A 72,089-nucleotide genomic window follows, 5' to 3' on the forward strand; every position below is an offset into this window, starting at 1 on the left:
TTAATTATTTATCTTTCTTTAGAGGCAAAGTTTATAAATGCTCATATACTTCGAAACAAAGCAAATGTATTATAGTGAAATATGAAATAGTATCCAAAAATCAGAAATTTCCCCCTTTCCAACATAACAGGATTGAATTTGTGTGATTTGAAAGGTAATTCTTATCTTATGTAAGCATGTACTTTCTATATACTTATTGTTCGTAGCGAAGCTACTCTATAATTTGCAATGTCCGTCTGTCTTAGTTTGGGGGAAACGTGATTTTCTCGTCTCCTATAAAAGATAAAAGGCTGAAACTTTTTGACAACATTCCCATTATTAAGGAGCACATTTAACTATAAAACATCAACGGCGGTCGGACCGCTTTTTAGCAGGTTTTAGGCTATTTTTGTATTTTTCACATTTTTTACCATATCTTTGGTGTTTATGGTCCAATTTCCAAAATTTTTTCAGTATTAGATATCAAAATAAAATTTCCTGTCATTGCAAGAAACAATTTTGACGGTCAGACTGCTTTAAGCATGTTTTAGGCTATTTTTGTATTTTTACATTTTAATCCATACATTTGGTGTTTATGATCCGATTTCCAAAATTTTTTCAGTTATAAATATCAAAATTAAATTTCCTGTCTTTTCAAGAAAACATCAATGGCGGTCCAACTGCCTTTTTGGAGGTTTTTGGCTATTTTTCACACTTTTTATCTTATCTTTGGTGTTTATGGTCCGATTTCAAATTTTTTTTGTTAAAAATATCAAAAAAAATTTTCACTCTGTTTTGAGCATTAAGTATGAAATTTACTTTGAACGTCAGTCTGTTAGTCTTAGTACTGATATATAAGTATTAAATAATTGAAAACAAATGTTGAAAAGGTTTCGTGATTTTTTCCAAAATATACATGTTTTAACAACTAATCTTTAAATTCTTATACATCATTTTTGTGCTTCGCTACTTATGGATGTTGTCATCCTTGTTTATATTATATTCAGGGATCTAAAGGAATGAGAAAAGTATGTTATATTTATATACAAAGTACTTCCCCAATAATCTTTAACAATATTATCTCTTCTTTATATTAGGATTATTGGTTGAAAAGTGTCGACACTACTGGTTTGGTAACAACCAATCCAGACATACGGACGGACGGACATGCATCTGCTTACTCCAACTTTGCTTACAAAACTTAAGAACCGTGTATGTTTGTTAAAGCTTTTGTTATTTAGCATTGCTTTTTATTAAAAGCGAAGCTTTTCTATAATTAGGGTCAGTCCGTCCGTACGTCCGTCACGGATAGCTTTTTTCGTTAATTTAGACATGTTAGAATTGTCCTATCGATTTCAAATTTTGCATGGTGATTCCTTTAGTAGTTAGGTACGAATTAGAAAGCGTAGCAACTCTATAATCATTACCAAAATGTCCGTACATTCATTTTAAACATGTTGATTTTTTTATTTTTTTAAATAGCTTTTTTCGTTAATTTAGGCATGTTAGAATTGTCCTATCGATTTCAAATTTTGCATGGTGATTCCTGTAATAGTTAGGTACGAGTTAAAAAGCGTAGCAACTCTATAATCATTACCAGAATGCCCGTACGTCCATTTTAAACATGTTGATTTTTTTACATTTTTAACAACAAATTTGTATGTGACCTAATTATCCGATTGGTCTGATTTTTGGTATACTGATTCCTGGGAAAACAAAGTACAATATTTTAAGCGAAGCAACTCTTTAATCAAGTCCTAAATATGTAAGTATGTCCATAATTATTATCCTGTATCAAGCAGTTTATCAACAAATTTACTTACAATTTTGCTTTGACTCTTATACATTCGCATTCTGATTATCCAGTTCTGACATTATACAAGTGTTAATGTCCGTTTGTCCTACCGTTTCAGAGCTTCGCTTTTATGGATTTTGTCATCCTTGTTAAAACATGTTTGACATCCATAAAGCTAAAGCTCTAAAAGCAAATGGTAAATCAAAAAACATATCAAAGCTTAATAAGCAGGATCTTAATTAAAAGTGTATATGAACTGTTGCAAAGTTGCATAAATACAGGATTATGTTAAAGGACTTACTTTAATTTCTAGAACTTAGATTTGCTTTAAACAAGATGTTATGCCTTGTTATCTAAAAATCAGATTGAAAGGGTAATGTAATTAAACAAACAAAATTGTCAAAAATAAAAAAATCAACATATTTTATTTTGACGTACAAACTTCCTGTTCATTGAGTTGCTACGCTTCTTAAATAATACCTTATTGTTACAGGAATCACCACCTACAGTTTGAAATTGATAGGACAATTCTAAATCAATGTAATGTATAAACAGACGGACGCACAGACCCTTATCATAAACAAACTTTGCCTTTAAAAAGATTATTGAAAGTACATCACCAGGCCGGGGTTTGACTAATTAATTATTGCATCGTATTTTAAACAACTTTCATCGTAAAGTAAAATAAACAAGGATGACAACATCTATAAAAGCGAAGCTCTGAAACGGTAGGACAAAGGGACATTAACACTTGTAAAATGTCAGAACTGAATAATCAGAATGCGAATGTATAAGAGTCAAAGCAAAATTGTAAGTAAATTTGTTGAAAAACTGCTTTATACAGGATAATGATTATGGACATACTTACATTTTTAGGACTTGATTATAGAGTTGCTTCGCTTATAATATTGTACTTTGTTGTCCCAGGAATCAGTATACCAAAATCAGACCAATCGGATAATTAGGTCACATACAAATTTGTTGTTAAAAATGTAAAAAAAATCAACATGTTTAAAATGGACGTACGGACATTCTGGTAATGATTATAGAGTTGCTATGCTTTCTAACTCGTACCTAACTATTACAGGAATCACCATGAAAAATTTGAAATCGGTAGGACAATTCTAACATGCCTAAATTAACGAAAAAAGCTATTTAAAAAAGTAAAAAATCAACATGTTTAAAATTGACGTAAGGACATTTTGGTAATGATTATAGAGTTGCTACGCTTTCTAAATCGTACCTAACTACTAACGGAATCACCATGCAAAATTTGAAATCGATAGGACAATTCTGACATGTCTAAATTAACGAAAATAGCTATCCGTGACGGACGGACGGACCGACCCTAATTATAGAAAAGCTTCGCTTTTAAAAATGTAGAAATAAAAACATAACTGGAAGGTATTAATTTTATGATTTCATTTTAATATTCATGAAAAAATGTCTGTAATTTGATGCTAAACATGATTCAGTATAGCCGATAATTTGGTGTACATCCTTAATGATGAATCACAAAATTACCCTATTGTATATTAAGATTAGTGGTTGAAACGTTTGAACACTCTACTTAGTGAATCAACCAATCAAAAGTCAATAAAGTCCCCAAAGTTGTTTAGCCAAAGAATAAGAAAAGTTATTATAAAACTTTAGGGACTATTGTAATAAACAGCCCATTGTCTTATCTCTCTGCTGAGAACTGGTACTAATCCAGCGGTTAATCGGTTTCGAAGCCATACTGGAAAATGGATTGTAGAGTTTTAAAAGAAAACCTTTCTATAATCAGGTTCGCTCTGTCCATCTGTACGTCAGTACTGGTTAGTTTTTTTCGTTAATTTAGACATGTTAGAATTGTCCTATCAATTTTAAACAAACTACATTATAACAAGTAAGTACGATTTAGAAAGTGTAGCAACTCTATAATTGTTACAAGATCTTAATCATATTTGGAATACTGATTCCTATTACAACATGGGCCAATGTTTTAAGCAAAGCATCTCTTTAATGAAGTCCCATAAATTTATGTCCTTATACAGTATCATGGCCGATATATTCTATTAATAATACACAAATTTTCGACTTCTGTAGATTACAATTAGTTGTTTAAAAGTTTGGACACTCATCTTAATAAACCAACCAATCAAAATTTAATAAAAGTTCCCCATGTTGTTAAGCCAACGAATAAGAAAACTTTGGGGTATGGTGACATAAACAGCCTGATCTCGCCTCCCTTCCTGGATATTTATATTGTCCTTTTCTTATCTGTCCCATTTTATTATAGGAATTTAGTTCATAACATTTTTCATTCATTGTTCCATCCCTGTTATCATATACCCAGGGAGGAAGGTAACATTGGACTGTAAATTACGATTATAAAAAATTGGATAGTTGGTTTCGAATCAATTCAATAAGTATTTTTAATCCAAAACAAGGGTAATTTTATTTATCATCATTGCCTAATCCCTGAATTATGTCTTACCTCGTATTCTCCTTCAATTTTTAAGTGATCATCTAGAGAATCTAAAACATCATCCGCTTGTAATGAGATGCGATACTCTTAAGTTAAGTAACAGAAAACCAATGGGGGGGGGGGGGTTGCAATTTTTGTCTGAGAAGACCCAACAGTGCATCGTAATAAGTTTTGCCTTTTTATGGGTCACGGTATTCCCCCTACTCTAACTATTTATGTCGCGCACTTGACATATCATCAGTAGGAACCACTTTTAACATCTTAAGTGATAACACGATGTCAGGTCGAGATTCAAACCTATCACCTCCCAGACAATGAGCGGATGCGCTACGTGTTGAGCCATGATTGCGAGTTTCCCTGAATTGTACACAATATTTAATAACTATATTATCTTATTTGTTGGCCCAGAAGCTTTCGGTACTTACATTGAAGTTTTATTATCGCAGGAACCTAAAGGGATATGACAATGGCCGTTTAATTAATTTACATCCCAAATGATGGTAAACAAAATTAATAGATTACAATTAGAAAAAAAAACGTTTAGAAACTATAGTTTATAAACAAACCAATCAAAATTTAATTTAAGTGCTAAAAGTTGTTTTCCCAAAAAATAAGAGAATTATTTTTATAAACTTTGTGGACTTGTTTCACAAGGAGCCCAATGTACCACCCCTCCCTAAAAACGCTCGCTCATAGATCAGTTTTTTGATCGTCAATTGTCTTATTCCTTACGATTCTTGTTAAAAACGAAAATTAAGTTTGAATTAAATAAGAAAAAAATCATCCATTAAAGCAATGCTTTAAAATAAAAATATTGGAGCTTTCACTTGAAGTACATTGTTGAGCACTGAAACCTTGAATTTTGGTAAGGTTGGGTTAGGTAGTATAAGAAGCAGGGAGGGGGGGGGGTGGCATTTTACTTAAATGTTTTATTTATATGATGCATATCTTTGAGCCGACTCTTATGTATCCTGAAAAATATGCATTATTATGTAGACAATGTCCTAGTTAAAACGAAATTTCTAGTATGGCTTTGAAACCGATTAATATCCACTGGATTGGAACCAGTTCTTAGCCATACTGAAAAATTATGTATTTGATCGTATTACAGACAGTTTTCCACGTAAATTAAAATAAAAATCATAAACCTAAAACAAATTTTCCTGGCCTGGGCCACGCGGGGTTAAGAAAACGGGTTTTAATCTTACAATTTTTCATTTTGATATCCATTAGAAATTAGATTGGGTTAGTTTTTTTATTGTATCGTATTAAAGACCGCTTTCTGTGGATATTAATATAAAAAATATGAGAATAGAAACAAAACTGGTATTAATTAATTATGGTTGAGAAACGGTTCTAATCCAGCGGATTTTAATCGGTTTCCCTACTGGAATATTAATTTATAGCGTTGCATTATTGTCAGCTTTCCGCGGATATCATAATGAAAAATAATAAGATTAAAGCTGGTTCAAATTTTATGATTTTTTAAATTTTCGTGGAAAATGGTCTGTAATATGATTCTATCCTTATTTTTCAGTATAGTTGAGAACCGGTTCTAATCCAGCGGATTTTAGTCCGTTTTGAAGCCATACTGGAATAGTTATTTCTCGCATCGTATTATAAACGGCTTTCCGCGGATATAGAATGTACAATTATAAGATTAAAACTAGTTTTTTTAGCCCCGAGGTGCCGAAGGCACGGGCTAAAACACTGGTTTTAATCTTATAATTGTACATTCTATATTCGTAGAAAGCTGGATATAATACGATGCTAGACATAGTTTTTTCGTATGGATGAGAACCGGTTCCTATCCACCGGATTCGAATAAATACGAGAATAATTATTTCTCGTATCGTATTATAAACGGCTTTCCGCGGATATAGAATGTACAATTATAAGATTAAAACTAGTTTTTTTTAGCCCCGTGGTGCCGAAGGCACCGGCTAAAAAAACTGGTTTTAATCTTATGATTGTACATTCCTATATTCGTAGAAAACTGGATATAATACGATGCTAGACATAGTTTTTTCGTATTAATGAAAACCGGTTCCTATCCACCGGATTCGAATGAATACGAGAAAATCAATTATACATTACAAAAGCAAAGCTTCTCTATACTTCGTGTCGGTACGTCCGTTCGTACCCTCATATCGATTAAAAAGTTTGCCTTATAACGAGGTAGCAGAATTTTCGTACATCTATATTGAATTTTAAACCTTTTTGACAAAAAAAATATTTATCTTATTAATTTTATTATAGAATACTAATATTTATTAAAACGAGGTACAATGTTATAAGCATCTTTATGAATATGTCCTAACAATGTAAGATGTCCTGGAGCAGTATCATGCTTATTCAGTTATGCCACTCTTATACAATTGTTAATGTTCATTTCAGAGCTTCGATTTTATGGATGTTGACATCCTTGTTTCTCTGATATTTATCAGGGATCTAAATGGATAAGACAATTGCCGATAAAGGGGGGGGGGGCGAAAGTGACACTTTTTGAAACCAAAACTAGAGGTCAACAAAGGAACTCAACTAAAAAAAGAGTTACAGGTCTGAGATTTTGCATGGCAGTTGCTTTATAGGGGTACAATATGGAACTGTGAAGAAACGGCGGCGCAACCGCCGAAAACCGCCGTTTCCCGCTGAAATTTTTTTTGCCTTTTCTCGGCGGTTTTCGGCAGTTGCGCCGCCGTTTCTTTACAGTTCCATATTGTACCCCTATAAAGCAACTGCCATGCAAAATGTCAGACCTGTATTTTTTTTTTTAGTTGAGTTCCTTTGACTTTTAGTTTTGGTTTCAAAAAGTGTCACTTTCGCCCCCCCCCCCTTTAAATACATCCACATTGATGGTAAACATAATTACCCATTCTGTAGATTACAATTAGGGTTGGAAACGTTTGAACACTAAAGATAATGATGATAGATTATTGAATTTTGATTAGTTAAGTTTTCAAACTTGTTTGTAAAAAGGGAATTTTCATCAAAATATCGTCCATTGTCTTAGTCTTTAAGATTCCTAGTTAAAACGAAAATTTAGTTTAAAGTAAAAACAAGAAATATAAATCCATAACTACAATGCTCTAAAACAAAATATTGGCGCTTTCACTCGAAGTACCTTGATGAGCACTGAAACCTTCAATTTTGGGTCAGGTTAGGATAGGTTGTATAAGGAGAAGGGGGGTGGCATTTTTCTTGAAACGTTTTTAATTTGAGGCACAACTTTGAGCAAATAAAATGAAGTTTTCAACGCATTATTCTAAAAATATATTTTTACCCTTACAATTATACATTTTAAAATCCACGGAAAGCTGTTTAGTGTATATAATATGATGCTATAAATAACTATTTTAGTGTGGCTACGAATCTAAGTTTTCCCTCTTGATTTGATAGGTTTTGAGTCAAAATGAAAAAAAAATATTATATTGTAGAAAAACAGAAATTTACTTGCGCGATAACTGTTTACAATATGCACAATTACAATTATAAAACGGGACCACTTTGGTAGATTAAAATAATTGGTGTAAAAGTTTGAACACTGCCTTTTTGTAGACACACCATACCCAGGGATGTAGGGATCATTGAGCAGTAAATTACATTTTTACCCAAGGGGGGAGGGTACATTGGACTATATTTTCAAAGGTACCCAAAGTTTTATTACCATCCTCGCCTATATTTAGCATAAAAACTTTGAGTACTTTTATTTAATTTTGATTGGTTGGTTCCAGACAAGTATTGCCCAATCAATGATTTTAATCTACAATAGGGGTTATTTTATTTTCAGTATGGCTTTGAAACCTATTTATATCCGCAGGTTTAGAACCGGTTCAAAGCCATACTAGACAATTTTATATGAATATTAAAATGAAAAAAACATAACATCAATACCAGATTTGTAAGCCAAGGACTTCGGCCCCTCAGGGTTAACAAAACCGTAATTAATCTTTTAAATTTACTATCCGCGGAATGCTGTCTATAATACGATGCAATAAATAACTATTATCATCATTGGGGATGTATTTCAATTAAACATTCATTGTCTTATCCCAATTAAAATTGTAACTTTCACTCAGGATACCTTGTTGAGCACTAAATCCTAAAACCTTTGAAATTTAAAGGACAACTCTAACATGCCTAAATTAACGAAAAGGTATTGACAGACATACAGACGTAAACAGATGGACAGACAGACGGAGAGACAGATAGACAAATGGGCAGATCGACGGAAAGACAGACAGACAAACTGACGGACAGACAGACGGACATATACTTTAAAGAATATTTTGAGCGTTAATTAAAATTATGCATTAAATTATATTAAAATTGGCACGTCAGAATTTTTCTATCAATTTCAAAATTTGTATGGTGATTCTTGTGGTAGATAGGTAGACTTCAGAAATCGTAGGAACTCTATAATTGTTACCTGAATGTCCGTACGTCCATTGTAAACAGCTAATTTTTGTGTTATATAATTTTTTGATTGATCTGATTTTTGAAATACTGATTCCTAGGACAACAAAGTATAATTTTGTAAGCGTAGCATCTATAAAAATGTAAGTATGTCCTTAAACATTATTCTGTATCTAAGCAGTTTTTCAACAAATTTACTCAAAATTTGGTTTCATCTTTTAAACATTTATATTCTGATAATTTAGTTCTGACACTCTAAAAGTGTTAATGTTCATTTATCACACCTTTTCAGAGCTTCGCTTTTATGGATGTTGTCATCCTTGTTTACCTACTTTGACCCCACCCTTTTAAATTTTTTTTATGAGCAAATCATTTTGTTATTTAAATTTCCTTGTTTTAAATTAGTAAATGGCTTAATGATTGGCTTTATTTCTTAAAACGTTTTTAAGATGCATTTGTTTGAGCAAACAAGGAGGGAGGTTTGTGACATTAATAGTTTGAGTATGGGGAATGTCTTGGTTTAAAACAGGTGTGTTACCTTTGGTGTTACCTTACTTAATACCCTTGGGCGATTGAGCGCGTTACATTGCAATTTAGACACAGAGTAGGTTCAAGGTGGGATGGAGAGGACTTTTACCCAAAGCGTCACCGAGCCCCTAGAGGTAATACTGGTATAAGGACAAGAATGTTCATAAGAAGAACAGCATTATTTTACTATACTGAATTTAACATGGACAAGTATAAATATAAGTAGAGCAGCAATATTATACAATAGTGATGTTTAAGTAATGTTGAAGTATATTCATAAATAGCGCGGCAAAATTATATTATGCTGTCCCTAGTAATCTCTCCTCGTGGAGTAAGCATGAAAAAAAGTAAATTGCTTACTTAATTGTGCCATTTTTGTGGTAAATTGCTGATTTTAACAAGTGCATTTATATCCACAAGTTTGTCAGCAACATTATGATAATCTAAATTTAACCCTTACTGATCGGGCCCCAATTCCCACCTTAATAGATGGGGGGGGGGGGGTTCATATTGACCCCCCCCCTCTATCTCGGCCCCTGTTACAGTTAGGGACATAAAATTTTTTTCTGGTGGTTTATGTGTATTTTTAGAGAAAATTACTTTTTCTAGTCATAGCGGTCAGACCGCTCCTTAGCTGCTTATTAGCGGCCAGCTGCTAAATATTAAAACAGCTGTAGAGCGGCCAATTTTGCAGCTAGGATGACCCAATTTTAGGATGAACTTTTAATTTTTCATAACAAAAAAAATACTTTTTTTGATCATCGCCGAAAAATGGCAAATAACGGAAACCGCCATCTTCGGCGGTTACGGCGGTAAAACGGCGGTTGGCGACGTCAATTAATGTTTTTATCTGTTTATAGTTGCTCAAGGATTTACCAAAAAAATTTATAGGTCTCTAGCTGTAATATAAGCCACGATATTCATGATATATGTCTGTAGTAAAAGCCAGACAAAAATAGTCATAAAGTCAGTCAGGGAGCGGTGAAACGGTCATAACACCACTTTTCTCAGAAGGTCATTGATATCTAAGTATTCACCAAAAAAATTTTAGGTTTTCCTTATACACAAAAGTCATAATGTAGAAATTAAGATTTATTTAAAATTTTTTCTAAATTTGGTGCCACCTAACCGACTTTGACCGGACGCCACGACCGACACAGACCAGATATCCTTATAAGATCAACTCTTACCAACGTATAATTACAAAACTTAAATAGTCATGAAGTCACAACTCTCTATCTTACCTACAAAAAAAATTACATTGAAATAACTAGAGGGGGGTCAATATGACTCCCCCCCCCCCAATCTGTAAGGGTTGACAAGGACATTAGTAACGCAACATTATTCCTTCTAATGTTAACAAGGACAGTTATATACATATGTAAAACAACAACATTATACTATACTAATTTGAAACAAGGATAAGTATATCCATAAGTAGGGCAGCAACATTAAACTATTTAACAAAGTATCCTCATTCCTCTCCCCCTCTGTTTTTAAAAAACTTTCTGAATATAATTGGTTCTTACACAAATAATTTTTTTTGTTATTACTCCCTTATCATTTCTATGGCATTGGGGTACCCAAGAATATAGGTACCCTAAAATTTTTCTGTGTGTGTGTTTTTGTTATGCAGCAAATGCTACAATAATATTTATAATTCAGTACCAAATTTTTTAATCTTTTTTATTCCCAAAACTTTTAACCTTGGAACTAAAATTTGTGGGTATAAATAATCCCAATAATAGAAAAATGCTTTTAACTTTAAAAACTTAATTTTTTCATCACAATGTGTATAATAAAGGATGAATTCTGACATTTATTTGGCCCCCTTTTCGACATATCTCTTTAGATCTCTGGTAAATTATGCTTTTGAAAATCAAAACTCATTTTGATGAAATTTTATTTTGTTGATATCTTTTTTGTTAATAAATTTAGGATCATGAAAATATCATTAAACTTACAAGACTCAAAAAAATGCTTTCAACTTAAAACTTATTTTAACTTTTAACTTAAAACTTATGTAAGTTACTTTTTCAAAATTTAGGCTCTTTCTAAAATTTTTTCTTGTGTGGAAATGTTAAGAGATCAAGAACATATGCTACTTTTTTTGATAAACTAAGTAATATGGTCTGTAAACCCTAAAAAAATACTTTTTGTGTGTCATTCTGTATTACATAGAAGCTCCACAATGATGTCTTAGTTCCTAAATGCCAAATTTCATTGGGGGTGTGGGTTATCATACCTGTACATACCTCCCCCCTTAGACATCAGTGCACTTCATTGCTTGTTTTTATATATAATAGCTTTAAATTTTTTTTTGAATAAAAGTCTAATCCCAAATGACAAATACTATATTAGATATTTTACTATTATTAATTTATTCTAAATGTTAATAATAATTCATGAATATTTATTGTAAATATTAAAGAAACATATGTTAGAAAGAGTAGTTTTGTGTATTTCATATCAATACTAAATATATTTTATTTCTAGTAATTTTTTCTCAGGAGTTTACTTCATTGGAGAACAGAGTTGATAAATCAATCAAAATATCATTAGAGTACATTAGAATCACTTCAAAGGCAGATTGTCTCAGTCTGTGGTTAGAGTGGTTTTACTGGAACTTTATAACACAACTTTAAATCAGAAACAGAAGATTGATTTATGCAGAAAACTAGTAAATTTGATTTAAACATCTAATTTGTATAAATTTAAAACAAACTTTCATCAGTCCTTTTTTAAACATGAAAAGAATATAAAATTTTTGAATGTATTGTAATACTGTATAATATCATGTAGTTTAATATAATTTGACTTATAAAGTTTTTTTTTTACATTAATTATAGGTTCAATTTTGCCAATTTTCATCATGAAAGTAGGAAATAAATCACAAAAAATGGCTTGTTTAAGTAAGGATTTTGTAGCAAAAATGGAAGATTTAAGTAAGGAATTAATCTCAAAAATGGCTTGTTTAAGTAAGAATTTTGTAACAAAAATGGAATATATAAGTGGGAGATTAATTTCAAAAATGGCTTGTTTGAGTAAGAATTTTGTAGCCAAAATGGAAGATATAAGTAGGAATTTAATCACAAAAATAGCTTGTTTAAGTAAGGATTTTGTAACAAAAATGGAAGATATAAGTAGGAAGTTAATCACAAAAATGGCTTATTTAAGTAAGGGTTTTGCAACAAAAATGGATGATTAAAGTAAGTAATCAACCCCAAAAATGGCTTAATTAAGTAAGGATTTTGCAACAAAAATGGATGATTTAAGTAAGTACTCAACCCCAAAAATGGCTTATTTAAGTAAGGATTTTGTAGCAAAAATGGATGATTTAAGTAAGTAATCAACCCCAAAAATGGCTTATTTAAGTAAGGGTTTTGCAACAAAAATGGATGATTAAAGTAAGCAATCAACCCCAAAAATGGCTTAATTAAGTAAGGATTTTGCAACAAAAATGGATGATTTAAGTAAGTACTCAACCCCAAAAATGGCTTATTTAAGTAAGGATTTTGTAGCAAAAATGGATGATTTAAGTAAGCAATCAACCTTAAAAATGGCTTATTTAAGTAAGGATTTTGCAACAAAAATGGATGATTTAAGTAAGTAATCAACCCCAAAAATGGCTTATTTAAGTAAGGGTTTTGCAACAAAAATGGATGATTTAAGTAAGCAATCAACCCCAAAAATGGCTTAATTAAGTAAGGATTTTGCAACAAAAATGGATGATTTAAGTAAGTACTCAACCCCAAAAATGGCTTATTTAAGTAAGGATTTTGTAGCAAAAATGGAGGATTTAAGTAGGACATTAATCACAAAAATGGCTTGTTTAAGTAAGGATTTTGCAACAAAAATGGATGATTTAAGTAAGTAATCAACCCCAAAAATGGCTTAATTAAGTAAGGATTTTGCAACAAAAATGGATGATTTAAGTAAGTACTCAACCCCAAAAATGGCTTATTTAAGTAAGGATTTTGTAGCAAAATTGGATGATTTAAGTAAGCAATCAACCCCAATAATGGCTTAATTAAGTAAGGATTTTGCAACAAAAATGGATGATTTAAGTAAGTACTCAACCCCAAAAATGGCTTATTTAAGTAAGGATTTTGTAGCAAAATTGGATGATTTAAGTAAGCAATCAACCCCAATAATGGCTTAATTAAGTAAGGATTTTGCAACAAAAATGGATGATTTAAGTAAGTACTCAACCCCAAAAATGGCTTATTTAAGTAAGGATTTTGTAGCAAAAATGGATGATTTAAGTAAGCGATCAACCCCAAAAATGGCTTATTTAAGTAAGGATTTTGCAACAAAAATGGATGATTTAAGTAAGTAATCAACCCCAAAAATGGCTTATTTAAGTAAGGGTTTTGCAGCAAAAATGGAGGATTTAAGTAAGCAATCAACCCCAAAAATAGCTTGTTTAAGTAAGGATTTTGTAGCAAAAATGGAAGATATAAGTAGGACATTAATCACAAAAATGGCTTGTTTAAGTAAGGATTTTGTAGCAAAAATGGAAGATATAAGTAAGCAATCAACTACAAATATAGCCTAAATGGCTGAGAAGGGATTAAATTTTGAGGAAAAATAATCCGGATTAAAATCTTAATCTGTAAGACATTTACCTCAAAAGCGTCCGATTTGGCTGATTCTTATAAGCCACTCTTATTTTTGGGGTTTTTTAGGGGTTTATAGGGCAATAATAGTTCTTCAAGTAAGCAATTAACCTACGAAAATGGCTCGTTAGTCCGACATGTCCGATTTAAGTAAGCCACCTTTGTTGTAAAGTGCGGACTTTCCCGATGTGAGCACGTCCTACTTAAATCTGACAAAAATGCTTATATAAGCACAAAAAAAGGTAAATTGCTGAGACAGAGATTACTAGGGTACATTTGCTTTTGAACTTAATTATAGCCAATGTGAGCATTTAAAAAAGGTGTATCATTTCTTATAGCGTATCGATGCTACTCTATGGCTAAACTATGACTATTCCATAGGTCTTCCACTGACCTTAATTATAGCCAAAATGAGCATTTACAAATGTGTATCTTTCCGTAGGTTTGTTTGTTTGACGTCTGTCTAATCAAATCACTTACTAAATTGATTATTATAATTTTAACGTATTTTATTACAATTGGTAACTAAAGGAATTAATTTATTTTTATTCAAGAAAAATGTCATACAGAGGGATTTATTGACAATTAATGCTAATAACGTCCAACATTATCGTCCAGGTTGTTAGCTAAATGTTACTGCGCTACTTATTGATAAAATTGTTCTTGTAAATGTATGATTGCTTGCTTATTATTGCTATACTTTTACTTATTAGTATTATTGATCTGATTTTAAGTATAGCTTTCAAAGAATATTTTAGTAACTTGTTTCAGAGGGTGCAACTACTCCCCCACCCTCTTATTTCTTACTTTTGAGGTGAAAAAAGATGTTTATATCTCCTCAGATGCCCTATCCTTACTGGGTAAAAACGCTATTTTTTCTTCTTAAAAAGTTAATTTGTTATCCATACGATTGGAGAGAAAACGACGAAAAACTAATGTTAAAAGTAGTGGTGTGAAAGGGTTTTGCCAGGTGGGAGAGTTTATTAAGTGGGTATGAAAAAGAGAAATATAAACCTTCCAAATATGAATTTCGGGGTGGGTGTGTATTAGGGTTGGGCCGGATATCCGGCCGGATACCGGATATTGAAACTATCCGGCCGGATATCCGGCTCTATAATTTTTTATACTTTACACCAAAAATCTCTGCTTTTTAAAATCTTTTAAAAAGCTAGAAGAACTTTTTTTCTGAATAAGTTTAACTTTATGTAAATTTATATAAGATTTCTGAAAAAAAAATTTTTTTACTACTTTAATATCTGGTAATTTGGCCGGTGATCCGGCCGGATATCCGGTAATTTGGCCGGATAACCGTATATTTGCCGGATATCTGGCGTTGGCCGGATATCCGGCCGGTTACCGGATATCCGGCATTTGAAATCAGCCGGATATCCGGTATCCGGCCAAAAAAGTATCCGGCCCAACCCTAGTGTGTATATATTTGTGTATATCATTATTGGAAGGGTACATAAATTTATCGGCCATTGTCTTGTCCCTCTAGATTCCTGCAGACCTAATCAGTCATGTTTACAAGATTTTTACCAATAAGCATGCACGCTACGCCCATTATTAAATAAGGGCGTGTCGTCAGATACTGAGATTCTACAAATATTTTTTAAAAAGTTTTATACACAATTTAATAATCTACATTGGAAGTTGTTTTGCTGCTTTACTCTGTCACTTAAGATCTCGAAACAGTTTGACTTTTAGATGGAAGGTTTTATAATATTTCCTTATTTAAATTTTCACTCCCTCAAAAATAACTTTTAGTGAAAAATTTGAGTTCTTTTGCCTTTTTTCCTAGAGGAAGGAGGGTCCCTTCTAAAAAAGTAGCATAAAACCTGCTGGGGCAAAACTAAGCTTTTATGAAAAATCAAGTAACAAAAGGGGGTTTGAGACGTTTAAAGAAATCGGCCTTTTCTTAGGGTAAAATTGATGTATTGAGCTAAAGATAGATCATAGCTTAATTATCAAGTAAAAACATATAATTAAGTCCTAAATCTAACCCCCTGAATCTTTATCTTAAGGGTGTAACAATTGTAGTTGGGGTAGTGAATTGATTTTTAGTATAGTTGAGCGTATACGAAAGTAAAGACCATCCTTAACTTATCTTTATATCCAGTATTTCATCTTTAGTAGGAGTACTCAATTGTTTTTAGTTATTCTAGGCGTCAGTTGTGTCATTATCTTTGTGAGGGTAAGACGCGTGACCGCTAAGCTAGCCCATATGTTAGTTCGGCTTTAAGGTCAATTACCCATTTAGCCGGCTTATTTGCCTATGTTATATAGCATTAAGCATGTAAAATTTCACCTAATATACAAAAGTGTGAATTGAACTATCTTATCATCAATAATAACAACAAAAATTCGTTTTTTTATGTAGTTTGCTTTTCATAAAATTTGAATATAAAATATTTCCCGGGTTAACAACATATCTAGTGATGGAGGCTAATCCATTAGGCAACATGAGTGAAAACACAGATTCCACAATGGATAACAAATATAAATTCTTTAAGTATGGGGCAATTATTTGTGATAAAGGAGGTGAAAAGTGCATATTAAAGAATGATATGCAAAATTGCCTAAGTGAAATAAATGAAATTAAAATACAAATTGAGGAGCTAAATAAGAGTAGCCATGCTGATGTAGAGCAAGTGAAAGCTAAATGCTCTAGGCTTAATGAAAAGTTTATGGCTCTTCTAAATAGGCTAGATTTTACTTCTGGCAGCGAGGAGGAACCTATCCACAAGTACAGCCACAACAAAACGCCAGAGCTTATTGATCTCTTTAGTACATTACACATTATTGACGCACAAAGGCTTGTGCCAATTAATACTAAATCATGGAGCACACCATATTCACACTATACAAGTCTGGCCACGATCATAGGTGGTACTGACATACCAGGGTGTGATTATATAACAGAGATTATACAGCTTCCACCTGTAGAGGAGAATGGCAAGTTGAGATATCCTGTAAATGTTATGTACATATCACCTCTAAAGAGACAGATTGCAGTCAAGAAGATTCAACAACACTGCCACAGGAATAAAATATCGCTTCCAATTCAGTACAGTTTGTTCAGATACCCAACTCTTAAACACAATGTTCACATTCTGTCCACAATTCTCAGGGATTTACAAGATAAGGGTAAAATTGAATTTTACCACATCAATGATTTTATGGCCACCAATTACGCGGATTTTTTGGCTCCTATGTTCATTGTAAAGATACCTGGAACCGAAGGTCTAACGGAGTACAAAGAATGCCCTACCAATTCATTGTACCATTCTGGGCTATACATACCAGAGCAGGACAAAGATATGACTTCAGATGAATATTTGTTTTTTAAACAAACTATTCAGGAATTTGTTTATGAAAGGCTTCCAAAAGATGAACAGGAGATAGACAAGACAGGCACAGACAACAACTGGACTGAGGTGACATATAAAAGAAGTAAACAGATAGAAGTTACAGCAAATGAAAAGGTGCAGTGCAAGGATTTAGATGTTATCAGAAAGGACAGCAAGATTTACAGACCAATGAACCAACCCAAACAACATATCATTAACAAGTATAAACAAAAGAAGAGTAAATCTTATAAAACTGCGTTGTTGGGAGGTAAAGGGAAGGAGGTTAAAAATGGCGGGGGTAAGGGGACACAGGAGGGGGGATCAGGGGGTAGGGGGCTACAGGGGAGAGGCGAAGGGGTCAGAGTAATGCATAACGGAGTCAACGGAGGGGGAGGTGTTAGCAGTAGAGACGGTGGCAAGGGAGAATGGATAGGGGCGCGGGGAGAAGGTGGCAGGAGAAAAGGGAAGGCAAAGGTGTTTAATTACACATCTTTAGGTCAGCCCTATATTCATGAAAACAAGGATGATAATATGCATAGAACACCAAAATCAAGATATTCAACTAAACCACAACACAATGACAGGTTTAGAAATAAACCAAAAACAAACCTAAGGCAGAATTTAGTTAACCAGCAAGCCTGTAGCCCACCAGTCTGCCACCCGCCAACCAGCAGACCGCCACTCCGCAGCCCGCCAGCACGCAATCCGCCATTCCGCAGCCCGCCAGCACGCAATCCGCCACTCCGCAGCCCGCCAGCCCGCATTCCACCACCAACACATCACTATGGAAGCTATCAGGAAAATCCTAACAGCATGGACTTTTTATTACAAATAGCACATGCATTCATCAATCACAACACAAACTAGTTATTAATCAATTTTGTCAACTGTTTTAAAAAACAATTTCCTTATTCTAGTGAAAAAGTTATATGATATTAAGCAGTTTTAATAATATTTTTTTAAATGTAAAGCAAGATATATGTACACAATTTTAGAGAAGCTATGCTCATATGTCTGTAAATAAGTAAAATATAAGTTGGGGGGGGGGGGCAAGGGTGAGAATTAGTTTAGATTTATACAGATAAGAATATATGTACATAATTTTAGAGAAGCTATGCTCATATGTCTGCAAATAAGTAAAATATAAGTTGGGGGGGGGGGGGGGGACAAGAGTGATAAATATGCTTAATGTTAATATTTCATTGTCTTTTAGGCCGGCTAGATGAACCTTTAGAATACAATTACACAACTTAGGGAGGTGGTTTCAACCCTTTTTTTATACTAAGTAAGAAACCGAAGGGCTTATTCATTTAGGCTTATGCTAAAAGTCAAGTCAAATTGATTTTTAGAATTTTTCTAGTTCTTTATTTTAATTAAATTATCATTTTTTTTATTGTTTTATAATTCGTAATTCGCATGTCTAATAAAAATATTCCTTTAAATATTAAATTTACCAATATTCGTGGGCTTGGATTTTTTTCAAAAGGAAAATTAAACTTATCTAAGGTTCCTTTTAAGATTAAAGAATTAACGTGTTCAGCTAATTATGTTCCTAGCATTTTTGTTTGTCTTGAAACAAAATTAAAAAGCTCTCATCGTGAAATAAAACTTCCCAAGGGATGTGTATACGGGGGAGAAACAAGCGGAAATGAACCAAAAGCGGGTATTTTTGTGTACCATGACAATGTATTTAAAATTTTGGAGACAAGGACAATAATTTCCACGCATTGCATGTATTTGAAATACAAAATTGGAGACAGTATATTTCATTTAATTCCTACATATTTACCATCTTGTTCAACTTTAGAGCTAAAAGATATGTTAAATAGAATTGCTACATTTATAAAAGATCATAATCTGACAGCATTCACCTTTTTTGGGGATTTTAATATTGATTTTAACAACCCTGGACATTTTTACAGGGCTAAGCTTTTGCATGATTTCTTAGTTAGACACAATATGATTAATTTAGCCAATAAACTTTCTGTCAATCCAATCTTTACCTGGCGCGGTTCAGGGCAAAGATTTAACTCTAAAAGCAATATTGACTATTTCTTTTGTAATTTTGACTACTTTAATCATATAGAATTTAGATTTAATAGTTTTTCTGATCATAAAACTGTCACAGTTGCCAAAAAAAGTAAATTTAAATACAAAAATCCAACATGGAAACCGTTTTTGTTTAAAGATAAAAATTTTCTAGATATTATGAAAACAGAAACAGAATGGTTTCTAAAAAAGAACTCAGATGACAAAAATATAAATTTGGCAAATGTTTCAGTGGATGATTTATCCTTTCTAAACGCAAAAAATCAATATACAGGAACCATGTTCAACCTTATTCAACATTTAAAGCAAAAACACGATGTATTTTACTCAAAATTGAGACACAAAGAGTTTCAGAAAACAAAAGATTTTGATTCACAAATCAATACGTTATATAATAAGATTGAAACTTATCCTGATAAAGATTCTTTGCAAAGCATTCAGGACATTATTCAGACGCAGCAAGAATATTTTAAGAATTTGGTTAGTTCAAGGGCAGAAATATATTATATGAGATATCTTCTGCTAGATGGTAAACCAAATTATCTTACATATCAAAATATGAAACCAAAGAAAAAGAACAGTTACAATTTACTAATAGACAATGAAATGACTGATTGTCCTGAAAAAATTGTAAATAAACTAGGCAAAATTCATGCTGCATCTGTCTGTCCTGATGATATTCCTAAAGCTGATTTAAGCGGACTTTTAGAAACTTTTAATTTAAAGCTGGATGATATTTTTCCTAAAATACAAAATGCTATTTCTCCATATAGTAGTACAAAGGAGTTTCTAAAAGTCATAAAATCTCTTAAAGATCGTAGTAGCCCTGGACCAACATCACAGCCAAAAAGTTTATTTATGTTTCTTTTTCAAAATGTCCCTAAGTTTGCAACTAATGCATTTAATCAAATGTATGACATGGATTTAGATAATTCAGATTTCTCATTTATTAAGATCAAAAATGTTTGTTTTCTTCCAAAAAAAGATTTAGATTCATCAAATCCGGATAATTTAAGGCCAATTTATTTATCTGAAAACAGCCAAAAAATTTTGGACAAAGCATTAAACAATAAAATTGCTCCTTTCATGAGTAAAATTGTACATTCTGATCAATTTGGCTTTATTAAGAAACGGCACATGGCTACTGCTACAATATCTATCACTGCTATAATGAACTATATAAAGTCTAAAGAAATAGATTCCCAATTAGTTTTCTTTGATTTAAAAAAAGCATATGATCAAACGTTATACGAAGTATCTGATAAGATACTAAACCACATTTTTTCACCACAATTTGCCAAAGTTTGGGCATCTATTTCTAATGGAGGCAAATTTAGGGTGGTTGTAAATAATCATATATCAAAACAATATGAAATTAAGTTGGGATTTCCACAGGGTGCCCCTAGTAGTGCAAATAAATTTGTTATTTATAATCACTTATTTTATTCTTGCTTAAACAGTAAGTTAATGTCACACTTAATGTTAAAGATCAAAAAACACAATTTGCCAGCCATATTTTTTGCCGATGACGGCTTTAAAGCTTTAACTCTAAAAACTGAAAAAGATGTGACTTCTTTATCTGATTTACTAAAAAAACTAAAGTCATCAGTAAATATAGAAATTAACTTCAAAAAAACAAAAATTTTAACATATGGCAACTGTCCAGTAAATTTAAGTTCTTTGGGAACACCCTGTAATATTGTTAAACATTTAGGAGTTTACTTGTCTTTTGATTTTGCAACTTCTCTAAATTTAACATATAAAGAATTATTGAATAAACTTAATAATCGTTCTAAAAATATGCATTTTAACCATGGAACAAATATTTTTAAGAGAAGAAATCTGTGCCTTTCATTCATGAATTCCTGTGCTTTGCACATATATAGAATTTACTCACCAAATAATGTGATATGCAAAAAAATATGGAAAAGTACTTCTAAATTTCTTTGGTCAAATGGATCAAGTCACAGATACAAAGTAGCTAAAAAGAGAATTGAATCAGAGTTTCACGATGGCGGTTTAAATATGCTTTTACCAGAACAGCAAAGTTTTTCTATTTGGATAACAAGCTTTTTTAATATCCTCAAACATGCCAACGAATACCCTAATTCAAATTTAGCTATAATTCTAAAACAAAAGCATGTACCTATTTCTTCTATTCTTAAGAACTTTGGCTCTAATATGTTGAAAAAATACAGTAATAAATTTATGTCTTTATACCCACCTCAGGGGAAAACAATGTTTAAAAAATCTAAAATTTTTCTAGAAGAGTTAGAAAAAAATCCAAAGACATTTTTGCAATCGCCCATTACTTCATCCTATTGGTCTAAAGACATTAAATTTAGCAGTAGAGAAAGTATAATCCTTGATAGATGTAATTTAAAGACTATTGCTTCTATATTAAAAAGTATAACAATTCAGCAAAAATATCTTTATATCCCTGTTATTAAAGAAAATTTGATAGAAAATTTAGACAATCACCAGGAAATTTATGCAAAACTAAAAGAGGTGGTTATAAACATTTCAAATGAGTTTGAGTTTAGTTCCTTACAATGTTTATCTTTGCATAAGAATAAAAATGCAGAAAAAACTCTTTTTTATCTTACATATGAGACACCATCAATTTTTTCGCTATTTTTCAAACAAATGCATAAGAAAAAAATTGCTAGTATTCATCCTTCAATAGAAACTAGAAAGGTAGATAAAAAATGGTTCCCAGATATTGAAAGTTTTCAAAATAGTTTTAAGATTGTTCTTGATCTACCTATAACTTTATATTATAAAGGATTCCTTTTTGAACAATACATACGCACACTGGTAAGTTGTACAAAATTATTCAAATGGAATCTAATAGATAGTGATATTTGTACTAAATGTTATGTAAAAAATGATTCAGATCATGCAATTTTTTTCTGCAAATTTCCGAAATACTTCGCCCATTGTCTTGCTATTTTTCTAGATGAAATTTATTTCCAAGGTTTCCCTGAGTTCATTTTCCTTAAAGAAAATTTCTTTCTTTTTAACATCTATTATGAATGCTTTAAAGGTGACGATTTTGCTCAAATTTCGATGCTCATTTTAGCAGCTAAAGACAGGGCGCTAAAAATTAGTAAAGAACCTTGTCTATCAAGATGGAATGAAAACAATTATTTTTCTCAAACATTGCTTTTAGCTCAATTCTGTTCAAAATTATTGGATAAAGGTGGTATATCAACATATCTCATTGAAAAATTTATTAATTTTGTTTTGAAATATAAAGACAACACAAAATATTTTAGTATTTGATTTTTAAACTGTCTCCAAATATAACTAGATAATTTTTTACAATATATTATAATATCGCTTGTTATTATCAATTTATGTGCTATTTTATAAACTGTATATATTAATAATCCAAGACTATGTGATTTAATTATGTATAGTTTGTTCTTAAAGGAATAAATTATTAAATAAGAAAAGGAAGTTATTCTAGGCGTCTTTGAGAATTATTATCAATTTATTAATTTTAATCAAGCCTTAAATTACATGTTAAATAGCTGTATGTCCTCATTCCAGAGACCTTGTATTATTTCTCAATTGGGTCTTTGAAAATCAACCAATTGTGTCTGGAATATTAACACAGCCAAGTAACAGAAAACAAATTGCTAGCAGACGAAAAAGGTCCTTGGAAAGGGGGGGGGGTAGGTAGTTATCTGTATATACATTTATGTTATAGATCTGTTTTTTTGTCATGATTCCTGCGGCTTTTTAACTTGTAATTCTATCTATTTCAAGTGCCTAACTCTAAGGGGGGTTGACTAAATAATTAATTATATAGTATACATATTCGCTTTAGTGTACTACTTACCATTTCAAGTGCCTTACTCTAAGGGGATGTAACTAAGAAATTAATAATGTGCTCATTTGTGATATAGTAAACTTATTCGCTTTAGTGAACTCCTAGCGTCTTAAAGTGCCTCAATCTAAAGGGGTTGTAACTGAGAGATTAATAAAGTACTAATTAGTGATATAGTATACTTGTTCACTTTAGTTTACCCATAGCTATTTCAAGTGTCTCACTTTAAGGGGATGTAACTAAGAAATTAATAATGTGCTAATTAGGGATATAATACACTATAAGGGTGTTATATTATAAGCAATTATTAACCCATTTAAAAATCATTAAAAAAGATGTAAATTGAATCTAAGTACATGTAAAAGTCAGAAAAATTTAATTTATGTGTACTTTTTTTTTAGTAGCGAAGCTACTCTAAATCTTAGTATGTTTCTTAGTTTATGAATTGGGGAAGCTACTTTGGGGTGTAAATAAAACTGGTACCCAAAGTTTTATAAACACTATATTTCATTTGTTAGCTTAAAAGCTTTGGGGAATTAATTGGGTAAAACCCAGCAGTGTCCAAATTTTATTACCAATCATCTTTATTCACAAAAAAATGGGTAATTTTGTTTATCATGATTGGGGGTTTACAGAAATTTATCGTATTTTCAGCTTCTCTAAAATGGACAAAATCGATCTTATTTATACTTTCATATACTAAGCATCGTATAAATTAAAATTTTACTTCATCTAAGATAAATTTAAGTAAGATTAATAGCTGTTACCGATAATCAATTTTTAGTGTTAGATTTCATTAGATTTTAGCAAAGCTAATCTAGAAGTTTAAGTTTGTGTTTGTGTGTGTACTGTGTATGTTACTCAAAAATACACATAAAAACGACGAATACGCCGAAATACAAAGAATTAAAAGATACCAACATACTGAGACGTAAAGAAAGGGGAGATCCAACCCCCTGGAAAAATTAAGGGGGTATGCCAACGCCCCTAAACCACTCGAATTGCATGGTTCTACACACCCGTCTACATCCCCTTGACACAACCATGTGGGGTGTTAAGTGAAAAAAGTCAAACCACTTAAAAATAAAGAGGGGGAAAGTGAAAAAACCTAGGCACGCCTCTGTCAACATTCACATTGTTTGTTTTAAAAACTTCGCTATTATTGAACGTAATGATCCTTGTTTTACCCTTATTAAGATAAAATATGACTCATTTAAGAAAGTAGAAGACAAGTCTTTTGAAAATTTAATATTAAAACAGAACTATGAGAAGCTACACTGTAAAGGAGAACCATATCGGTTAAGCAGCGAGATCCTGCGGTACACACAGGCTGACAAACAGACTCACAAACATTCCGCCACTATAAGGATTAAATTAAATTTAATGAAGCTTTATGTAGTGCCTATGAAAAATGACGTCATACTGGCTTGTCATAAGTAATTTAGTCTGTAAAGTTGCCTATCATTGGCCATATGTATTGTATGGCGTTATTTTTTATAGGCACTGTAAACAGCTTCAGTTTTAAATTATTTAGAACTTTTTTTCTAAATGATTGTCCGTGCCTTGTTAAAAGCTTAAAACAAATATCAATAAATTGTTTTTAATGTTTAAATTTACTGTTTAATTAGTATAATAAATATTTTTTTTGGTTTACTTAATGTTTTAAATAAATGTTTTTATATAACTTTTCATAATCAGAGATAAAGGGAAAGGGTATTGGAAGATTTTTATATCAACACAAGACTCTTAAAATACTGCATTATTAGAATATCGTTACAAGGGAGATCAAGGTTTCTCATAGTAATGCCTAATATTCAGCAAGGAAGGGGTCATTGCATGATATAAAGGTCCCAGAAGTTTTAAAAAACTTGGGTACTTTTCTTTAATCTTGATTGGTTGGTTCAAAATATCAGTGTCAAAATGTTGTAACTAATAATTTCAATCTAAAGAGAGGGTACTTTTGTTTTATCATCATTGGGGATGTCCAAATATCTATCGTCCACAGTGGCGTGCGAACCGAAGGGGGCATTTGGGGCAATCGCCCCCCCCTAGCGACCAAATCGCCCCCCCCTGCCCCCCCCTAAATGTTGAAAAATGCCCCATTTTGCCCCCCCCTGGTCAACAAAAATGCCCCTTTTTGCCCCCTACCCTACAAAAAGCAAAACTATCCCAGTTTCCAAAAAATACTCCAAAAAAATTTTTGGCGCTTCGCGCCAAACAGACAGTTACTATTCATTTAACCTTACCAAAGTTTTTAATTAGTGTAGAAATTAGGTTATAATCTTTTTTCACTGAACATAACAGACCAGGTAATAGGAAGTATTTTATTTTGTATAATATAAACTTTTTACCAAAGAAATTTTGTACATCCCCAAAGATATATACAAAAAACATGTTTTTTTATGGCAATTTTCATTAAAAATCCTTAAAACTAACTACACTCTATATTCCTAACTTGATAAAATACGCCACTCTTGTTGTCTTTAATTGATTTTAGTTCAAAGGGGGAGTAAATATTTTTATGTGCACTTCACGCACCGCCCTTACAAATCCTTGGAAACACCACTTAATGAAAAATTAACAGAGTTTTAAAGTGCTATTTAAAGAGGGTAGGATATGTTGATATAACTTTTTAGCTTCTCTATAATTCACTATGGCTGTCAGTACGTAATGCTAAGGGGGAAATGTGATTTTTTCAACTGCAATTAAAGATAGAAGGCTAAAACTTAATGTTAACATTCCCATCATTATGGAGTATAATTAACTATTAAAAATTCATGGATGTAGGACTGCTTTTCAGGAAGTTTTTGGCTTTTTTTGTATCTTTTAAATTTCGGGTATAGTCCCTTTTGTGACATTGCCTCTTAAGGTGCATTTCGTCGTATTTTCACAGTAGCTTTTTCCCTATTTATAGCTCCTGCGGGGCCAATTGCCTAACCCTGCGGGGAAATCACCTGACCTTACTTAACCTAGAATAACCTATTAAAAGCTACTATGAAAATATGACGAAATGCCCCTTAAAAGGCATTGCCACAAAAGAGACTATACCCCAAAGTTTTCCATATTTCTAAGAGATTTTTATATCTGTAGATGAAAGGACAAGTAATTTTTTATATTTTTTACATAGTTCTTTATATCTTTGGTTTTTATGGTATGATAAATTTTTTTGTGTATTATAATATTAAAAAAATAAAAATTTTCGCTGTTTTGAGCATCAAGTATGTAATTTACTTTGACTGTCATCACACAACATACAGGAAAAAGGATTTGTGACTTTTTCTACCTAAAATATATACATATTTATTTCAACAAATGCTCTTTAAATCTACTTGTCTGTATTCTTATTAATGATTTTTTGTGCTTTGCTACTTAAAGATGTCGTCATCCTTGTTGTTATACAATAAAGAAATATTTAAAATCAGTTTTACATATTAGGTTAATTTTTGGTAAATTATTTCCAAAATGAGTGTTTTTATCTCCCCCCCCCCTCCCAAATTTTTTTATTCATCCTTCCTGCTGAGATTTTATAACATCTCCTTCCACCCATAAAAAATGTTTTGTGGTGGGGGGGGGGGGGGAAAGGTTAAATTATCTTCTGTACTTTTTTTTCGAAGATGCTTTCTAGCTCCCTTCCCTTCAGTCATTGCAGGGTGGGGAGAAGGGATGGGGGGGGGGAAGAGATGGGGGATATAAATGGGAAATAGGGATGGGGGAAGGGATGGGGAAGAAGGGATAAGGACTAGAAGACCCATAATCAAATAATCCCACCCCTTAAAACGCCCTTATTTAAAATTAGTATATATAATCAAAATGCCCCCCCCTAAAACAAAGTGCCCCCCCGGGGCACTTTGATTTAGGGGGGGGGGCAAAATTTTACAAAATCTTTAAAATGTCCCCCCCTAGACAAAGTGCTTCGCACGCCACTGATCGTCCATTGTCTTATCCCTTCTCGAGTTGAATAAATATATATTTCATCTCTAATTCACACAATATTTATAAAAATCAGAACCCAAAGTTTTATATAAATGTTTCGTTGGCTTAACAACTTTGGGGACTTTTTTGAATTTAAAATGGATGTTTTATTAAATTGAGAGCCCAAACGTTACAACCAATGATCCTAATCTAAGAAGGGTATTTTCATTGTCCATTGTCTTATCCCTTTAGATCCCTGATAATAAATACATAATGGTAAAATCCATCAAAAATATGAAAGGTCTTAAGAAAGAAAACCTTTTTTATATCAAAGATTAATAGGTTGCTCTCAGGGCCGGAGAGAGAGGACAATAGTAGATAGATTGTTTTATTTTACATCCTTATCTTCCCCCAATTAACGTTTCTAATTGTCAGTAAATTTTAAAAAGCTTTTTGTCTGTCCATTAATATCTCGCTGACAAGTGAACTAATTTTATTTTTACCAAATCTATTTCTTACTAGCTGCAAAGACCCTAGAGGCCTCTCAAAGAACTTTGAAATGGTGGAGAGAAAGGGTATAGTCCTATTTCTTGTTTTAATGTTTGTCCAAAGGCTAGAGACGCAGTCGATATTATACTTTAATAAGTCAGGTTTTTTGAGCAGATTTTGGGGGCAATTCCTTTCAAAAATCTTGATAAAATTTGGACACATTTTTATTTACTTTGCTTGCATGATAATTATCAAATATACTTGAGCAAGACGAAACATGTTTATACAATAAAGAAAATAATACATATTAGCTATTGTTGCATAATTTTATGTCCCTAATCAATAAAAGAATTAATTAATTTCATTAATAAGAAAAAGGCTCAAAATTTTTAAAAATTTACCTATTTTTTGACTTTTATTTTGGGGTTACTCTTCAAGATACATAGCTAATACAAAGACCATCAAAAAGGGGGAGAAAGCTTTTTTACTTCTAAATAATCTTTTTCTAGCGTAGTAGCAACAATATAAGTAGAAAACGTGTGGATGGTCGTCCTGTATCGAATACAGTATCTACGCAGTCTACAGTGTCTATATATTCAAAAGAAAAATACCAGCAATATCATTTAAACATTATATTTACTAAACATGTCATAAATGTTTTATATTGCTGTTTTAATGTTAAGGAAGGGAGGGCAGTTTATTACAAAAGTCCCCAAAGTTTTATACAAACGTTTATTATTCGTTAGCCTATTCGTTTTTGATACTTTGATCGATTTTTAGTTGGTTCATTAAGTAGATTGTCCAAACGTTTCAACCACAAATTCTTATCTACAGAAGTTGTAATTTTGTGTATCACCATTAGGTACGTATGTTCATCAATTTTTCGGCAATTGTCTTATCACTTTTGATCCCTGGTTTTAATTTAAAATATTGTTAGCTTGGTGTAGCTTCGCTTATTTTGAACATACTTATACTTGTTTTGTTATCTTTAATTACAATCAAACCCATTAAGTAATTAAAATATTACACTTTATGGCAGATTTTGCAACCAAAGACTTTCGTGAGCTAGTAAAAAGATGCAGGATTAAAGGGATAGGTTAATAGAAAAAAAAATGAAAAAAATAAGTCCTATTATATAAAGTAGTATTTTTTTTTGTCTGAATCTAAATATCTTGGAAACTGCCCTTTATATGTAGAATCAAATTATAAAAGATTGAGCATTTTACCTTACTTTATTCCTGAAAAATATTTTTCATCGTTTTACCCGTCGCTTTTTTCCTGACACGCAAAAGGTTTAGCTTTTTAGAAGGGAGGGAAAAGTCTATGAAATATAAATCAATCTTTATTCTCCCACTAATATCAAGTAACTAAGGGAGGTAAGCATATTTTATAGTCCATTGATCTAACCCTATATCCATAGCGTTTTACAAAGCGTTAAAAGTTAGTTAAACCATTTTTAGATTATGCCAGGAAAAGGACAATAAATAATATTTTTTTTCCCTATAAATTCTGTCATTGGTAAATTATAATCATTGGGGAAGAAAGGGATTGTAGATTGGATTTAAATGGCATTATTTCCCCTCGCCCTGTTTTATAAATACAAAGAAACTTTTCGTCGAAATCCTGCTTTAAGAGCTAATATCTACGTTGACATATGTTAAAAGAAACCAATATACAATTTTTAACTCAATTTTAATGATGATATTTAAACCTTTTTTATTTTAAAGAACAGTCGACCCCATTCTTCCAACGTTTTGCGTGTCTAAAAAAGTCATGGGTGTTCTCTTTTTTTGTGGATTGAATTATTTTTAATGCTGATTTTTCATTAATTAAAGCATGAACTTTTCATCATAAAAAGAGTATCTTAAATGTCAAAATATTATGAAAAAATGAACAGTTATATATATATAAGTAGCGCAGCAATAACAAACGATGCAGTCACTATGTTCCAGCGAGTGACAAAAAATCGTTTTTTACATTTTGGAAAATACACTTTTTAACAATTGTTTAGTAATATACACAAGTTTTTGGAAATAAAGCCGAAAGAATTAGCTGCTTACTATAAAAAATAAGAATTTTATGTGTAATTATACCAGAGGTATGGAATTAAGTTCCTTTTCATCATTGTAAACAACTATTTTTAAGGTCAACTAAACTACATTTCAAATCAGTGTGGACCCTTTATTTTTAAAGCTATTTTTAAGTATTATATATTTTTGGAATCAGTATGTAATAATTTATACGTTTAGCCTTTAAAATAAGTCAAATCTCCATTTTTGTTGTAATTGTAGATGGTTTTCTTAGCATACCCGATTTCTGTAAAATAGACAATTTTCTTCTAATGAAAATTTTACGTTTGGTTCCAGAACTCTTAAGCGCAAAAGAGCGCAAGCAAATCCTCTTACATGGTGATATTAGATGTATGTATAATATCAGAGAACTTTACCCTGTGTATGCGAAGCTATGCGAAGTTTGTTTTTTTAAGCCCTTAAGGTACTGGGTCTGTCAAAAAATAACACTTTTTTAAAGATATAAAAGTAGTATATATTTCTTATTATTTAAAACACCTATTTAATTAAACTTAAAGTAAAGAAAAGTTTTAAAATCAAATAAAAAATTATCCATTGATGTCTAAGCTCTTTTCAGAACTATCATACCTTTTTATTGGGGGAGGGGGGGGGGGTGCTCGATTTATATCAAACTTGGATCCCATTAAAGCTAGAAGTCTAAAAATTTGTATGTGTTTTCATTGATCAACAAAAAATATTCTGATTTTATATGTTTAACATTATCTACCCCCTTTACCCTTTTATTGAGCAACCTTTCACAAAAGGTTCTTTCATACTTATTAAAAAAGAAGAGTAGAATTTATATTGATTAAGATAGAAACTGTTTCCTTTAAAGTTAAATGAAAATAAAAATTAAAGTCTTACATATCTATGATCTAAAGGGATAGGACAATGGCCGGTAATGTACATCCCCAATGCTAATACACAAAATTGCCCTTTCTATAAATTACAATTAGTTGTTGAATCTAAAGGGATAAGACAATTGACGGCAAATTAATGTACACCCCCAATGCTAATACACAAAATTGCCCCTTCTATAAATTACAATTAGTTGTTGAAATGTTTGGACACTTAACTACTAAACCAACCAATCAAAGTCAATAAAAGTCCCAAAAGTTGTTATGCCTACAAATAAGAAAACACTTTTATAAAAACTTTGTGGATTAGTATAATAAACAGCCCATTCTTCCCTTTTTCCCTGCTTAAATATAAATATTAAAATGAGTAAGAAATTGGCTCATCTCTGTAAGTAATTTTTGTATTAGAAATCTCAAAATATAAATTTTAGTGGCGGCGGATGGCGGTTAAACGGCGGCAGATTTTCATGGAATTTTAGTCGTGTATTGTTGTTAGAATAGCTTTTGTTTAAAATTTGAAGTCTCTAAGTCAAAAATTAAGGTAAAAGGAGCTAATTAAAGATTTCTGGAGACCTGCAGGATCAGGACCTCCAGGATCATACCTGGAACCGGAAGTTGACTTGATCACCTATATTTCGTATTGGGATGTAGTAATATAGGATATTTTAGTATTTTGGTAAGATGAAATGCTAAGTTTAAGTCATAAATAAATATTTTTGCCATTTACCTGTATGATCCTGCCAGGTATCCTGGCATCCTGAAGATATTCAACTTTCAGTTATGTGTCATACCCATTTTAAACAAGTCACTCAGTTATAGCTCTCTATCTTTCACACACAGAAAATGAGATCGAAAATACCAGAAGGGGGAGGGTCGCCCCCCCCCCCCCCGAGACTGTTAAGGGTTAACAAACATTGTTAATTGGTTTGTACAATATCTTTTGATATAATTCCCGTCAATGTAGCTCAAAAACAAAGGAAGTAAAGCTTCTGGAATGTGCTTATTAGACTATCTTTACACCCCCCCTTGACGCCCCTTGTGTAAAACCCCAATTATAAATATTTTTCACCATTATTTTAAAAGATATATGTATACTTATTGCTATTTAAATAAAATTTCATCAAAATTTTTAAATATACACTCTCTATGATTTTTTGTCATTTTTCGGGATTTCTGGAATACAGTGGCAGTGTTAAATAATTTAAACTTCAAAAACTTTTTAATACAGAGTGAAGGCATATGCAGACATTGATAAACAATATTGCCCCTTTTGTAGATTAGAATTATAAGTTTAAAAAATTCAACACAAATTAGTTAAAACAATCCAATCAAGGATTAATAAGAATTACCAACGTTTCCTAGCCAACGAATGGAATAAAATAAATTAAAACTTTGTGTACCAGTGTAATTTTAAGTCCAATATCCCCTCGCTCCTTATTTTTTGCATTTGTCGAAAAATAAGCGTTAGCATCAAATGTATTGCTGACCAACATACGGATAGACAGTTAAGACGCCATGCTACAAAAAAACATAATCGCCATTAATAAAAATTACCTTATACCAAACTATTATAAAATTTCTATCTATCTATTTATTTTCTTATCGTTTTAATAGATAATCCATAACGTTATTAACTCAAAAGCTTCTTTCACCTTAAAAAAAACTTTAGAAAACGTTAGATCCAGAGTACTCAAGTAACATAAAGTATGTATGTATGATAAGAAAAAAAGCGACTTAATTTTTCTTCAATTTAAATATCCCTTCTTTAAATTAACTAATAATGTCTATGTAGCCGCTACTTTATAGCTTTTAGGTCTATAATTATAACTTACCATCCAGGAATAGAGGGATGGGACAATGAATATTAATATAATAATGTCTATGTAGCCGCTACTTTATAGCTTTTAGGTCTATAATTATAACTTACCATACAGGAATAGAGAGATGAGACAATGGAATATTAATATAATAATATCTGTGTAGCCGCTACTTTATAGCTTTTAGGTCTATAATTATAACTTACCATCCAGGAATATAGGCATAGAACAATTTAATATTAATATAATAATGTCCATACAGGAATAAAGGGGTAGGACAATGGAATATTAGTATAAAAATATCTATGTAGCCGCTACTTTATAGCTTTTAGGTCTATAATTATAACTTAGCATACAGGAATAGAGGGATGGGACAATGGAATATTAGTATAAAAATATCTATGTAGCCGCTACTTTATAGCTTTTAGGTCTATAATTATAACTTAGCATACAGGAATAGAGGGATGGGACAATGGAATATTAGTATAAAAATATCTATGTAGCCGCTACTTTATAGCTTTTAGGTCTATAATTATAACTTACCATCCAGGAATGGAGGCATGAGACAATGGAATATTAAAATAATAATGTCTATGTAGCCGCTACTTTATAGCTTTTAGGTCTATAATTATAACTTACCATACAGACATATAGGTATGGAAAGATGTGTAATTTTCTAGGCTTTTATTGAAGATAGAAAGCTGATTTTTTATAATTAACCATCTACCTTACAAACTACTCTGCCCTTCGGTCTATAACGCAATGAAGATGTATTGGTTTCTGAGGAAAATGGGATTTTCTTGGCTTTTAGAAAAGATACAAGGCTGACATTTCTATCGACCCATAAGCAAGTTACTTTGTCCTTCCATCAATTGATTTTATAATAATTTTTACCTCGCTACTTTAAGATGATGTCCTCATTATTAAAAAATATTTACAACTTTTTATCTTCTATTTTCTTGTCCCTATATGCCGCCATGCTATCATAATATTACAAAGTACTCAGACTTAAATATTTTACTTACAGGTTAGAAAATTTAGGATTTAGGAACAAAAACTGTTAAAAAGAAGACCAAATCTTACTAAATTTCTTCGGTTAATCTGGGAGTTATTGTTTCTCAAGTCTTTCATATTCATCTAAATCTATGTAAGGTTATGTAAAACCTAAATCTTGGGCTAACCTAAGAAATTTTATAGGACTTAGTCCATTATGTCAATTTGATACCGGCAAATCAATGTTATGTCAATCGTTGTTATTTATAGTCGACATATGTTATGAAATATGTCAGCAATTGCCATATTTATGTAATGCCATCTAGTCGACACAGTATTAAATAAATTTAACATGAAATGAATGATCGAAATCGATCAAAATTGCAAAAATCTTTTCTTATTTATTTTCCAATTTTTAAGAAAGGCAACCTTGGTACATCGGCGCTAGTAGTGGGATGAACCTAATATACAATTAAACCAATAAAGGCTAAAAAGCCCTTTAAATACAGATATCGGCCCCTTTTCTTGGAACTTTTACATCATTTATTATCGGAAGCAAAGCGTTTGTACGTTAAGGGTGTATTTGTTAGCAGGGAAAGATGGGACATTTTGCTGTTTATTACACTAGTCCCCAGTGTTTCATAAAAACGTTTTATTATTCGTTGGCTTAACAACTTTGGGGACTTTAGTGATTTTGAGTGGTTGATTCATTAAGTTGAGCGTTACCCGTTTTAACCAATAATTTTAATCTACAGATGGGGTAATTTTGTGTATGATAAGTGGGGATGTAAATCAATTTATCAGCTATTTTCTTATCCCTTTAAATCCCTGATAGCGATAGCAGGTTAGAATGTTGTTACTGATTTCAAACTTTATTAAGATTTATAGTATAGTTACGACTCAATGTTTTTTTTGTATAAGTTGTTAAGCTTCATTTTTTGTGGATGTATCATCCTTGTTTTTTATATAGATTTTAAAATGATACCGTATTTTTCGTTCTCATGGAGTTCACGTAGAAAATTCTAGGGACTATAGGTGATAAGTTGATATACATCTCCATATATATACAAAGTAGAACGATGTTGTTTGAACTTTTGAAGCTTAAAATTTCGCTAAATCTATTTTAATTGGTGTGTTTCTCCGCAATCAAACCAACTGGTCCTGCGGTGGTTGTTTTAGTTTAAGGCAATCATTTTAGGAGATTTTTTTTACATCTTTCGTAAACAAAAGAAATCAACGAAAGTGAAATGGATTTTGTAAGGGTTATCATCCCCTCTTGGGGCGATAACACCGATGGATTGACAATATAATTATATTCCTACTTAAAGAGCTGCTTCGCTTCCAAATATTTGACATGAGAAAACGGAAAAGAGTTATAGAATTGAATAAAAGCCAGTACAGTAATTTTTAAAAGACAGGATGGTGATAATTATATTGAAAAAATAAATAATATATAAAAGATTTATTAAAAGAAGAAATTTCGGGTATAGTCCCTTTCTTAACATCACTCCTTATGGGGCGATTCTTCGTATTTTTCACAGTAGCTTTTCTCCTATTTCTAGCCCCTGCGGGGGGGCTCTAACACTGCGGGTCCATTCACCATACCCTATGGGGCAATCACCTAACCTAAAAAAACCTATAAAAAGCCATTTTAAAAATCCGACGAATCGCCCCTTATGGGGCGATGTTACGAGAGGGACTATTCCCGAAATTTCTGCGAAAGGCAGTAAGAGAGGGAATTGACAATGGCAGATTAATCTCAATTGACCTTTCCCCGAAGGGTTATGACATTTTGTAAATTACATTGATACCCAATGTTTTATAAATAAATTATCTCATTCATTGGCCTAAAAACTTTGGGTACTTTGATTGGTACTTTGGGTACTTCAATTTTGATTGGTTGGTACAAACCAACAATGTTCAAACTTTTAGAAGACATGTCGCAGTTCCCGAGATCATAAGTTTGTGGGAAATAAGAGTTGGATAATTGGAGGAAATGATCAAAACAATTGTATTCCCTCCTCTTAATTTAGGGGGGGGGGGATTAGGACACTCCTAAGTAAGACCCTTAATTTAAGAGGGTTAGGGGTATGGTTTTATGTTGGATAGATATATGGTGTAATTAGGGGTTAGGAAGTGGGAGGGTTGTGAATTTGTTTAAAGGGTGAGAGGGGGGGGGGGGCTCAAATGTCACCAATTTCCGTGATGTGGAAAAAGTTGTGGGGGGTGTTCATTCAAATTTCAACTATCCCGAGATAAAAAAAAAGTAGCGAAGTTACTCATCAATTCATTCTTTCGTTTTTCACCAGTCAACAATAATTTATATTAAAACAAACATATTTATACAGTTGATTCTGCTCTGATTGCTATTAATGAAGAAGATAAGAATTGATATGAAAGAAACTATTTTTAAATGAACTAACATTGGAGTAAAACACTAGAGAGGGAAAGGGTTAAATAAAGGTTTGTACCCATCCCAAGGACCTTGTGTAGACTCTCAATGGGGTCTTTGAAAATCTCACAGCCAAGTAGAAGAAAAAAATTTACAAGCAGACAAAAAGGTCCTTTGAAAAGGGGGTAGGTTGTTATTTGTATATAATTATACATCTATACTACAGGGTCATTCAAGAGAAATGATTTTTTTAAAAACTTAATTATGCATAGAAAATAAAACAATTATGTAAAATGCTTTTTATATTTGGAAAACCTATTATGAGACATTTATGTTACAAATATTTAAAAATTTTTATTTCAACAAATTATGCCCAAAAAACCGGTTTTTCCAAAGACCTTTTTTTCGAAGATTTATGGATTTAAAGGGTGTGCAAAAAATACACTCATTTTTAAATTTCAAATTGCGTGACTTATGTTAATAGTAGAAAAATGTTGCGCATACCGTTGGAATTGTCATAAGCTCTAGTTTTTGAAAATATAAGACCTGTTTTTGTGCTATTTGTAGTTTAGGAGCTACATTGAAAAATGTGAGAAAAAGGTTGTAAAGTTTTAAGTAATTGGAACATTTTACCTCGTAGCTCTTATACTATACGTAGCACAGGAATGGTTTTTATATATTAAAAAACTAGAGATTATGACGATTCTAACGATATGCATAACATTTTTCTACTATTAATACAAGCTGCGCAATTAAAATTTCAAAAAGGTGCGCATTTTTTTACAACTCTAAAATCAATAAATCTTCGAAAAAAGGCCTTTGGAAAAACCGGTTTTTAGGGCATAATTTGTTGAAATAATCATTTTCAAATATTTGAAACATAAATGTCTCATAATAGGTTTTCCAAATATCTAAAGGATTTTACATTATTGTTTTATTTTCTATGCATAATTAAGTTTTTAAAAAAATCATTTCTCTTGAATGACCCTGTATAAATCTGTTTTTCAATCTAACAAAAACTAATGTTGCTATTCTACAATATATAAAATCGTCAGTATTGTTGAAACAGACGTATAGCTATGAGACATTTAGCAGAGACACACAGGATGTTGTAATTAGGCAGGTAATCTTCACCCGCAGGGGTTTTATACACAGAGGTTAGGTAATTAGGCAAGTAATCTTCACCCGCAGGGGTTTTATACACAAGGGTTAGGTAATTAGGCAGGTAATCTTCACCCGCAGGGGTTTTATACACAGAGGTTAGGTAATTAGGCAAGTAATCTTCACCCGCAGGGGTTTTATACACAGGGGTTAGGTAATTAGGCAGGTAATCTTCACCCGCAGGGGTTAGGTGATTAGGCAGGTAATCTTCACCTGCAGGGGTTTTATACACAGAGGTTAGGTAATTAGGCAAGTAATCTTCACCCGCAGGGGTTTAAAAGAATGGTTGAAAAATAAGCTATTACTTACAATAACTTACAGTAGATATTATGGCTCCAAAAATTTACAAGAACACTTTCTTTCTTTTTTGCTATCTTTGGAAAAAAAACTTTGGATACTTCATAATATATGGATTAGTCTGTACAGTGTACAAACTAGCAGAGTTCATACTTTTCAACTAATTATTTTAATCTAAAAAGGGATAATTTTGTTTGTCATCATTGGAGATGTACAACAAATTATCGTCCCTTAAGATCCATCCAAATAACACTTTTCTAATAAGAATGTAATAGTTATTTCTCGCATCGTATTATTAACAGCTTTCCGCGTATATAGAATGTACAATTATAAGATTAAAACCAGTTTTTTTAGCCCCGAGGTGCCGAAGGCCGTAGAAAGCTGGATATAATACGATGCTAGACATAGTTTTTTCGTTTGGATGAGAACCGGTTCCTATCCACTGGATTCAAATGAATACGAGAAAACTATATTCCTATATTGATTAAATAACATCTAAACGATTTTATAATTTACCCCATATCATAATTAAGAATTTTCTCACATAAAAACTACTTATTTTCTAACTTCTAGGTTAAAAATCTTTGATTTTTTGTGTTTTGAAAGCTCGAATAGCTACCCTGTAATCTTCGGTAATATGGTTTAACTCATATTAGTATATGGTTAATTTTTAGTAGCGAAGCTTTTATATAATTTGGGTCGGTTCCTACGTCCGTACGTCTGTCCGTCTGTAGCAGATAGCTCTCATCGTTAATTTAGGCATGTCAGAATTGTTTTATCAATTTCAAACTTTGCATGATGATACCTAAAACAGTTAGGTATGATTTAGGAAGCGTAGCAACTCTATAATTGTTACCAAAAAGTCCGTACGCCTATTTAAAACATGTTCATTCTTCACTTCTTTTAGTAGCAAAGCTACTCTAAATTGATTGCATGCTTGTCTGGATGTCGATTCAATACTGTCTAGGTGTTCAAAATATCCAATCTCTTAAAATAATTTTCTTTAAACTTTTTGTTTTCATACCAAAAGTGGTCGTAGCTAACATATTAGATAAATCGACTTACATCGAAATATTTAAAACTAAGATTGGGCTTGAGTGCTCTAAAAGAGAGTTTTTCAAAAAAAAATTGTATTCTTCAATATGGGATAATATCATCCTTGTTTATTTAATTTTATATAAGGGTTATTAAAACTAATTTTAATTGGCTTTTGGTATTTCTTTTCCAAAATTGTCAACGGTTAAAAAAATTTCCATTTAAAATGCTTTTATGATTTTACATTTTTTTTATTTTGTAGAATTAGAGTGAGAGATCTAAAGACAAGACAATGGCCGATAAATTGATGTACATTCCTAATGATAATTCACGAATTTACCCCTTCTATAAATTATAATTAGGGATTGAAACGTTTAGGCACTGAAATAATCAAAATTTAATAAAACTACCCAAAGTTGTTAGGTTAATTAACAAGAAAACGCTACTATAAACTTTGGGGACTAGTGTAATAAATAGCTCATTGTTCCCTCTCTCAAAAAACATCCATCCTACAATAAAAGCACGTTTTTTATTCTTTTCGTCGCGATCTCGCTAACGACTGAATATATAGAATTATATAATACGGGATGCTTTATATATGCTGGGGAGGGTTTTATGCTATTTTTTCTAACGACTTAGAATGCATCTAACGGCTAAATCAAAGAAAAGTAAACTATATAATAGCTCCATCCACAAGAAAGGTCTAAAGTAAATTGTATGATAAAATTGGAGTAAAATTTTAAAAGGTCTATAAAAAGAGTCCAATATAAAATAGCAGCTGGTTTCAAAATTGTACAAAATTTAGTAATTTTAATGTTTAAATTCAAGATTTTTTGAAGTTTAAAGCACAAGTATTCTGAGAAAAAAAGTATGAGAAAATTAAAAGAATTAATTTTAAATGAGAGTATGTTAAGAAATATAATTTTGATTTTAATGATTTTTAAAATGATTTTGTCTTTGTTTGAACATTTAATATGCAGTGGTTGGTAATAAGTTATGCCTGTTTATAGGCAAAGGCATTCCTCTGTACTCTTATCTCTTACATTATTTAACGTTAGCCTGTTTTTCCTTTACATTAGTCAATATTTAGCTAGATAATTATGACATAAAAGCAACAAGAACAATTATGTTCATAAGAAGCCCAGCAATAACAAACTTACAACATTTTGAACCGTTTAAAATATACATGTTTGATAAGTATAAGTATGTGTTCCATAATTATCAAAAGTATCTCGGACAGTCGGACACACCCTTATTGTAGAGTTGATGTGCTATTAAGATTGAAAATAGTTATATAAAATAGAATTTATTAACTAATGCAATACATTTTAATTATTAAATATACATATTAAATCATTTTTTAAAAAATTGCATAGCAAGGAGTAAATAGGCCTTAGAGTAGGCCGTAAATTTACCCCTTTCATTGATTTCATTTATTATTTTATTTATAGCGAGAATTACAAAAATTAAATATGCAACTATTGGAAGAAAAAATAATTAAAACCATCTCTCAATCTTAACTATCTACCTATACACGTAATGTACACAATCAAAGTACATATTCCGGATAGACATACAGACATGCCTTAGTAATAGAGTAGCTGCGTTATCAAAACTTAAAATGGTTATATGTGACTAATGGGAGGAAAAATAATTAAGACCTTTCTATCTTTGCTATCTACCTAAATATTCGACGTCCACACAAAATCTTAGATTAAAACTCAAAATGGCAGTTTCCATTTTAAAATTTTTCATGATAATTATGTCAGGGGTCTATAGAGATAAGACAATGGCCGATAAATTGATATACATCCCCATTGATGATACACAAAGTTACCACCTCTGTAGATATCAATTAGTGGTTAAAATGTTGGACACTCAACTTTATGAACCAACCAATAAAAATTCGATGAAAGTCCACAAAGTTGTTAAGTCAGCCAATAAAAAAACACGTTATTATAAAACTTTGGGGACTAGTATAATAAACAAAACAGCCCATTGTCCCCACTCTCTGTGTAAATATGTATAATTGTTTTGTATCACTGAAAACGTATATGAAATATGCTAAATTGGAATGAAGTCCAAGTTTGTATAAACGCCAGATATTCAGCAAAAGAGAGATAGAGGGTTAAGATAATAGGACTATTAAGAATATTACTATCAGGAGAGGGAGAAAGATACAGAATAACTAAGTTAAGTTGAAATACTAGGGATCATGTTACTTGTCGATGCAGCGCTTATCACATGTTACTTGTAGATGCAGCAAACTCATACATGTTACTTGTAGATGCAGCAATATCCCTATAGAGATACTAATATAATTATAAATAGAAACAATTAAGATTAATTCGTTAGCTAAACATTTATTAGTAGTGGTTTTGAATATATGCAAAAATATTATTAAATAATTACACATGATAATGAAATTGCCCTGAGTTATGTTTTCCAGAGGGTGGAGATTTTTTAAATCAAAGGTTTAATTTGAAATTGGTGGAAATTTCTCAGGAGAAAAAGAGTGGAAGGAGTTTTCCTTGTATAATTTGGTTCAAGATGAATGAAGTTGTTTGGGGTTTTGAAGTTCTTTAGAAATGACTAAAAAGCTTATTTAATAAAAAATATAACTAGCATTGTCTGCCTATCTCCTTTTTTATCTTCCTTTAACATGTTACTTGTAAGTGCAGCAAAGTTAAACATGTTACTTGTAAGTGCAGCGCTGCATCGACAAGTAACATGATCCAATACTAGAATATAATGATTTAAAAGTAACAAGATTTCTATGTATCTTTGTGTTTGTAACAAAAGATTTTGCTAACCGATATGGTTCTCATTTACAGTACATGGTACATGATAAATTTATAAGTATTTTGGGAGAGGGAACCTTAATTCTCCCATGAGAAATAAATAGTTACCCTCCCCCCATAAGCTAATGTATTATTTTAAACTATTAACCTAAAGTTAAGAACTCAGCAGCTTCAGCGAGATCTAAATAGAGAAAAAAATGATTTATATACATAATAGCATAATATTTAACCATGTTAAACACAATACATGCATAGGACACTGAATGATAATTAAGCCTTCCTCCCAAATCTTTAATGTAAAATTTTGAAACTCTTAATAATACTAGAATCAATGCTAAATGCTACAAAATACAATTATTAAGTCGAAAATATGTGAGTTTAAACACTATTATCATATTTCTTTAAATGTCATGTTTTACTGATTAAACTTCATAGTACACAGCTGTGTTTCAAAGTCTTGCAATCACAGGGTGGACGCTATATTATATTCAGGGAGGGTGGGGACATTGGACTGTAAATTATACTAGTACCCAAAGTTTTAAAATATGCTTTCTTATTCGTTAGCTTTGCAAATTTTGATACTGTCATTAAATCTTGATTGGTCAGTTCAAACTAGCAGTGCCTAAACTTATCACCCAATAAATTTAATCTGCTATTTGATAATAGTCAATGAGTCATTGCTAAAATAGATCTATAGTATTGATTTATATACAGATAACTATATGCCCCCTTTTCCAAGGACCTTTTTCGTCTAATAGCATATTATTTTCTGCTTCTAGCTGTGTTTATATTCCCGGCACTATTGGTTGATTTTCAAAGACCCAAATAAGAGTCAGCACGAGGTCAATGAGATGGGGACGTACAGTTATTTAACCCCTTCCCCCTCTAGTGTTTTACTCTAATATTGCGAATGTACAAAAATTGATTGTCCATTGTCTTATCCCTTAATATCCCTGATTCTATGGAAAGGGTTAAGGAAATGGGAATGGGAAAAGGAAAGATTTTGGTTTATATCTCTTTGCTGAAAGGAGGGGGTGTTTACACTTTTGAACAATAATTTTGTGTGTACAGATTTGTGGGTAAGAAAGAACGACACTGCCTCAAAATGTTTCTTGAGTAAATATAGTATACAAAATAGCCCAAAACCTACAGAGAACTAACATAAAATTTCCACAAAAATTTCATATCTGTTCTTAAGGTCTTAAGGAACGATAGTATTTGACCATCTCCCCTCCGAAATAGTTTAAAACCTGTACACAAAACATTTTTAAATAAACACAAAATGAACAACTTTTGGATTTAGAATTAAAAGCAATGATATTTAAGTTTTTAAAAACATTGATAAATTATCAATTTTGTATGGATAACTATAAAGATAAGAAATGGTGATACCTTTATATCAGTTGGGCAATAAAACAAAGTTCATTTTCTGAAAAACTGAATAATATACATTTTTCTATTTCTAGTTGAATCTATATAATCTGCTGACCTATATATAAGATTTACTGTATACTGTCTGTCGCGACTAAATGATATCTAACAAATGTTTTCAAAGCTGGAATTTTTTCGACCATGTATTTTAAAGCTAATTCACCTACTATTTACATCGGCTTCATGTCTAAAATCAACCCTTACTACTAATCAACTACTAACATTTATTGACCCATGTAACGTAAATATAATAATAAATCCTATAATATAAAGTAATAAGGTTTTTTATCTGTAGCTTAAGATTTCGACAACTGCTGAACCGATTGGGTTCTCCAATTCAAGGAGCTACACATAGATCTTGGGATTGTTTTAGGATATTTAATTTATTTGGATTAAGTCGGGGGATGGTCTTATTCTATTTTTATCCCTTTATTCTATCCTTTCAAATTCAAAGACCCTTTATGCTAGGGGCGCATTCGCTAGTTATAACATAAATTGATAAAATGATAGCATTAATAGTGAAAATTTGCTTATTAAGTAAAGAACTGATGTCTATCTGCCCACCCCCAATATATTGGTTGCATGGGAATAACAGATAACAGTCACACAAAATAAATTCATGAGGCGGGTGTTGCCTCAATAACCCCCCCCCCCCCACCTTGATTGCATTTAAATTAGTAGTAAAGAAAGGGGCTAGAGGGGGGGGGGGTAATAAGTAACCTGTCCTTATGCCCTAGGTAACAAGGACAATGAAGTTCTTAGTAGTGCAGCAATAATATAATAGAAAATGGTACATTGTTCAGCAATTAATAACTTATGGGATAGGATTTCTCTATTATGCAGGTATTGTTAATAAATCACAGAATATGGTATATTCGCAGAGAGGTATAGGACATAGAGCTGTAAAAAGTAATAGTATCCAAAGTTTTATACTCTTTATTTTGTTGGCCTAAAAACTTTATTGAACTTTCCTAGTTGGTTGGTAAAAGCTAGCAGTGTTTAAACTTTTCAACCCATAATTGTAATCTACAGACGGTGTAATTTTAACATCTTTTGAGATATACATAAATTTATCGTCCATTGCCCTATTTCCCTATTGTTTAAAGTAGTAAGGTTTTTTGTCTGAAGCTTAAGATTTCTATGGAACTTGCTTGTAATAAAGCGAGAGAAAAAAAATATGAAGAAGGATGGTATAGTCAAAAAAATACATAATGACGTGAGGACTTTAGTAATACAGAAGCTACGCTTCCAAAAGGGGGGAGGGCAACCTTCCAATTTATGGTTTAACCCCCTCCATTTTATTTCCCTAAATTTGCCCCAGGGTTTAGAAGAGTTATGGGGGGGGGAGGGGAATTGGTTAAAATAAAAACCTGTAATAATGTCTTATATTCCCACTGGACGATATAGTAGGACTAGGGATAGTTTAACTAAAGAAAAGTTGTGGATTACTTTTTTAGTTATTGCCTTTAAGATGTCCAATTGTTATGGAATCTTGATATTGGTCCTGAACAGGTTTTAGGATGTTTCACAAAAGATAGAATTTTCCAGCAATTTCTATCTTATATTCTTTGTATTTAGCTGTTGCGAAAACTCATTTAACACGAAAGGCAGAAAACAATCCATTTTGTCTTGGAGATGATCATATTGAGGCTAAATGAACAAGGAAAAATTAGGTGAAATCAAGGGTTGGAAATTCAATTTTGTTTTCAGACAACATATCTCTGGCATTGGCCACTCCTGTAATGATAGAGTAGGGTCCTTTGCAATTGTCTTTGTAGCTAATTCAGGGAGGGAGGGGACATTGGACTGTAAATCATGATGGTAACCAGATCAAGCACTGTCATCATTAATAGGCTTAAAAACTCTGGGTACTTTTATGAAAGCTGTTTTAAAAATTTTATTCTAGAATAGGGGTAATATTAGATCCCTGATATAACCCTTTCTCCCCCCTCCACCTTTACTTCCATAAAACCATTTCCCCTTCCTTCTTTTTAACCGACGACAACAACGACACAATATGAATATAGCACCTGAAGATTGGGGATTGAGGGGGTCAGTTGGCGATTATTACACTAGTCTCCAAAGTTTTATAAAAATATTTTCTTATTCGTTGGCTCAACAACTTTGGGGACTAATTTGAATTTTGATTGGTTGGTTCATTAAGTTAAGTGTCCAATCTAGAGAAGGGGTAATTTTGTGTATCATCATTGGGGATGTACATCAATTTGTCTGCTATTTTCTTATCCCTGACTTGAAGATAACGATTTACCTCCTACTTTTATGCCGGTCAAAAATAGTGTTTAAGAGGCAAAATATTATTATTCTGCTGAATAGAATGCATTTATTGTGATCAACAAAATCACACATTATTGATCAATCAGAAAATAAAATTTTTATTGGTCGACCTGTTGGAGTGTTTCTTATTTTTCAGTTAGAATATTTATTATCTTAACCGTAACTTTTCTTTTGTTTTGTATTTATAAAAACAAAGCTGTTCTATAATTAAGGTCTATATTTATGTGTACTTCAACGTGTCAGTAAGTAAATGATAGTTAGGTCCATTGCCTTTTTTTTATCTTCAATATACCTCACCCTGTACAAATATACGTTAGCGATATATCATACACTGTGATAAAGTAATGCTTGCAGCTGGCTGAAATAACGATAACCCCCATCCACCCTCTTTACACAATCCCCTCTCCCACCAAGATAAAACAACTGACCAATAAATGAAGGCAATTTTAGCAAGCTAAATTGACGACAAATTTTCCCCTCTCAATGTATTCCCGAATAAATAATCATTATATTATCTTACTCTCAATTTAAAAACTACATTTATGTATTCTTTATTAACTGGGAAGATATTTTTATCTTCCATTCACCTATCCCATGTACCACTTCTTTATCATTTTGTTTTTTAGATGTAAAACAAAGCAGGGATCACCAGGGATAAGACATTGGGCTATAAATTAATATATACCCCTAATGATGATAAAATCAAACCTTCATAAGATTAAAATTATTGGTTGATTATATTGGATACTTGTACTTGGAACCAACCAATAAAATTTCATTAAAAATACCCTTCGCTTTTGAGACAATGAATTACATTACGTGGTTATATAACATTGGGTACCAGTGTAATTTACAGTCCAATAAGCCCTCCCTATTTTATTAGTCCCCAAAGTTGGATTAACAACATTGGGGACTTTTAGTGAGTTTTGATTGTTTGGTTCATTAAGTTGAGTGTCCTAACGTTTAAACCACTAATTATAAGCTACAGAAGGTGTAATTTTGTGTATCATTATTTGGGATGTACATCAATTTATCTGCCATTGTCTTATCCCTTTAGATGCCTGGGATGTTGTGAATATATAAGCCCCCCTGTAATAAAGTACTTGATAGTCCATTTCTAACTTGAAAACATCAATTAACAATTTTTGTATGGTCTTTGTCGTCAATATACAACTGTTGCCGCGCTTCTATGGGCTAGTATTGACCTGGTGTTTATACAACACAGATAATATGACAAAATAGCAACTTTAAAAATAGCTAAAATTTATTGCAATTTTGTCTTTTAGTAAAATGGATATATTATTACTTGGATGTTGCACCAGATTTTCATGTAATATAAAAAAGTGTTGTTGGCTAAAATAACGATAACCCCCATCCTGTCCCCTCTAATTGAATGAACGAAATAACCTAAAAATGAAGCCTATATTAGCAACCTAAATTTCCGACAAAATTTCCTCTGTTAATATATCTACGAATATTCTATATCATTGTTGGTCATTTCGTTATTTTCAAACCTTAAATTATTCTTGCCAATAATATTTTCATTTTATGTCGACAATAGGCCATTAAAGAAAAGTGGCCATATCTATAATGGAACAATATTCTTATGTGACCCTATGGTATTAAACATGGTTGAATTAGTGGATTTCTAAAACATAATTTCGAAGATTTTTCTAAAAAAATATTATTAGTTTTATATGATCACCAATTGAAAAGGCACATAAACATATTATTATTTTCTCCATACATTTTGTCTCTTAGAACCAGGGAACGGGAGGAATACGGCACCATACAAAATATCCTAAGCCTATCAAAGAATTATGAACATATTTGTCATTATTAGACATGCGTTTTATGGTAAATAAATAACACAGTGGCGAAGTCAATGTAAATAAAGGATATATATAATCAATAACAATATAAAAATTACTTTAATGTTTCTATGTGTATTATGATTTTTTTTGACAAACCGAAAAGTTATTTTATTTTTAGCGGCCTTATACCTCTAATTTCTGGCTTACAATAAGTGTTTTGATTCTAATATAATTGGTGTACCTACACTTCCCAACATGTATCGAATTAACAAATCAACACAATCGCGTAGCATTACAACAGTACAAATCACCCCTTTCCATGCGGTTTCCTATAATAATTAAGCAACATATTCCTTATTTTTGCTATTGTATCTTCAAAATGTCCGTCTGTATGTCTGTCTGTCTCATTTTCTCGGCCCCTATTTAATATAGATGGTTAAAATTTATTTTGAACATTCCCTATATAGATCAGCATTTAGTATGTAAATAACTTGGCACGTTGTTCTGTCGGTCATGCCTCAAAAGACTAAAAGGTTCCGCAATTCTTATCATTTATCATCTATTTCTATCTCTCTTTCTTTTCTCCCTCCTTTTTCATGACCATTGAACATCTTCTCTACAACTCATCCAGGTTTTTATTTGTGTTTCACAAAATATGGAAGTTGTCATCCTTGTTTAGAAAATGAAGCTATGTGATATTATGTGGAAATGTAGACACAATGCTATAATTACAGGACTTTATAGTAGGCAAAATAAATAATAGGATAGGCTCAATTTTAAATGAATAACAATTGGGTTGGGGGGAGTTATTTGTCAACTGGAGAATAACTTTTTTGTCTCCAATTTTACCTGTAATTTTTAAGACATAAGGTTTTTAGTCGCTGTAATTAGTTAGGGGAGGTGACAAACTGGAGAATTTCTAATTTGTCTCAAATTTATTTGTTAGAAATGATCATTATTAATACACACATAATGTTTCGCTGTTTCAAATGTTAATTTACGATATCATGCTGCAATTTATTAAGTAAAAAAAGGATTTAAAAAAATTATGTCTTAATTTAATAGATAACCAATACCTCTAAGTAGTGAAGTACAATAGAACAAATCAAGTTATAGAGAGGATCAAAAGAATCTTTACACTAAATATCAGAACCCTTTTTCGATGAATTTTAGACTTAAATGAACATATTTTCCCTACAAAATTAGCAAAAAAAGTTATAAATTTCTAGCCCTGAAAAAAATGCAAAGAAAGCCTACCAAGGCAAAAGTGATTATAAAGTGTTAATTTATCTTGGTGCAAGATACCTAGAGAAGGTATCTAATATCTGTCTATCTTTCTATCCATCTACAGTTAGGAGTTTGAATGAACTTTAGTTTACTTTACTTTCTTTTATACAAGGTATTTTCTTTATACTATGATTTTGAGAACTTTTTAAACCTAGAGGAGGTTAGGTCCTTCCTTCTCATTTATTTTTGTAAAAAGTCCAGAAAAAGCTAAGTGTATCTTTTTATGAATGATAATATCTTTTTATGTCTAGTTAGATTTCGGAAACCTCACGACCATTTTTTTCAGAAAGCTTTGTGTTAATCCTGAAAAGATTTTTTTTTTTTTTTGGGGGGGGGTATTATTTAAGACACGTTTCTCTAGGGTAAAATCTCCAGAAAAAAATTGTCATAAACCTTCCCTGGACTTAAACAAAGCTTCACTGGAAAGGAGAACCATGTCAGGCCAGTGATTAGAGGGATCTTAAACCACAGAGAGGAACATAGACTGACTTTTATGTAAGGATAAGGGATAATCAGAACAATTAAACTGCAGTCCATTTAAGCACCCAATTTTAGAAAAAAGTATTTAATAACCAACTATCTATCTATCTATCTACATTTTATGCAAAAAGAAAAGAATAGCTATGCATATAATTTATATACATCGCTTTAAATAGGGATAAATCTTCACACAAAAATATTACAATTGATATATTATTACGTGGATGTTGCAACATATTTTCATGTCACGTAAACTCGCAGCTGGCTAAAATAACGATAACCCCCGTCCCCTTCCCTCCTACTGGATGAAAGATCTGACCAATAAATGAGGTCCATAATAGCTAGCTAAATTGATGACAAATTTTCACCTGACAATATATCCACGTATTAGGCTTTTTCATTTACAGATTTGAGTCTTCAGTTGGTTTTGGGCTATTTTTCTTCTCTTCCATACCCTTCAAATACAGAGCCCCTAGATGCTAGTGGCACGGCCGCTAGCAGAAGTCATAATGTAGTTATTTATTTTCTGATTTTCATAATAAGGATCACTTTCGCTGACTTTATAGCCCTAGAAACAACGATATATTATGATTATATCAAAAACAGAAACAAAAAATATTTTATTTCTGTTTTATGGTAACAGATCTACGTTATAATAAGTCTACTTTGTCTGTCTTTTTGTCCGTAATGCTTGTTTATTGTAAATACTTCAAACTTTCTTTCTTTTTAATTAAGCGAAACTACTCTAAAAATTGTAATGTTCGTCAGACCATCATGATATATTTATTCAAATCACGAACCGAATGCATAGAAATATTGTTAAATTATTTGTTTTGCGTTAAACATTTGTTAAAAAGGCTTTGCTTTTTTATAATGAAATACTTCTTGTTATATGGTAGAAAAAAACATCACTTTTTACGTAAGTTACAATTTATCATGCAGCTTTTGTTATCAACATAGCTTAAATAACTATAATGGTTAAAAAATTATCTACATACTAATAGCATTAGTAATTAAAATGTTAGAGAGAAACTAGGTTTCCTTTAGATGAAATATCCCGCCCTAGCTTTCAGGGGCGTCCAAGCTTTTTATTTTGGGGGGGGTAAAAGTTTTTTAGGGGGGGGGTAATTCGTAAATTTTTTTTACCCCCCCCAAAATTTTTACCCCGGGGGTAATTACCCCCCCTGAAATCTGTTGGCAGGGGTAAATTTAGTTTACCCCCCCAAAATTTACCCCATGGGTAAAATTTTTGGGGGGGGTAATTTAAATTTTATTAAATATATAGTATTAAAAATGCGCGCGAAGCGCGCAAAAATTTTTTTTATTAGGGATTTTTTATTTCGGGGGGGGTATTTACCCCCCGAAAATTGTTTGGGGGGGGTAAATACCCCCTCCTAATTGGTTGGGGGTGCCTACGGCACCCCCAGGGTAGGGGTAAATTTTGAATGGGGGGGGGGGGTAAAATGAAAATAATTTTGGGGGTGCCTACGGCACCCCCAAAATCGTTTGGGGGGGGTAATCGCCCCATTACCCCCCCCCCCTTGGACGCCTATGCTAGCTTTATTAGTTTGGGCTAATTAACACCTAAGTGTTAATATCCCCCCCCCCCCCCCTCTTCTGCCCTGAATTCTAAGGGTACGCCTATCATATACACAGGGATCTAGAGGGATAAGACAATGGTTGATAAACTGATCTACATATCCAATGATGATGTACAAAATTACCTCTTCTTTAGATGAATATTACTGGTTGAAACGTTTGGACACTCAACTGCATCAACCAACCAATCAAAATTTAATAAAAGTCCCAAAAGTTGTTAAGCCAACGAATCAGAAAACGTTATTATAAAACTATGGGGACCAGTGTATTAAACATTAACAACCCAATGTCCCTTCCTCCCTGCATACAAAAGCAGATCATAAATGACTGTCATAGAAAAAAGAAAATGTTTAAGGAATTATTTACTAAATCAAATACAATAAAAAATTAAAAATAAAGTAAACTATAATACAGAATTTGCCATGCAATAGCACATATGCAAATTGGACTGAATTAAAGGTTGAAGTGAACTGGAAAAAAATATAAAGGGAAATGTACTTCGTAAACCCTGACCTTAACGTAGTAAGGTTGTCAAATAGAATAAGACCTTTATTGTAGAAAAGCCGCGCGGCTAAAATAAGCTACCTTCCAATCATCTCATATAATCTATGTTAGATGATTAATGTAGAGAACAAATATATCACCTTTATGCTAAATCTAATCTAAACCTTTAGGGCTTGGTGTCCGATCACTTACGCTTTAGGAGCTTAAATTATTACTAACGCACAAACTGTTTCTTTCCCGGGGATATTCAGGGATAAGACCAATTGGTGTTCATACCCAATGATTACTGATTTAATTACCCCTTGTGTAAATTAAAAATATTGGATTAAATCATTTGTTTGAAATTCGGTAAATGTACCCAACGTGGTTTTAAAACTTTGGAAACTTTGATGTAATTTGCAGCCCAATGTCCCTCCTTGCAATTCCTCATTTGCGTTACTTTGAACAGCTGACAGCCAATATGCAGTTATAAGTGTTTATGTCGACTAAAGGGCTATAATAACAGTGACCATAACTGTCATGTTCTATTTTTTATCGACTAAAATAAAAACGAACTTTTAGCAGGATACTGTAACTACATACATACTTATGTCGACATTATAACAAAACAATGTTATGATACGGTTGCTATTGCGTCTTTGTGTGAATGCCATCGGACATCCAAATTAAATCAAATAATCTAAACCTTTACGGCTTAAGACCTTAATGAAAGGTCTAATTTCAATATAGTTCATTTCAAGGGATAGAGTGATAAGATAATGGAGAATAAATTGATTATCGATCAAACTTTAATGGGTTCAATATTCTTTCAATTTCCTTAAAACCTATTCAAATTATTTACCATTTTCTTTATGATAACAATTACAGCAGGTTTTATTCTATTTTTTTTTATATTTGATAAGAAATTTCTTCTCTTCATATGTCCCTCTTTCCATCAGAGGGATAAATCATCCAAAGAAACAGCTATTTTTCCACCAATAAATTATGGTTAAATGATTTTTCTTCGATTCAGTATCCCTCTCCCCCTGATGGGTTTAATTTAATAATAAATGATTTATTGATAAATGACATATGATACGGTATAATCCTTTATTTTACTTCATTAAACTATCATTTACTTATATACTTACTTGCGGCTATGCACCTAGAGGTCTCTAAAGTTAAATAAGGAATGGTTGGGTGTGTTTTAAGGCGACCCTTCATTTTTTATTTTATTTTTGAAAGAAAATAAACATTTTTGTGGTGGGGCCCGGTTTCTTTGGGCGATTTCACTTTGGAGGGTGGAGATACCCTCCCCAAAAATAGTTATAAACCTTCCTTGGGAATTTCTGAAGCTTTTACTATAAAGAAGAACCATATCGGATGTGAGATCATTTGCTACAGACAATAAAAGCTTACTACTTTATATAATAACTAGCGGCTTCGCCCCTAGCCTCTAGGGGCTGTGCCCCAAGAGGTGATAAAAAAAATTAAGGTGAAATTCGTAAAAGGACCAAGGAAATCTCCTGCAAAAAAAAGGACCAAGGAAATCTTCTGCAATAAAAAAAAATGGGGGGGGGGATTTTTTTTGTTTTTTTGGGGGTTGGGGGTGTCCCACCCCCCAAAAAAATAGTTTAAAACCATCACAGGACCAGTAGGTATAATCCCTGAATAGTAGAGCCCAATCTTAAGCTTCAGACGGACAGACATCGTTCTACTTTGTATTATTTACTAAGTATATTTGCGATTACTTTTATTTAATGAAATCTTCCAATTTTTAACATGTACAAAACGGCCTGCTTAATTGCTTCAAGATCCATGTCAGATCTATATAGGAAATAAATGTCTATAAACGAGCTCAAGTTTTCCAAGGAATATATGATTAAAACTCATAGTGCTCCAATAATCCATAATAAACTCTCATTGCCCAGAACGAAAAGACCCATTATTTTACTTTATTAAAAATAAATTCATTTTTTTCATTTCATGTTGCTATTTACCTTATATTGATGTATTTAATTTCTAATCATAAAAAAGAAAATTTAAATTTATAATATGATAAATTTAAGAAAACTATGTTTTAAAAGAATTCGATTGTGGCGACATTTTGTGTGTTCAAATATTAAACTAAAATTGTAATCATCATCATTAACCCTTTGGTGATGGTAATGTAAAGAAAAAAATATAATTTAAAAAAATCTTTTAAAAATCATTTAAATTATTAAATATTTACTTTCTTTTAGATAGTAATGCCGGGTGAGGAAAATAGATTTATTGAGAAATAGATATGCATATAGAAAACTAGCAAATAGGGAGATAATTATATCGAGCCAACTCTAGTAGATAGGATATACAAATAAAATAAATCCTTTTTGTCTAGCCACTTGTAATTATTACTATATCACTAAACAGTTCTGTAGTTATAGAAATCTTAAGTTTTAGAAAAATAGAACCTACTTCTTTGGGGACCTTTTACAAAGTATAGGTTATTTTTAATTGCTGTGCTACAAACCTTTATCGTATAGAGTAGCTTCGTTCCTGGTAAATCCTTAATATTTTCCAAATAACAGTAAAAAAAAGGATCATAACATCCATAAAAGCGAAGCTATTAAATTAGAGAAAGGATAAACGAACAAAAACTCTTTTAGAGTGTCACAACTAAATAAGCAGAAGATTAAGTCGTAAAATTGTACAAAAATCAGCATGTTTTAAAAGAACGTAAGGACTTTCTGGTATTGATTATAGAGTTGTTACGCTTTCTAAATCATACCTAACTCTTAAAGGAATCATCATGCAAAGTATGAAATTAATAGGACAATTCTAACATGTCTAAATTAACGAACCATTACGAGATACCATTGCGAACAGACGGACCGTCCGTCATTATAGAAAAGCTTCGCTTTTAAAAAGAATAATATAATATAGGAAAATAAATAATGATAATTATGAAGACAATATTTCTTACAAAAACCAATCCACCTTAAATAATTATATGTATTTTTGTCAAAAAAAATGCCATACGCCCTAACAAAATGAATTTTGTAACAAAAAAAAGTCAGTTTTCAAAACTTCACCTGCCCCACTTACGCCTTTTTTTGCCCCTATAATGATACTTTTTTGTAGACCCCTACGATTTTTTTCTTTGTATGTAGGGATAATCATCATTTGAAATAACTTCTGGTAGAACAAGTTAGACCAAGTTGAAGTGTAAAAAACTAATATAGTGAGGACAAGCGGTTGTTTTATAAGTTTTCTTATTTATTGGCTTCAAGACTTTGAGGACTTTTATTAAATTTTCATTGGTTAATTCATTAAGTTGTCTGTCAAAATGTTAAAACCACTAATTGCAGTCTAAAGAAGATGAAATTTCTCATCATTTGGGATGTACATCAATTCATCGGGCATTGTCTTATCCCTTTAGATCCTTGATATATAAGTATGTATGTATTTTTCTTTCTGTAACTGTTGGTATAAATAATTGAAGAAATAAATTGAAACAACATATAATTTATACCAATTTAGGGACATTAGTAGAGAGGGAGAGGGAGAGAGAGAGAGAGAGAGAGAGAAAGAGAGAGAGAGAGAGAGAGAGAGAGAGAGAGAGAGAGAGAGAGAGAGAAAAAAAAAGAAAAAAAAGAGTGATTTAGGCAGTTGTCTTTGCGCTATAGTTATTAGATATTAGAGTTATAGACCTCTCAAAAAAATTTAACTAAAATTACGTTCGATAGTAGCAAAGCTAATTAGCTATATTATATATATATCCTATAATGTAAAGTAGCAAGTTTTTTTGTCTGAAGCTAAAGATCTCGCAAAATACTGTTCTTTTCAGGGAGGCTTTAAAATTTTTGTGGTGGTTTTCGGCTATTTCTAATAGTTCATCCTTTCCTAGAGGATAGGGGCATAGAGATGCTTTTTGAACATTTAATAGCCTCTTATATAGATTATCTTTACTTTAAGAATAACTGACTTACTTCACTAGTAAAAAAAGGTCATGAGTCACTCTATAAAGCGTCTATTGTTGTAGTACACAAACCCCATACTTACAGATCGATTTGTTCAACATATTTCATGTCATTTTACACTATAATCTTCTATACATAGGCTTTTTAGCAGTGTTTATACACTGTAGCCATCTTGTGACAATATTTTAAACTATAATCTTCTATACTTAGGCTTTTTAGTAGTGTTTTTACACTATACCCATCTTGTGACAATATTTTACACTATAATCTTCTATACATAGGCTTTTAGTAGTGTTTATACACTATAGCCATCTTGTGACAATATTTTATACTATAATCTTCTATACATAGGCTTTTTAGTAGTGTTACTACACTATAGCCATCTAGTGACAATATTTTATACTATAATCTTCTATTCATAGGCTTTTTAGTAGTGTTACTACACTATAGCCATCTTGTGACAATAATTTATACTATAATCTTCTATACATAGGCATTATTACGGTGTTTATCGTATTATAGACAGCTTTCTAAAGATATTTAAATGAAAAATTACAAATTTTGAACCAGTTTTGTTAGCTCGAGGGGTCGAAGCTCCAGTCTAACAAAACTGATTTGAATTTGTCATTTTGTATTTTATTATTCTTAGAAAATTGTCTCTAATGCGATGCTAAACATTAATTTTCAATACGGCTGAGAACAAGTTCTACTATAATGTGTGAACACTCTAGTGTGGGAGTGAGTGAAACAACAAGAGGGAAATGTGTGGAGGGGGATAATATAAATACAAGAAACCAAATTGGTGGGTAGATTTCCTTTCTGGCCCCTCCCTCCCCCCACCCTCACGCTCACCAACTTTCTGCTTTCACTCAAGCATCGTTCCTAAAAAGTCACTCCCTATAATTTTACCTCCCCCCTCCATGACATATACCCCTTTGATATAAAATCTTACATCAATCTATTATCCCCAGGGAGTGAGGGATGACAGTTGAATCAACAACCCTTTCTTCCTCCCAACAATCATATTTAATCAGGAAGGGAGGAAACAATGGGCTGTTTGTTACAATAGTCCCTAAAGTTTTATGATAATGATTTTTTGTTGGATTAACAACTTTAGGGACTTTTTTGATAATTTTTTTGGTTTGTACATTAAGTTAAGTGTCTAAACGTTTCAACCTCTAATTGGACTCAACAGAAGTGGATATTTTGTGTTATCACCTTAGCAAATAAAATTTTGCAGGGAGACTTGTTTTTTGTTCATTTTCCTATCCCTGATTCCCCCCTTTCTATTTATTTGAATTATTTTTTTAAATTTTGTGAACATAATACATAATAGATTTTACTTTTTGCCTCATGGGTCTAAATTATAGACTTGGTTAGTAAATAAACAAGGACAATTATATCCATAACAATGTTGTAAATGAAAATAGGAAAAAAAAGAAATACTATCTATTGATAGTTGTATAATGTGCAGAAAGTATTTTAGTTAAAACAGATTATTGAAAAAAAATCACCTTTTTCGTTATAGAAATGTTTAAGTTATTAACGACGTGTCGTAGTTATGCTTATAACAATTTATATCATTGTCCCAGGAATCACCCCTTTTAAAAGAATTATATAACTGGGTATTCAAATTTACATGATAGTAGAGTTGTTACAATCTTCATCAAAGGTTTTAAATCAATAGGACAATTCAGCTAGGCCTTATTTATAGATTGACGTATGTACCAACCCCGCCTTTATTATTGCTTCGCTACTAAAATCTACTGAGTATAATTTTGTGGGGGGGAAAATGTTTCTTGCCGACTTTTTTTTGAAGATTGTAAATAATAATTAAAAATGGAATCACACAAGCCTGACGTTACAGGGATAAGACAATGAAAGATAAATAGATATTCACTCTTTCAATATGTGAATGAACATTAGGACAAAGAGTGCTTTTTATTTTAGAACTAACAAGGATGATAACATCCATAAAAGCGAAATACTTTCTAGAGATGCTTCTTTTTTGGCTTATGGTCAAAAGAGTAAATATCCTCTTAGAAATTTTTTTTTCAATTTAGAAAATTTGATTTTTAATTAATCTTTCTTGCATTGATCTATCCCTGTAGCACTGCTATTCAGAGAAATAGAGGACAATTACTATAGTCCCCAAACTTTTGTGATAACCTTTTCTTATTCGTTGGATCAACAACTTTGGGGACTTTTTGGGGAATAATTTTTTACTGGTTGGTTAATTCAGTTGAGTGTTTAAACGTTTCAATCACTAATTTATATCTATAGAAGGGGTAATTTTGTGTATCATCGGTGATGTACATCAATTTAGAGGCCATTGTCTTATCACTCTAGATCCCTGACTAATAGTTAGTACAAAAGAAATCTAATAAAACCAAAAAATCCATCATTTTTCCACCCATAAAAAAAGTTCAATTTTTCAGCTCTAGTCGTAAGAGAATGGATTTATTAACACTTGGAAATTGCACCAGATTTTCATGCTCTCTGATAAAGTGATGTTCGCAGCTGGCCAAAATAACGATAGCCCCCATCCTCTCCCCTCCTAATGGATGAACGAACTGACCTATAAATGAAGTCCATATTAGCAAGCTAAATTGACGATGATTTTTCCCCTGTCAATATATCCACTTATATCCTATATCCATTTATGAGAGAGAGGAGAGTATTATTTCAGTTCTCGCCTTGCGGGCATAATTTGGGCCAATAAAGAAAATTAAACCAGAGTTTTTATATTAGTAGCGCAGCTACTATATAACTAGGAGATATATAGACGTCAGTTTGTCTCACTGTATACTGTCTACTCATAGATTCTTTAAAATACAGAAAACTAGACCAGAGTTTTTATTAATAGCGCAGCTACTCTATACTTAGGAGATGACTGTACGTCCGTCTGTCTGACTATCTACTCTTATATTCTTAAAAATACGAAAACACGATAAAAGCAGCCTTAAATATTACTATTATACAATTAAATGTTTAAAAGGCTTTACTTTTACTTTTTTCAGACATTTACATTCACTAAATTCATAGTTTCATTTATTAGTACTGTATAACAGTAAACTGTGCTTAAATATTGTGAACTTGTATTTGTTGCGCTACTTACGGACATTAATGTTGTTGATCCTAAAAAGCTACCTTTAGCCTAAGTGTTTATTATTTTTCTGCGGATATAGGTATAGGACAATGGAATATAAATAGATATCATCCCAAAATATGTAAAAGGTACCTAAAAATTGGATTTATTATTACTTTGATCTTACACTAGATTATCATGTACTCTAATAAGTGAAACTTTTAGTTGGCTAAAATAACGATCCCACCTTCCAACCCCCTTTACCCGATCACCTCCCCTCCTAATGGATTAATAAACTGACCAATAAATGAAGACAATTTTCCCCTGTCAAAATATGAACGTATATTCTAAATCCATTTTACTAGAGGTAGGTTAATTAGTTTCAGCCAAATTAAACCATTAATTGTTTGAAATATATACTTTTTGGCAAGATAAATAAAATCTTTCATAGGCATACCCCTGCAATCATGACAATTTTACGTCTGAAAAAGGGTATCTATTAAAATTTGGCTCATTAAGGAAGTGTCAATTGTAGATTTATGGCCACAAATTGAGAGGTAGATGCCCGCGCTGCAGAGTCATTACTTTTGGGTATTAAAAAAGAAGTAGTCAAACTTTTTCTTTCTCGTATTTTTAGTAGGGAAGCTACTCTATAGGCACCTTTTTCTTAATATGTTAGATGCTAAATCTAATGTTGTTTTTTTTATTGTTTTTTTTATATGATTTTAAGAATTTCTATGTAGATATAGGTTCTTAGTAGTATTGCTAAAAGCTCAATAATCTCAATAAATGTAAGTCGATGATATATCAGCGATGCCCTCTTTTTCTCTGTCATATAGTCAACACAATCAGGGATCTAAAGAGATAAGACAATGGAAGATAAATTAATGTACATCCCCAATGATGACACAAAATTACCCCGGCTCTAGATTAAATTAAGTGGTTGAAACTTTTAATCACCCAACTAAATGAAGTAACCAATGTAAATTCAAAGTTGTTAAGCCAACAAATAAGAAAACGTTATTCTAAAACTTTAGGGACTAGTGTAATAAACAGTGCAACACGATGCTTTGTAGATATTGAATATAATCGTTCTTGTTACATTTTTATTTTTAGCCCCCTTTTTACCACACTATAACCATTTGACAACAATAAAACTCCTTTTAATGCTCAGATATATTTCCTAACTTTTTGCCCATTAGTATATTATACAAGGTTATTAAATTCAGGTGGATAAATTAATTTTCTTGTATGAAGTGCAATAATGTGGACTTTAGCGAGTAGCAAAATTCGTTGGAAAAACTATAAGTAACTATTTGTCATTAGTATGTTGTACTAGGTTATTTATAAAAGGTGGACAAATTAAACTTATTAACCCTTTACAGTAGGGCTCCTTGCCGCACCTTAATCAGTTCCTATTAGAGCTAGAGGGCTAATTTTTTTTTTGCAAGTCCCCTGTGTGATAATGAATTTCCGACCTTAAGTGAGTCAAAGTCAATTTTTTGCTTCCTTCACCCTTTTATTTAACAACCTTTTTTTTTAGGTCTTTTTTTACTTAAAAATTTCAAACGGCTGTAATTTTCTTATTGTCGAAGCTAGAAGAACAATTTTTTTTCCAGAAAATGTTTATCTTTATGTAAATTTTACATTAGAAATATCAAAATATAAATTTCAGCGGCCGCAGCTGTACTTGGCAGCTGCCAGCCGCCGCAGTTGGCGGTCGGCGGATAAACGGCGGTGGATCTTTGTGAAATTTTAATACGTTATGTAGACATGTAAGAAAAGCTTAAGTTTAAAATTTGAAGTCTCTAAGTTAAAAATTTCGGCCACAGGAGCCTTTTAAAGATTTCTGGAGACCTGGAGGATCAAAACCTGCAGGATCATACCTGGAACCTGAAAGTGACTTGAACACCTGTATTTCATATAAGGATGTACTACTAGAGGATATTTCAGTATTTTGGTATGATAAAATGCTTTGTTTTAGTCAAAAAAAAAATTTCTCTTTACCTGGATGACCCTGCCAGGTTTGCTGGCATCCTGTGTCCGCCAGGATGGAGATATTCCAAAAATAAGGGTTATTATTTAAACAGTCTATGTAAGAATATGAAATATTTTCTGTAATTTAACCATTAACGGTTGATTCCCCTTCACCCTAATCTTCTTTCTCATTTTCTTTGTGTTGAAGATAGCTGGTTAAATTTTGATACATAATAGGGGTCCACCTTAATTTAAAACATTGATATCTACAAAACCCTGGAATAGTTTGGACCACAAGATAAAAGTCTACCTTTACCAACAACTTTGATGTTGACAAAAGTATGAAATGAGTTGTGTTTGCGCATTTATCAAATCCTACCCCATTTAAAAACCTTGGTGTCTATAAAAACCTGAAATTAGCTGGGTTAGTGTGAGGAGTTATAGGTCTACCTTTATTGAAAACCTTGATGTCTACAAAAACGTGAAATTAGCTGGGTTTGCATCAGGAGTTATGAGATAACCCTCACTGAAAACCTTAATGTCTACAAAAAGCTGAAATTAGCTGTGTTTGCGTTAGGATTTATAAGTCTACCATCATTGAAAACCTTGATGTCTACAAAAACGTGAAATAAGCTGGGTTTGCGTGAGGATTTATAAGTCTACCTTCATTGAAAACCTTAATGTCTACAAAAAGCTGAAATTAGCTGAGTTTGCGTTAGGAGTTATAAGTCTACCTTCATTGAAAACCTTGATGTCTACAAAAACGTGAAATTAGCTGGGTTTGCGTGAGGAGTTATAAGTCTACCCTCATTGAAAACCTTGATGTCTACAAAAACCTGAAATTTGCTGAGTTTGCGTGAGGAGTTATAAGTCTCCCCTCATTGAAAACCTTGATGTCTACAAAAACGTGAAATTAGCTGGGTTTGCGTGAGGAGTTATAAGTCTACCCTCATTGAAAACCTTGATGTCTACAAAAACCTGAAATTTGCTGAGTTTGCGTGAGGAGTTATAAGTCTCCCCTCATTGAAAACCTTGATGTCTACAAAATCTGAAATAAGCTGGGTTTGCCTAAAGATTTTAAAGTCTACCTTCTTTGAAAACCTTGATGTCCACAGAAGCCTAAAATTAGTTTGGTTCACATTCTTATCAAAGTCTACCCCATTAAAAAACCTCGATGTCTACAAAAATATGAAATGAGCTGTGTTTGCACACCTCTCCAATCGTTCACAATTTAAAATCTTGATGTCTACAAAAACCTGAAATTTGCTGAGTTTGTGTGTCGATTTATAAGTCTACCCTCATTGAAAATCTTGATATCTACAAAAACTTAAAATTAGCTGAGTTGATGTCTACATAACCCTAAATTTCGTGCAATTCCCAAAGCCTACCCCATTTAAAAACCTTGATGTCTACAAAAACGTGAAATTAGCCGGGTTTATTTAAGGATCTAAAAGTCTACCTTTATTGAAAACCTTGATGTCTACAAAAACGTGAAATTAGCTGGGTTTGCGTGAGGAGTTATGAAATTAAGAATACACTAGAGACATGGAAAGGACTCGAACCCAAAACAGAGACATAAATTCAGATTTTTAAATCAAATTAAATCTCTTTATATTATCCAGCTAGCAGAAACATTTTCTCAGGGTATGAGAGAATCTATATCCACGAATATCCATTATTACTTATGTCGACGGATAAATGCTAAATGAAAACGGACATTTTGACTTGACATAAAGTTGGTTAGCTATAAGGTGGAAAAATCTCTTCTAAATATATTCGTTATTATACGCCAAAAGCACATGGTTCATATTGATTAAAAGTACTGAGTATTTATCCATGTTTTAAGACAAACCAAAATAAAGGTAAATAGTTATAGAGTAATCATTTTTTTTATTTTAAGTAAATACAAGAATGGAAACATGCATAAAGCAATGATGAAAACATCCATAAAAACAAGAATGACAACATCCATAAACTAAGGATGACAAAATCCATAAAAGTAAAATAAATGACAACAATTTTTAAGTTAAACAAGGATGGCACCATCCATGAAAACAAGGCTTGAAATATCCATAACATGACAACACCAATAAAAGTGAACAAGGATGACTACATCCACAAAATTAAACAAACATACAAAAATTATTTATGTCTTATGTTTGTTTTTTTACATTCATTTAATAATGTAGAGTATGATTACTCTCATATTTAACTCTATTTAATCCTTCAGACTAATTATATTATATTATACATACATGATATACAAAAAATAACATTTCTTTTTACATAAAAACATACCTTTTTACTTTTTTTTAGTCAACCTTTTTATATAAATGTCCTATTTACTTATATTCTTAATATGTTTATTTGTGCGTATGTGTGTCATTAAAGATCTCTTTAACGACTGGACTTTAAAGGACTAAAGAAGTCAGTAAATAGCTTAAAACCAAACTAAGATATTTACAAAGCTTCCCTGAAAATTGAGACCAAAACCTTACTACTTTATATAATTCTAGCGGAATCACCCCTAGAGTCCTCTAGGGGCACTTTTGGTGGATGGGAGGAAGTCGACCTCACCCCCATTTTTTAAATTTAATTTCAAAAAAGAGAAGTAAAGGAAAACAAATATTTGGTAGGGGTCTTTTTTCTCTCGGGCTGATGGTGGTGCCCTCCCCTAAAATAGTTTAAAACATTCCCCTTAAACAAATGACAAGCTACATTATAAAGGAGAACTATATTAGTTCAGTGGTTAGCAATATCCTTCGATACACACAGATAGACATCCTGTTACTTTTATAAAAGGATTTTTAGAATAACATCTTTCCCCCAATGCATATTCATATATTGAATTATTTTGGACAAAAAGAGCCGAAAAAAGGGCTGAAAAAGTGCCAAAAAAGCGTTACGCGGAAGTAAACTTTAAGAAAAAAAGATGAAAAAAACTGAATATCCCTTATAATGGACTAGGGAACAGTTTTTAAGTAAAATTTTTCCGAAACTACCATGAAACAAACTTGTTAGTGGTTTTAGAGATCTTATTTTTATTGACAAGGGAACTGAGAAACAGAAAGACAGATGGACAGATAGATAGATAGACAGATTGACAGAAAAACAAATAAACAGATGAATAGGTAGACAGAAAGATGGACAGATATACAGATGGACAGATAGACAGATTGACAGACAGACAGATGGACAGATAGACAGATGGACAGATGGACAGATGGACAGATGGACAGATAGACAGATGGACAGATAGACAGATGGACAGATAAACAGATGGACAGATGGACAGATAGACATATAAACAGAAGAGACTGATAAACAGAAAAACATAAAACATGTAAGGAGATGGATATGTAGACAGAAAGCCTGATGAAAAGAATGACAGATAGACAGACGTACAGATATACAGAAAGACAGCTAGACATACAGATAAAAAGTTAACACAAAACACAAAAAAAATGAGAAATTTTTTTTAAAAACCGAGACCTGCTTTTTGGCATGAAAAGTGCATATAGAATTGTTATATTCTCCACCGCAGGGATTCAGAGATTGTATGAAGATAAATAAATTTTTACATACAGGTTACTTTTTGGATTTAAGGTTTTAGCATCTAGGTCCTCCTTACTCGGGGGGGGGTTGGGGGGGATTAAAAAATAGCCTAAAATTTACCTTAGGACATAAACATTAGCCAAAAAATCATCCCTAGAAACATGTGAAGCTTTCATACAAATGAGAACTCAATCGGTTCAATAGTTATAAAAATTTTAAAAGTCAAACAAAAGCATTACTGCGTGGAAAGAATCAGGAAAAAAAAAGTAATTGAAAGATTATATATTTATCACGAATTATAATATCCCTTTCTTCCTGTGTGTGTAGATAGATGAACAAAAACAGGGATACAGGGATAAAACAATGGATGTTAAATTAATAATACCCATTAATGTTATGTGTGTAGTTTAATATTTATTAGTATCCTTATATAAAAGTAAAATGATTTATGTTTGTCTGTCTTTCTGTACCAAAGGATATTGCTAACCGCTGAACTGATATGGTTTTCCTTTACATCGTAGCTTCTCATAGGTCCTGGAAGGGAAATAGCTCTTTAAAGGAGAGTACCCCCGAGAAAAAATGACAACCCACTTAAATCTATTTTTCTTGTCTTTTTTAAAACAAAAATTGAAAATGGGGGTGTTTAGTTTATCTATATATAGTAGGGGAAAGAAAAAAATGTAGATTATTTCAATCGATATAATTCCTTCCTCCCTGATAGAACCGTCCTATTGAAATTCATTGAATAAAAATGGTACACACGTTTTAGAAGAACGGTTCTTGTATGCACTTCCCACTTTATTATCTATCTGTCTATCTATCTTTCAATCTATCTATCTAAGAGCTGCTATCTAATTATCTATTTATTCAACTTTTGAATTGATAGTTTTAATTTTTTATCTATCTCTATATCTATCTATCTATATATCAATCTATCTACCTATCTATCACTATGGTTATCTCTGTATGTACGTATCTATCTATCTATTTATCTTTCTGTCCATGTATATATGTATATAATCTTCTATCTATCCATCATTCTAATTGTTTAACTTTCATTCTATATATATCTATCTGTTTATCCATTTATCTATCCATCATTTTAATTATCCAATTTTCTATCTTCATTTATCTATCTATAAATATATTTTCGTTTCATCACTTTTATGTTTTTCTTTATTCCCATTCTAGCAGCTTTGCTCGTAGCATTTAGAGGTTGTGTTTTCAAAAACAAGGATGACAACATCCATAAAAGCGAAGCACTGAAACGGTAGAACAAACGGACATTAACACTTGTATAGTGTCTGAACTGAATAATCAGAATATAAAAGTATCGAATGAGTCGAAGCAAAATTGTAAGTAAATTTGTTGAAAAACTGCTTGATACAGGATAATGTTTATGGACATACTTACATTTTTAGGACTTGATTATAGAGTTGCTTCGCTTATACTATTGTTCTTTGTTGTCCCAGGAATCAAAAAGCAAAAATCAGATCAAACGGAAAATTAGATCACATAAAAATTTGTTGTTAAAAAAGTAGAAAAATCAACATGTTTAAAATGGACGTACGGACATTCTGGTAATGATTATAGAGTTGCTACGCTTTCTAACTCGTACCTAACTACTACAGGAATCATCATGCGAAGTTTGAAATCGATAGGACAATTCTAACCTGCCTAAATTAACGAATAAAAGCTATCTATCTCGGACGGACGGACGGACGGACGGACGGACGTACGGACGGACGGACGGACCGACCCTAATTATAGAAAAGCTTCGCTTTTAAAAATATGAAAAATAGCCTAATATCACAAGATTTGAAAATATAATAGCTTAACACTATCACAGGACCTATATGAAACTTCCCTAAAATGGCGATTCTGTTGTTATTGAGATATTAAAAGACAAACCAAAAAACTACTTCTTTATATACTAGGCTTTCCAACTTTTCTCCCCTTTTCTCTATCTATCCACTTATTTTCATATTTATTGTTTAATAAACGGAAGTAGATACGTATAAGTATTCTAAAAAAATAGCAGAAAGAACAGAAAAAGAATCAAGAATGAGTTTTAATGCATGTAGGGATAAGACTATTGTAGACTTTTTTCGTTTTCTTCCAAAGCTGAAATTAACACAAAATGAGCTGGTAAAAGATTGAATTATTGTCAATTGTCTTATCCCTGCACAAAAGGACAGGTCCATGTAGGGAGGGAGGGGACATTGGGTAGTTTATTACAATAGTCCCCTAAGTCGTATAATAACATTTTCTTCTACGTCGGCATAACAACATTGGGGACTTTAATTGAATTTTGATTGGTTGGTTCATTTAGTTGACTCTCTAAACGTTTCAACCTTTAATCTACAAAGGGGTAATTTTGTGTATCATCATTTGGGAATGCACATCAATTTATCGACCATTGTCTTATCCCTTTAGATTTCTGGGTCCTTCTGAAGAAATAAATTTTCTTGAAGAAACATCTCCCTGCCCTAATACTAACGGAAGCACCATTTATCTTGACTAAGCTATATTGTGATGTTTTCAGCGTATGTTTATCCTGTTTAACTTGGAGGTGTAGATTGACTTATAATTTTGCTGATTTTTGACGACAATATGGCTCAAATTAGTGGTTGAAACGATTGAATACCTAACTTAATGAATCAACCAATCAATTCCAAGTCCCCAAAGTTGGTAAGCCAGTGAAAAAGAAAACGTTATCATAAAACTTTGGGTACTAGTATAATGAACAGCCCATTGTCCCCTCTGCATAAATTCACCGATTTCGGTCGACAGTATAACGTAATATTAAAGTGTTCATCTCCAATGTATGTATGTATATAAATTTGTTGACATTACAAGTATTTTGTGTCGATAAATTGTCAGAACTTAAGTTTCACAGAGGAATTTGTTAGAGGGGGAGGTTATCTCCCCCATTATATTCATACGTACATATGTACAAACACAATAAACCAGCGGGGGGGGGGGGGTTATATATTTATTGGGGGGTGGGTAGATGATTTATAAGTTATTTATTCGTATTTATTCTCGGCCACTAATGGTGTATTACTCTATATAGCAAAAGTTGGGTTTATAAATAATCTTATTGTATTGGTAAATTACTTTTTATAGAAAAAGTTAGGTTCATAAATAAAATTATCGTATTACCAATATTAGTGTAATACATAGTGAGGTGTGGTTTATAGATAAATATATTGTATGGTCAATTTATAGCAAAATTAGGATAGTAAACAAACTTATTGAATGACACAACACACATATAAAAATCCACATCGAGAAGCATACTATTGTATTAAACTACATACATATAAAAAAAACATACGATAAGTTTATCTTTATACCCAACTACAACAAAATTATGAAGACAATCCACTACGAGAGTATACTATTATACCCAACTACATACATATAAAGAACATACAATACGAGAAGTATACTATTGTACCAAACTACACATATTTGAAGAAAATTCATTACGAGAAGTATACTATTATACCCAACTACATACATATAAAGAAGAAACAAAAAAAAATAGAGCATCTTACTTTTACAAGAAGTATACTATTGTACCAAACTACAAACATGTGAAGAAAATCCCCTACGAGAAGTATAATATTAAACCCAACTACACAAATAAGAAGAAATCACTACGAGAAGTATCCTATTGTACCCAACTACATACAGCTAATTTAAATCCACTACAAGAAGTATATTATTATACCCAACTGCTTACACATAAATATTATACACTACGCGAAGTATACTATAATACCCAACTACATAGATATAAAGAAGAAACAATCAAAATTAGAGCATCTTACTCTTACGAGAAGTATACTATTGTACCAAACTACAAACATGTGAAGAAAATCCCCTATGAGAAGTATAATATTAAACCCAACTACACAAATAAGAAGAAAATCACTACGAGAAGTATCCTATTGTACCCAACTACATACAGCTAATTTAAATCCACTACAAGAAGTATATTATTATACCCAACTGCTTACACATAAATATAATCTACTATGCGGAGTATACTATTTACCCAACTACATACATATAAAGAAGAAACAATCAAAATTAGAGCATCTTACCGCTACGAGAAGTATACTATTATACCTAACTACATACATATAAAGAAGAAACAATCAAAATTAGAGCATCTTACCGCTAATGTTATACACAAACACTTACAATCATTAATTTTACCAAGAGACAGAGGTCAAAGAACTTATCAAAACAACCTTTTTTATAGTGAAGCTTCTCTATAACTGTCCATACTCACACGTCAGTCAATCAGGAAGGGAGCGGACATTTAATTGTTAATAACACTAGTACCCAAAATTTTATAATAACATTTTCTTATTCATCGACTTATAAACTTTGGGTACTTTTCAACGTTTCAACCAATAATCTAAAATCAAGTTATGTAATGATTCATTTGAAAAGCTTTGCAGTTGCCTATTTCTTATGTATTTCCTTTTTATACACTTTACTGTTCTATTTTGGTATATAATATTACCAGCTTTTTTGCTGAGCTACTTTTTATGTTATTCTGACTTTTTATATCCAAGTATTACAGATTAGGTATAAATAATAATAGTTGATATGAATAAATTAGTGCTTTATTATTCATCAGTATTGCAATGTATGCATATTATTCTTGTTCATATAAAACAACAACACTCAAAAATAGCAAAAATAAAGATGACTACAATTGCAAAAAGTAATATTTTTTTCCAAGTATGGCTTCTAAACTGATTATTATCTGGATTAGAACTGATTCTCAGCCATATTGAAAATCATATATAGCATCATATTACAAACAATTTTCTACGAATAATAACACAAAACTGATAATTTTTCACATTAAGTACCACTAACCTTTGATTTTAACCAAAACCCTTATTTACCAATCTCATTGACAATTTGTATATCAAACATTTTCTAATTTTGTTTTCAAAAACTGTCTAATTGATTTATAATATTCTCTGTATTATATGGACATGTATATTTCTGTTTAATGTTTGCAATGAGTATGTTGGGATGCCAATATTAATAACATCAACTATTCATTAATTATTATTAGCCACCAATATTACTAATATAAAAACATGATGTGTTCTATCAAATGCCTGTTTTATGTCAGAAAAATATTGATACCTAATGTTAAGGTGCCAAAACATTGTGATTTGATAATTATCTTACCTGAAAAAGAAATGTATCATAAGTAATTAATAATTACTGAAAAAAGTGAAGTTTTTACACATAAAACAAAATATGTGTATAAAATTTCATTTCAAATCTTGGTAAAAATAAGTTGCATACAAAAGAGTTTGGTTAGTGGATGTGAACCACTAAATAAAGGAGAGATGAAATAAGGAAAGGCAATTATCTTAATCAAGATAGCCAATTAAATAGTGATATTTAAAATAGTGACTTATTTTGTTTACTAACCTCTGTTTCATTGCTATTAATAAAAAATCACAATTATCTAAAATATATAGGTTCAAATATAAATGTTAGCACATATATCTATTCAATTACAAATACATACTCACATATTCCTATGTATATATTACAGGTTAATCTTGAAATATTGTAGACACATTTTTGACATCACAAATATGTGAGTACATATAGTACAATGTTGCTGGTTAAATTGTATCTAGTATGTTATTTTTAAGAGAGCTAATTAAATACAAAATTGGAGTTTCACCTGTATGTAACTGAAATATTGGAAGGATGCTTGTACAAAATATTAGATGATTTTTTATTGTCAATGTAGCAATTTTGTTGAAAGGCTATTTGTAAGTTAACATTATCTAATAAATTAGCTTTTAAATAAGAGAGCAAAATTTGAGTTTAACCTGTATATAAACATTTATTGGAACTAGGTGTGTGTATAGTGAAATGAAATAGTGCAATTTAAATACTTATACAAATAATTATGTAGGGATTGTAGCGATTTAGTTACAGGTCTAAATTTGAGTTTAACCTGAATATAAATGTATATTGATATCATATGTGTGAAAGGAAATAGTGCAAGGCTACTTATAAAACAAATATTAGATAGCATTATTTAGGGATTGTAGCAATTTAGTCAAAACGCTAAATTTGAGTTTAATCTGTATAACGTTTATTTGTATGTGATAATGAAATTTTAAATTTCAATGATTTCTGTACATTTTTAAAGTTAATTTAGCGATTTTATTAAAAGGCTAATTTTGAGTTAACATTACCTAGTAAATATAGCAATTTATTATTTATTGAGTGTACCAATATAGTTGATTGGCTATTTTTAAAAGCGAAGCTTTTCTATAATTAGGGTCGGTCCGTCCGTCCGTAACGGATAGCTTTTTTCGTTAATTTAGACATGTTAGAATTGTCCTATCGATTTCAAATTTTGCATGGTCATTCCTTTTGTAGTTAGGTACGATTTAGAAAGCGTAGCAACTCTATAATCACTACCAAAATGTCCGTGCGTCCATTTTAAACATGTTGATTTTTTTACTTTTTAAATAGCTTTTTTCGTTAATTTAGGCATGTTAGAATTGTCCTATCGATTTCAAATTTTGCATGGTGATTCCTGTAACAGTTAGGTACGAGTTAGAAAGCAACTCTATAATCATTACCAAAATGTCCGTACGTCCATTTTAAACATGTTGATTTTTTTTACATTTTAACAACAAATTTGTATGTGACCTAATTATCCGATTTTTGGTCTGATTTTTTGTATACTGATTCCTGGGACAACAAAGTACAACATTATAAACGAAGCAACTCTATAATCAAGTCCTAAAAATGTAAGTATGTCCATAATCATTATCTATTATTATATGTATAAACACATTTAATTTTTTAACTATTTATTGGCGGAATACATATGTTTCTCTATAAAAATAGATCATCAGTTCCAATTAAGATGTATAAAATAAGAGTTAAAAAGATATATGTCCATGCATTTTGAATCATTTTTAAATCATTATCCTGTATCAAGCAGTTTTTCAACAAATTTACTTACAATTTTGCTTTGACTCTTAAACATTCGCATTCTGATTATTCAGTTCTGACATTATACAAGTGTTAATGTCCGTTTGTCCTACCCTTTCAGAGCTTCGCTTTTATGGATGTTGTCATCCTTGTTTTATTTAACATTATTTAGTGAGTGTAGCGATAATGACAAAGTGCCAAATTTGAGTTTAACCTGTATAGTGTGTGTATAGTGAAATGAAATAGTGCAATGCTGCTAATACAAATTATTTGAAATCTTTATTTAGAGATTGTAGCAATTTATCCGAAGTGCTAAATTTGAGTTTAACCTGTATAGTGTGTGTATAGTGAAATGAAATAGTGCAATGCTGCTGATACAAATTATTAGAAATCTTTATTTAGGGATTGTAGCAATTTATCCGAAGTGCTAAATTTGAGTTTAACCTGTATAGTGTGTGTATAGTGAAATGAAATAGTGCAATGCTGCTGATACAAATTATTAGAAATCTTTATTTAGGGATTGTAGCAATTTATCCGAAGTGCTAAATTTGAGTTTAACCTGTATAGTGTGTGTATAGTGAAATGAAATAGTGCAATGCTGCTGATACAAATTATTAGAAATCTTTATTTAGGGATTGTAGCAATTTATCCGAAGTGCTAAATTTGAGTTTAACCTGTATAGTGTGTGTATAGTGAAATGAAATAGTGCAATGCTGCTGATACAAATTATTAGAAATCTTTATTTAGGGATTGTAGCAATTTATCCGAAGTGCTAAATTTGAGTTTAACCTGTATAGTGTGTGTATAGTGAAATGAAATAGTGCAATGCTGCTGATACAAATTATTAGAAATCTTTATTTAGGGATTGTAGCAATTTATCCGAAGTGCTAAATTTGAGTTTAACCTGTATAGTGTGTGTATAGTGAAATGAAATAGTGCAATGCTGCTAATACAAATTCAATATTCAACATTGAAACTTCAAGCATAGATATATCATCAAGGAAAGGGAGATATGGCAGCTAAAAGAAAACTATTTTGCCTTCATCCTTTTGAGTTTGTTTTCTATAGCAAACAGGTGCAAAATTATGAATTCCAGTTTTTTCTAAAATACATAGTTATCTGAAAATAGACATTTTTAATTACGGTTTGAATGTCAACATGGCTACAGGTAAGGAGACATCATCAGAATAGCGTTATTTGTTGAAAACAATATTCCTATATCAAAGTTGGTTATTAAAAAGCAAGATAGCTCTTTAGCACAATTAGCTCAAAAATAAATCTACGGCTAGCCGTTTTATAGATTTTAAATGGTAATACAATACATCAGTACCTAAAACATTTATATTTTTCTATATGATAAAAAACAAAGGAATATGAATTAATGTGCCCCAATGATGGTAAATTTTCTGATTTGTACCTTTCAATCAAGATTTAATAAAAAGTAACTAAACTTCTAAAATAAAACTTTAGGTTCCAGTATAATTTACAGTCCAATGTCCCATCCCTCACTGACTTATGATATAACTTGGTATATGAAAGTTTTAACCAAAATTGAATAAATCTTTGAATGCTGGAATACAGGGATAGGACATCGGGTGATAAATTAATTCTGACCAGAATCCCATTTCAAACTAATATTGACCATTGTGTTGGTCAGTTTGTTCATCCAGTTGAAGATGAGTTGATAGGGTGAAGAGGGACGTTTGGGGTTATTGTTAGCCAGCTACGAGTATCACTTTATTTGAGTTCATGAAAATCTGGTTTAACATCTCAGTAATTATATATCTAATGATCTAAGAAAGTGTGATGGGACAATAGACGTGAAATTAATGTTTTACCTAAGTCTGCCAAACTTTGCTGATAGATATATTTAGAGAAGAAAGGGTTGTTGATTAATTTAAGAACAATCGTCTTTTCCCTCCCTCCTCCTGATAAAATAAATGATAGAGAGATACACAAATATAATATAATTTTCAATAAGTTTGAAACAAAGACGGTTAGATACACGAATGAACTATTGTGTATTGAGATAACTAATATATAAATTTCTAACTAACACGATAAAAATAGCTTCCCGGGACCTAAAAGACATTGCACTGTAAAGAAGGACCATATCGGTTGATCTTTTGGTACAAGCATCCGCTTTAATACAATTTCTTAATTATTAGTCTGAAATTGCCTATTAACAGTATTATAAAGTTTCATATTTTGGAAGGTTTTAGGAGACATAATTAAAAGTA

This window comes from Acartia tonsa, chromosome 3, assembly GCF_053477335.1.
Source record: "Acartia tonsa isolate MP-2025a chromosome 3, ASM5347733v1, whole genome shotgun sequence".
Classification (NCBI taxonomy): Eukaryota; Metazoa; Arthropoda; class Copepoda; order Calanoida; family Acartiidae; genus Acartia; species Acartia tonsa.